The sequence below is a fragment of the Oncorhynchus clarkii genome, chromosome 10 (genome assembly GCF_045791955.1).
Source record: "Oncorhynchus clarkii lewisi isolate Uvic-CL-2024 chromosome 10, UVic_Ocla_1.0, whole genome shotgun sequence".
NCBI lineage: Eukaryota > Metazoa > Chordata > Actinopteri > Salmoniformes > Salmonidae > Oncorhynchus > Oncorhynchus clarkii.
This window is the reverse complement of record NC_092156.1, coordinates 33,550,239-33,622,327: the sequence shown is the minus strand read 5'-3', so window position 1 is coordinate 33,622,327 and position 72,089 is coordinate 33,550,239. Positions and strand designations below refer to the sequence as shown.

The following is a 72,089-nucleotide window of genomic DNA, read 5'->3' as shown; positions in this document are numbered from 1 at the left end:
AACCAATCAAGTAAACTGAAATTCAAATTTCTGTTGGCACTAATATCACTCCATAATCTACTTCTCAATAAACTGAAAAAGGAATCTAAGTTTTTCCTTTTTTAAATTAAAATCTCTTCCTGAATTGAGTGAACTTAATTTGAAATGACCCCTACCCTGCTTCAAACAACAAGCATAGTAAGAAACACACAGAGCTGCATACACAGACATTTCTGGTATGTATTTGACATACTGTACAAACACAGACATTTCTGGTATGTATTTGACATACTGTACAAACACAGACATTTCTGGTATGTATTTGACATACTGTACAAACACAGACATTTCTGGTATGTATTTTACGTACTGTACATACACAGACATTTCTGATATGTATTTGACATACTGTACACACACACACATTTCTGGTATGTATTTGACATACTGTACAAACACTGACATTTCTGGTATGTATTTGGCATACTGTACACACACAGACATTTCTGATATGTATTTGACATACTGTACACACACAGACATTTCTGATATGTATTTGACATACTGTACACACACAGATATTTCTGATATGTATTTGCAAATCGAGACACAATAATGGGGTTTCAGTTATTAAATCTGGGATCCACAGTTTCTACATACATTTTTGGTCTTAGAAATGAATGATATACAAGCTCCATGAGCTCCACCAGAAGCCAAAATATAAGCTTGTTTTACTCCAATGTTTAAACACTGTAAACACTGTAAATGTAAACAAACACTGTCCCAGTGAGCCCTGTCTCACTCAGACGTCCGTGGACATTGAACATGCAGTGCATTTGGAAAGTATTCAGACACCTTCCCTTTTCCACATTCCTTTATGTTACAGCCTTATTCTAAAATGGATAAAATAAAAAATGTTCCTCATCGATTTCCACACAATAGCCCATAATGACAAAGCTGTCACGGCTCGGTGGCTCCCCTTGCCGTTCGGGTGGCGCTCGGCGGTCGTCGTCACCGGCCTACTAGCTGCCACTGATTTTTTCCTCCCCCTCCTTGTCTGTTTATTGGTTACACCTGTTGTTAATTTGGTTATTAGTTGGGCTTTATTAGCCAGCCGGCCCGCCTGCTCTTTGTGCAGGATTGTTCTATGTGTACTTGTCGTGCACACATGTATGTCACGGCTGTTTCGTGTAGATGAGCTGTTTTTTGGATACAGTTTAGTTCCCCTGTGGTTTGGGGTATTTGTGTTGAGTGGCGTCTGCTTTTTCACCTGGTCGGTGTATTAAAGACGTGCCTACTCTGAACTCTCTGTCCCCTGCGTCTGACTCCTTCCTCCACTACACCCCGGACATTACAAAAGCGAAAAAGGTTTCTAGACATTTTGACATTTTGGCAAATGTAGAATTAAATAAAAATGTAATACCTTATTTACATAAGTACAGTGCATTCGGAAAGTATTCAGACCCCTTGACTTTTTCCACATTTTGTTATGAAATTATCACATTTTTATACAAGCCCCTTTAAAAGGAAATTCAAGTAGATCTATAAAGACATTTTATTGATCTGCCAGTATTTTCATTTAGAGATTCCGGTAAGCTCTTCGATGTTTCCTTTCATATGTCCTACCAATTATTATTGGATTATTCACAATGGCAACCACTTGTTAGTATATTAAACAAATCTTATTTCTCAGATGGTTGGCTCTACGTGGAGATCTGACCATTTTCATTTGCAGGGATATTGACACTTGACCAGAGTGCAGTCCGGTTGCCTATCCACACATTAGAGAGCACCAGACTTCGTTTTAAATGCTTTAGAAATAAAAAACAAAATCACCTTATTTACACAAGTATTCAGACTTGGAATTGAGCTCAGGTGCATCCTGTTTCCGTTGATCATCCTTGAGATGTTTTCTACAACTTTATTGGAGTATTGAAATTGATTGGACATGATTTGGAAAGGCACACACCTGTCTATACAAGGTACCACAGTTGACAGTGCATGTCAGAGCAAAAACCAAGCCATGAGGTCGAAAGGAATTGTCTGTAGAGCTCAGAGACAGGATTGTGTCGAGGCACAGATCTGGGGAAGGATACCAATGTTTTGGGTTCAGCATTGAAGGTCCCCAAGAATACAGTGGCTTCCATCATTCTTAAATGGAAGAATTTTGGAACCATCAAGACACTTCCTAGAGCTGGCCACCCGGCCAAACTGAGCAATCGGGGGAGAAGGGCCTTGGTCAGGGAGGTGACCAAGAACCCAATGGTCACTCTGACAGAGCTCCAGTTCCTCTATGGAGATGGGAGAACCTTCCAGAAGCACTCCACCAATCAAGCCTTTATGGTAGAGTGGCCAGACGGGAGCCATTCTTTAGTAAAAGGCACATGAGTTTGCCAAAAGGACTATCAGACCATGAGAAACAACATTATCTGGTCTGATGAAACCAAGATTGAACTCTGAGGCGAAGGTTTACCTTCCAACAGAACAACAACCCTAAGCACACAGCCAAGACAACACAGGAGTGGTTTCTGGACAAATCTTTGAATGACCTTGAGTGGCCCAGCTATAGCCGGACTTGAACCCGATCTAACATCTCTGGAGACACCTGAAAGCTTTTCAGCGATGCTCCCCATCCCACCACAAAGTGAAAACATGTGTTTCAAAATGTTGGCATATTTATTGAAAATTAAATACAGAAATATTTACATTACGTGTGTATTCACATCCCTGAGTCAATACTTTGTAGAAGCACCTTTGGCGGAGATTGCAGCTCTGAATCGTCTTGGTATGTCTCTATCAGTTTCTCACATCTGGATTTGGGGATTTTCTCTAATTCTTCCTTGCAGATTGTCTCAAGCTCTTTTAGATGGGTAGCGGGGGTGAACAGCAATCTCCAAGTTTTAACACAGATTTTCAATGGGTTTCAAGTCTGGGCTTTGGCTGGGACACTTAATGAGTTGTACATACATTATTGTACTGAAGCCATTCCAGCATTGCTTTGGCTACATGCTTGGAGTCAATGTCCTGTTGGAACGTAACTCTTCACTCCAGTCTAAGGTCATTTGCACTCTGAAGCAGGTTCTCATCAAGGACCTGGCTCCATTCATTGTTCCCTGTAAAAAGTGCAGCACAGGAGGTGCCTACTCAGAACACACATGCTTTAGAGACAGGGATTGAGAGAGAGAGCTGTGTACTGTCCACTAGTTACCTAATAACTATAAGATGTGATCTTTAATGTCCGTCATGATATCATCTATCACCTTTGACTTTATTTCACTTTTACTGTGATCTCAGTTGAGTTTGCCTAATGCCTTGCAGATCCATCGAGGTGTGTATCTGTCCGTCGAGGTGTGTATCTCTTCCTGTCTTCGCAGATGTCTTTGTTGGGGAAGACGCGACTGTCCTTTATACAATTATTGCCCCCTTTAGTTGGAGTTAATCCATCCTTATATCATTCTATGTATCATAGGTCACTCTGAGAGTTATGTAGAGCAAACTTTAAAATAATTCCAGATATTCACTATTCTGGGATTTAAGCCACAAAAGAGGTCATGTAAATTGAGATCTTGTGGTAGGTAGGACAGGTAGGCCCATATTCCTTCCTCCAGGGTTCCCTGCAAGCACTTACACTCTCCATTTGCTTAGGAGTAGTACACATATGTCTGATTTCCTTGATGGATCTTGGTCCGTAGGTACACAGTGAATTATATGGCCAACTGTAGGCCAAAGTCTGCTTTTATGGTGTCTGGAAAACCCTTCTGGCAAAGTGGTGCAAAGCAGTGGAATAGCTTTGCTTATTATAAATGCGGGTCTTTAACGACCAGTATGGATAATGCTCTCTGTGATAGGCCAGGCAAAAACAATGTAATCTCAATATTGACACCCTGGGAATCCCTGTCAGGAGAATAATCATAATCTTCCGCCTCCTGCATGTTACTGGATTATAGCCTCCGATTTCCTTAGGATCTTAGCATCAGCTCAATGGATTCCTATGGACACTCACATTATCACATTATGAGACCAAAAGTATTGGCTCAGCTTAAAAGAGAAAAGGTTTGTTTTCCTACAGGAGACCCATCTGACTGACTTGGAACGTGAAATAAAAGTGAGACTGGATAGTGGTTTCCTCGTCCTATCCCCTCAGCTATCTATAGGTTAGGCCTACTATATTTGTTTCTCAACTTTCCTAGTGTTAAGCGCATTGCTTATCTTTACAACAGGAGTATAGTCTACCTGGCTGGCATGAAAATGAACCACTGGAAAAGGATCCTCCAATCGCTATTTAAGTGCATAGACTACATTTTTTCCAGCTGCCCCTGTTTCGATACAGGTGCATGATAATGGTCCATTCTAAATCAAAACAAATTTTACACATATATAATTTAGTTTCACGCCCTGACCTTAGAGGTTTTATGTCTCTATTTTGGTTTGGTCAGGGTGTGATCTGGGTGGGCATGTCCCTTTTTCTATGATTTGTATTTCTGTGTGTTTGGCCAGGTGTGGTCAGGTGTGTCAATCAGAGGCAGCTGTCTATCGTTGTCTCTGATTGAGAACCATACTTAGGTAGCCCTTTTCCCACCTGTATTTGTGGGTAGTTGTCCACCTGTAGGCACTACGTTGGCTTCACGGTTTCGGTTTGATGTTTATTGTTTTGTTGGTGACATCTTATAATAAAGAAGTATGTACGCTCACAATGCTGCGTTTTGGTCCGCTGTTTCCACCTTCCACAAGATTAAATAAAGAATAGCCTGATGTGTGACAATATTTGCCTATCACTTGTGAATTATATGCTATCACAGCCTTTTTCAAAGTGGCCAAATAACTTTTTTAAATTAAACACAACCTGCTTTACAAGGGATGTAGAGTCTTAGTGGCCTACATAAACAGCCTGTGAGTTTCAAGTTTGGGTAAGACAACTTTCACTATAAAAATGCCCCTTTATAATAAAAGCATTAAATGCATAATTGCATTTGTGGTCACTTTTTATTATTGTGTTTTCTGCTAATGGAACATTTGCACTTATATCCTACTACCATGTGCAAATTGTTGCACTTATAATGTGAAGAAATAGCCTTATAGTTTATCAACATTTTAAGCTAAACATTCTGATCTGTTGCGTCAGCCACAGTGCATAAGAAATATATATGTTTTGCATAAAAAAGTCCTCATAAATATCCTTGATGTCATGATTATGGCTGAGATAGTGGTCATTGATATGCAGTGAACTTCCACTCCCCACTACCTACTGTCGTGTCTTTGGCTATGTCGGTGTCACGTTCTGACCTTAGTTCTTTTGTTATGTCTTTGTTTTAGTATGGTCAGGGCGTGAGTTGGGTGGGTTGTCTATGTTTGTTTTTCTATGAGTTGGTATTTCTGTGTTTGGCCTGGTATGGTTCTCAATCAGAGGCAGCTGTCAATCGTTGTCCCTGATTGAGAACCATACTTAGGTACCCTGTTTTCACCCTTGATTTGTATGTGATTATTTTCTGTTGAGTGTTTGTATTCTGCACCAGACAGAACTGTTTCGGTTTTGTTCGTTCACTTTGTTGTTTTTGTTCAGTGTTCAATTTCTTTAGTAAAAATATGGACACTTACCACGTTGCGCATTGATCCTCCGATCCTTCCTACTATTCCTCGTCAGAGGAGGAAGAAGACCGTTACAGCCGGATTAAGTGATATGACATGCTATTCTATAAAATCCTTTCTCCATAACTAATATTACCTGATTGAGCTAATCATGTAAATGTAATTAACTAGAGAGTCGGGGCACCACAAAATAATATTTATAGAGTGGTTATCTTCCAAATAAACTCTTAAAGACCTAGTAACATTTTACATCAATAGCAGTCAATGTTAAACGTCACCTTAATTCAGTCTCATCTGAAAGTTGTAAATTCTTGGTTATCTTCACGAACCCTGGCTAACAAGTTGAATCAGATATATACAAAATTGGGTTTAATTATTTATTTACTAAATACCTAACTAATCACACAGAATTACATATACACAGAATTAATCATACCTTGATTACAAATTACATCATAAAGGAAAACGTCAGCTGGTTACACAAAAGATAAGGGGCTGGGTTTGAGTGAAAGAGCGGGAAGACTGAGGGACAAAGGGAGAAGCTGTGCTATCGTAAATATAGTATCTTATGCATTCTAAATTACCGGCCATTTGGAAAAGGAAAATGCAATAAATATTTACTCTGAGCTGCACTTCGGTAGGTTGGTGATAGATGTAAGGCCGTGTTGCCAAACCGAGTCCTTTGTCCTTTGGAGAATGTCTCTGGTGGTCAATTAGATACGTAGTATTAACGTCGTTGTGTGGTAGACGGGATACTCTGTCTGTTCTTTCCTAGCCCGCGTTTGCAGCTGCTGTGGCTAACTCAACGGCTAGAAGGTATCACTTATGTAGTGAATAAGAGTTCAAAGTTCATACCATTTGAAACCAAAGCTCACGCTGAGGTTGGCTTAGTTCTGTAGTTGACATGTTAGTCCTTTTTACGCAGAGGCTGCAGACCTCACGTACTTGGAACAGGAGGTTATATTGTCGTCAAGGCTTTATATAGGAAGGGAGAGGAGGGCGTGTTTGAAAAGTTTTATAACCCATGTCCCTTCACAGGGGCAGGCCACTGATTGAGCTGAGCCCTAACCTTATGAAAACCCAAATCTCTCATTTGGAAGCTAAAATTACATTTAATCTCTTCAACAATAATTTTTTATTCAAACATTTAAATTGAACAACAGTTCCCTGTGAATCTAATAACTACAATGTGCAGACTTTCCACTGTAGAGTTTATGTCATCTTATCATTGATGAGAATGTCTCAGATGATAACCGAACTGACATCATATTCATTAAGTACCACCGCATATGTTCAATTGGTCGGATTACCAGAATATAGTTAATTTCCCCCCACCTTCTGATGTTCCCAGAATCTCTATGTTAACTAAAGGGTTTTCAAATGTCACATCAGTAGGGTAGAGTGAGGAAACAGGGGGGAAGAGGTATTTATGACTGTCATAAACCTACCCCCCAGGCCAACATCATGACACTACCCCATACCTGGGTACCAATCTGTTTCTGCTTCATCCATTATGTATTATCTTGTTTCCTGTGGCCTGGTGCAGTCAAAATAACCTGGAGCTGAACACTCTCAAAACTGTGAAGGTGATTGACTTCAGGAAGCGTCCCTCACGACCTCTCCCCCTTGAAATCAATGGCACAGCTGTAAGCATTGGGAGACATTTTAATTTTAATTCCTGGGGACCATCATCTCCCACAACCTCAAGTGGGAGGATAACTTCACAGCCATCAAGAAGGTACACCAGTGGATGTACTTGCATCAGCTGAAGAAATTAAAATTCTCATTGACAATACTGATTTAATTCTACACTACCATCATCAAGTCCATCTTCACCTCCTCGATCACTGTGTGGTTCAGGAATACGTCTGCCTGGTCCATGGGAAAACTGCAACATATTGTCCGGTCTGCTGAGAGGGTTATCGGCTGCCACCTACCCTCCATCGAGGTCCTGCACGGCTCCAGCGCAAGGAAGCGTGTGGGAAAGATCATCGCCTCCCTCTTCCATCCTGGACACCCCCTCTTCCAAAGACTTGCCTCTGGCAAACAGTTTAGGTCAATTACGATCAAAACCTCCTGCCACCTCTTCCTCCTCACCATGGCCCCCACAAACTGGCCACCTGATCCACAATGATCTTCTCATCAACGGACTATGCACCCTGCACCAGTGGTGTAAAGTACTTAGGTAAAAATACTTTAAAGTACTACTTAAGTAGTTTCCTTTGGTATCTTTTACTTTTACTTCACTATATTCCTAAAGAAAATAATGTACTTTTTACTCCAAAAATGTTCCCTGACACCCATAAGTACTTGTTACATTTTGACAGGAAAATTATCTGCTGTGGAAATTCTTACAAAGTCAATCTTAAATGAATCATTGTTCACTGTCAAAGCTCTGGAGGGGTTCCAACCAACTCAATGTACCAAGTACACATGTCGATCAGGAGCTCCAACGGGACAGTCCCATTCTTATATACGTACACAGAAAGTAATATTTGCATGATTTAGTGTATTCATCAGTCATAATTAATTAATCATTAATGTTTGGTTCATGCATGTGACTGACCAATACTGGTTCATGCATGTGGCAGACCAATACCTGACAAGGCTTCTTCTCTCCAAGCTGAGACCTTGAAACTGAGATATCCCTTTCATTCTCAAAACAAGGTTCTGGGCATACTGCCAAATTGCAGATACTGATAGTGAGGTGTTCAATCGGTCACTTGCATGAACACAGAAATGGGTTATTATAAAAGCATAAACAGAACACAGAAATGCTTTATTACAAAAGCACAAACGTAAAAATGTCCATTACATTCCATCCGTTGTAGTTTCCGGCGCCGACTGAGATGGGTGCCTTGCTTCGCGTTCCTAGGAAACTATGCAGTATTTTTTTTAATGTATTCATTCTTACATTGTTACCCCAGGAAATCGTAAGTTTTATTACATACAGCTGGGAGGAACTATTGGATATAAGAGCAACGTAAACTTACCAACATTACAACCAGAAATACGACTTTCCCGAAGTGGATCCTCTGTTTGGTCCACCTCCCAGGACAATGGATCGGATCACAGCTGGCGACCCAAAACAATGGCGCCGCAGAAGGGACAGACGGAGCGGTCTTCTGGTCAGGCTCCATAGACACCACATCGCGCTCCGCTCCCGAGTATACTACTCGCCAATGTCCAGTCTCTTGACAACAAGGTAGACAAAATCCGAGCAAGGGTTGCCTTCCAGAGGGACATCAGAGATTGTAATGTTCTTTGTTTCCCGGAAACATGGTTCACTCGGGATACATTATCAGAGTCGATACAGCCACCTGGTTTCTTCACGCATTTCGCAGACAGAAACAAACAACTCTTTGGTAAGAAGAAGGGCGGGGGTGTATGCCTTATGATTAACGAGACGTGGTGTGATCATAACAAAATACAGGAACTCAAGTCCTTTTGTTCACCTGACCTAGAATTCCTTACAATCAAATGAGAGAGAGAATTCTCTTCGATTACAATCCCAGTCGTGTATATCCCCCCCAAGCAGTCACATCGACGGCCCTGAAAGAACTTCATTGGACTCTATCTAAACTGGAAACCACATATCCTGAGGCTGCATTTATTGTAGCTGGGGATTTTAACTTAGGGCTGCAATCCCGTTAACAACAGAAATCTCATAATTCAAATTCCTCAAACATACATGTATCTTATACCGTTTTAAAGGTAATCTTGTTGTTAATCCCACACAGTGTCCGATTTTAAATAGGCTTTACAGCGAAAGCACCACAAACGATTATGATAGGTCACCACCAACTCACAGAATACTTTTTCTGTGGCGCCATTTTTCCAGCCAAAGAGAGGAGTCACAAAAAGCATAAATAGAGATAAAATGAATCACTAACCTTTGATGATCTTCATCAGATGACACTCATATGACTTCATGTTACACAATACATGTATGTTTTGTTTGATAAAGTTCATATTTATATAAAAAAATATCAGTATACATTGGCGTGTTACGTTCACTAGTTCCAAAAACATCCTGTGATATTGCAGAGAGCCACATCATTTTACAGAAATACTCATTATAAATGTTGATAAATTCATTGTTAGACATGGAAATATAGATATACCTCTCCTTAATGCAACCACTGTGTCAGATTTCAAAAAAACTTTACGGAAAAAGCATACCATGCAATAATCTGAGATGGCGCTCAGAAAATAAATTATCCGCCATGTTGGAGTCAACAGAAATCAGAAATAACATTATAACTATTCCCTTACCTTTGACGATCTTCATCAAAATGCACTCCCAGGAATCCTAGTTCCACAATAAATGCTTGATTTGTTCGATAATGTCCATTATCCTTTCATCCAAGCTACTACTCAATACTGCCCCTGCAGCCATAAGAGGTTAATAAGGCTAATCTGAAAACAAGGCCCCCTAAATTTTTATCAGCTTTAAGAATGTGCGACCCGGGCTGGCAAACCCCTGGATCAGTGTTACTCTAACTTTCGTGTCGCATTAAAAGCCCTACCCATCCCTCATTTTGGAAAATCTGACCACGACTCCGTTTTGTTGCTCCCAGCCTGTAGACAGAAACTAAAACAGGAAACGACCATGCTCAGTACTGTTCAACGCTGGTCCGACCAATCGGATTCCACACTTCAAGATTACTTCGATCACGTGGACTGGGATATGTTCTGCATAGCGTTGGACAATAACATTGATGAATATGCTGATTCGGTGAGTGAGTTTATTAGCAAGTGCATCGGTGATGTTGTACCCACAGCGACTATTAAAACCTTCCCCAACCAGAAACCATGGATTGATGGCAGCATTCACACAAAACTGAAAGCGCGTACCACTGCTTTTAATCAGGGCAAGGCGACCGGAAACGAATACAAACAGTGTAGCTATTCCCTCCACAAGGCAATCAAACAAGCTAAGCGTCAGTATAGAGACAAAGTAGAGTCGCAATTCAACGGCTCAGACACGAGAGGTATGTGGCAGGGTCTACAGTCAATCATGGACTACAAAAAGAAAACCAGCCTCGTCGCGGACCACGATGTCTTACTCCCAGACAAACTAAACTACTTCTTTGCTCGCTTTGAGGACAATACAGTGCCACTGACACGGTCTGCTACCAAAACCTGCAGGCTCTCCTTCACTGCAGCCAGCGTGACCAAAACATTTAACCTCTCTGGGATCGTTCGGGACGTGAGCATACCACCTCTCAACAGCCAGTGAAACTGCAGGGCACCAAATTCAAAACAACAGAAATCCCATAATTAACCTCTCTGATCTCCCCATCCCGGATCCGGGATCGTGAATACAGACTCAAGCTCATTACCATAACGCAACGTTAACTATTCATGAAAATCGCAAATGAAATGAAATAAATATGCTAGCTCTCAAGCTTAGCCTTTTGTTAACAACACTGTCATCTCAGATTTTCAAAATATGCTTCTCAACCATTGCAAAACAAGCATTTGTGTAACAGTATTGATGGCTAACGTAGCATTTAGCATTAGCATTCAGCTGGCAACATTTACACAAAAAAACAGAAAAGCATTCAAATAAAATCATTTACCTTTGAAGAACTTCAGATGTTTTCAATGAGGAGACTCTCAGATAGCAAATGTTCAGTTTTTCCTGAAAGATTATTTGTTTAGGACAAATCGCTCCGTTTTCTGCGTCACGTTTAGCTATGAAAAAACCCCTGTATCCAGGATTGTGTAAATCTATCAGCAAGCTCATTAGCATAACACAACGTTAACTATTTATGAAAATCGCAAATGAAATAAAATAAATATGCCATCTCTCAAGCTTAGCCTTTTGTAAACAACACTGTCATCTCAGATTTTCAAAATATGCTTCTCAACCATAGGAAAACAATCATTTGTGTAAAAGTAGCTAGCTAGCGTTAGCATTTCGCGTTAGCATTTAGCGTTAGCATTAGCGTTAGCATCCAGCACGCAACATTAACAAAAACATAAAAGCCTTCAAATAAAATCATTTACCTTTGAAGAACTTCTGATGTTTTCAATGAGGATACTCTCAGTTAGATAGCAGATGCTCAGTTTTTCCAAAAAGATTCCTTGTGTATTAGAAATAGCTCCGTTTTATACATCACATTTGGCTACCAAAAAAAATCTGAAAATTCAGTCCTCAAAACGCGTACTTTTTTCCAAATTAACTCCATAATATCGACTGAAAACATGGCAAACGTTGTTTAGAATCAATCATCAAGGTGTTTTTCACATATCTCTTCATTGATACATCGTTCTTGGACACATGCTTTCTCCCCTGACTCAAATGGTAAAGTAGAAGCAGCTGGCAATTGCGCACCGAATTCGACGCAGGACACCAGGCGGACACTTGGAAAATGTAGTCTCTTATGGTCAATCTTCCAATGATATGCCTACAAATACGTCACAATGCTGCTAAGACCTTGGGCGAACGACAGAAAGTGTAGGCTCATTCGTTGCGCAATCACAGCCATATAAGGAGAGAATGGAAAACAGAGCTTCAGAAATTCTGCTAATTCCTGGGTGATGCATCATCTTGGTTTCGCCTGTAGAATGAGTTCTGGGGCACTTACAGACAAAATCTTTGCAGATTCTGAAACTTCAGAGTGTGTTCTTTCCAAAACTGTCAAGAATATGCATAGTCGAGCATCTTTTCGTGACAAAATATCGCGCTTAAAACGGGAACGTTTTTTATCCAAAAATGAAATAGCGCCCCTAGAGCTCTAACAGGTTAACATTCCTCAAACATGGAAGTATTTCACACCATTTAAACTTCTCGTTAATCCAACCACAGTGTTCGATTTCAAAAACGCTTTTCCGCGAAAGCACAACATGTTAGGTCAGCAACTAGTCACAGAAAGCATTCAGCCATTTTCCAACCAAAGAGAGGAGTCACAAAAAGCAGAAATATAGATAAACTGAATCACTAACCTTTGATGATCTTCATCAGATGACACTCATAGGACTTCATGTTACACAATATATGTATATTTTGTTCGGTAAAGTTCATATTTATATCCATAAATCTGAGTTTACATTGGTGCATTACGTTCAGTAGTTCCAAAAACATCCGGTGATTTTGTAGAGAGCCACATCAATTCACAGAAATACTTATAATAAACATTGATAAAAGATACATCTACTATGCACGGAATTATAGATACACTTTGTAGCAGTCTTCTTCCTTCTCTGACGAGGAGTAGTAGGAAGGATCGGAGGAACAATGCACAGCGTGGTAAGTGTTCATGATACTTTTAATAGAACACAGAAAAATATAAAATAACAACGTGAAATAACAAAAACCAAAACAGTTCTGTGTGGAACACACAGACACAGAAAATAGGAAACAATCACCCACAACTCAAGGGTGAAAACAGGCTACCTAAGTATGGTTCTCAATCAGGGACAACGATTGACAGCTGCCTCTGACTGAGAACCATACCAGGCCAAACACAGAAATCCCAAATCATAGAAAAAAGAACATAGACTGCCGACCCCAACTCACGCCCTGACCATACTAAAACGAAGACAAAACAAAGGAACTAAGGTCAGAACGTGACAGTACCCCCCGCCCCAAAGGTGCGGACTCCGGCCGCAAAACCTGAACCTATAGGGGAGGGTCTGGGTGGGCGTCTGTCCGCGGTGGCGGCTCTGGCGCGGAACGTGGACCCCACTCTATCATAGTCTTTGTCCGCCTCTTAACTTCGTATGGTATTGGGTACACTTGCGTCCCACTTGGCCAAAAGCCAGGGAAAATGCAGCGCGGCAAATTCAAATAAATTTATATAAAAATCTAACTTTCATTAAATCACACATGTAAGATACTAAGTTAAAGCTACACTCGTTGTGAATCCAGCCAACATGTCAGATTTTAAAAAGGCTTTTCGGCGAAAGCATAAGAAGCTATTATCTGATGTTAGCACAACAGTAAACAAAGAGGGTAGCATATTTCAACCCTGCAGGCGCTACACAAAACGCAAAAATAAAATATACAACATGCCTTACCTTTGACGAGGTTCTTTTGTTGGCACTCCAATATGTCCCATAAACATCACAATTGGTCCTTTTGTTCGATTAATTCCGTCCATATATATCCAAAATGTCAATTTATTTGGCAAGAAAAAAAAGCTTCCAAATTGCGCAACGTCACTACAAAATATTTCAAAAGTTGCCTGTAAACTTTGCCAAAACATTTCAAACTACTTTTGTAATACAACTTTAGGTATTTTTAAACGTTAATAATCGATCAAATTGAAGATGGGTCTATCTGTGTTCAATACAGGAAGACAACAAACCAAGCTACTTTTCAAGTCTTGCGCAACTCTCAACAGTGTTACGCAGTTCCTAGATGGCCGTACTTCTTCATTGCACAAATGAATATCCTCAACCAAATTCCAAAGACTGGTGACATCCAGTGGAAGCAGTAGGAACTGAAAACAAGTTCCTAAGAAATATCGTTTCCCAATGAGAGATCAGTGAACAGACAGAGACCTAAAAAAAAAGAAGAATCTGAACGGTTAGTCCTCGGGGTTTTGCCCGCTACATAAGTTATGTTATACTCACAGACATGATCCAAACAGTTTTAGAAATTTCAGAGTGTTTTCTATCCAAATCTACTAATAATATGCATATCTTATATTCTTGGCATGAGTAGCAGGAAGTTGAAATTGGGCACACTATTTATCAAAAAGTGAAAATGCTGCCCCCTATACCATAAGAAGTTAACCCTCCTCCGTGGCCTATTTAGAGCGGCGACCCTCGCCGCCGACCTCGGACTGGGGACCCTAGCAACGGGTCCCGAATGGATGGGAGATTCCGGCAGCACCGGACAGGCGGGAGACTCCGGCAGCTCTGGAGTGAAGGGCGATTCCGGCAGCGCCGGAGTGACGGGCGATTCCGGCAGCTCCGGAGTGAAGGGCGATTTCGGCAGCACCGGAGTAACGGACGGCTCTGGCAGCTCCTGACTGACAGGCGTCTCTGGCAGCTCCTGACTGACCGGCGGCTCTGGCAGCTCCTGACTGGCGGGCGGCTCTGGAAACTCCTGACTGGCGGGCGGCTCTGGCAGCTCCTGACAGACGGGCGACTCTGGTTGCTCAGGACAGACGGGCGACTCTGGCAACTCAGGACAGACGGGCAACTCTGGCAGCTCAGGACAGACGGGAGACTCTGGCAGCTCAGGACAGACGGGCGACTCTGGCAGCTCAGGACAGACGGGCGACTCTGGCAGCTCAGGACAGACGGGCGACTCTGGCAGCTCAGGACAGATGGGCGACTCTGGCAGCTCAGGACAGACGGGAGACTCTGGCAGCTCAGGACAGACGGGAGACTTTGGCAGCTCAGGACAGATGAGAGACTCTGGCAGCTCAGGACAGACGGGCGACTCTGGCAGCTCAGGACAGACGGGAGACTCTAGCAGCTCAGGACAGATGGGAGACTCTGGCAGCGCTGGACAGTACCTGTAGGGAGGAGAAGGAGAGACAGCCTGGTGCGGGGGGCTGCCACCAGAGGCCTGGTGTGTGGAGGAGGCACCGGATAGACCGGACCGTGGAGGCGCACTGGAGGTCTCGAGCACCGAGCCTGCACAACCCTACCTGGCTGGATGCTCCCCGTAGCCAGGCCAGTGCGGCGAGGAGGAATAGACCGCACTATGCTGTGCCGGCGAACCAGGGACACCATGCGTAGGGCTGCTGCTATGTACCCCGGCCCGAGGAGACGCATTGAAGACCAGATGCGCTGAGCCGGCTTCATGGCTCCTGGCTCGATGCCCACTCTAGCCCGGCCGATACGAGGCGCTGCTATGTAACGCACCGGGCTGTGCCTGCGCACCGGGGACCTGTGCGTCTCACGGCATAACACGGTGCCTGCCCGGTCCACCTCTTTCCACGGTAAGCATGGGGAGATGGCTCAGGTCTCCTACCTGACTTAGCCACACTCCCTGTGTCCCCCCCCAATACATTTTTTGGCGCTGCCTCTTGTCCCAGACGCGCTGCCATATTAGCTCCTCATAATGCTGCGGCGATATTCTCCCGGCTGTACCCAGGGTCCCTTGCCATCCAAGATCTCCTCCCAAGTCCAGGAGTCTTGAACCCGCTGCTCCTGGGTACCACGCTGCTTGGTCCGGTTGTGGTGGGTGATTCTGTCGCAGTCTTCTTCCTCCTCTGACGAGGAGTAGTAGGAAGGATCGGAGGACCAATGGTGTGGTAAGGAACACGTGGAAAGTGTTCATGATACTTTTAATAGAACACAGAAAAATACAAAATAACAACGACACAGAAAATAGGAAACAATCACCCACAACTCAAGGGTGAAAACAGGCTACCTAAGTATGGTTCTCAATCAGGGACAACGATTGACAGCTGCCTCTGATTGAGAACCATACCAGGCCAAACACAGAAATCCCAAATCATAGAAAAAAGAACATAGACTGCCCACCCCAACTCATGCCCTGACCATACTAAAACAAAGACAAAACAAAGGAACTAAGGTCAGAACGTGACACACTTCTCCTTAACCTCTTGGATCTCTAGGGGCGCTATTTCATTTTTGGATAAAAAACGTTCCTGTTTTAAGCGCAATATTTTGTCACGAAAAGATGCTCGACTATGCATATTATTGACCGTTTTGGAAAGAAAACACTCTGAAGTTTCAGAATCTGCAAAGATATTGTCTGTAAGTGCCCCAGAACTCATTCTACAGGCGAAACCAAGATGATGCGTCAAGCAGGAAATGAGCAGAATCTCTGAAGCTCTGTTTTCCATTGTCTCCTTATATGGCTGTGATTGCGCAAGGAATGAGCCTACACTTTCTGTCGTTTCCGCAAGGTGTTTGCAGCATTGTGACGTATTTGTAGGCATATCATTGGAAGATTGACCATAAGAGACTACATTTTCCAAGTGTCCGCCTGGTGTCCTGCGTGGAATTCGGTGCGCAAACGCCAGCTGCTTGTACTTTTCCATTTGATTGAGGGGAGAAACCATGCTTCCACGAACGATATATCATTGAAGAGATATGTGAAAAACACCTTGAGGATTGATTCTAAACAACGTTTGCCATGTTTTCAGTCGATATTATGGAGTTAATTTGGAAAAAAGTACGCGTTTTGAGGACTGAATTTTCGTTTTTTTTTTGGTAGCCAAATGTGATGTACAAAACGGAGCTATTTCTAATACACAAATAATCTTTTTTGGAAACACTGAGCATCTGCTATCTAACTGAGAGTCTCCTCATTGAAAACATCCAAAGTTCTTCAAAGGTAAATTATTTTATTTGAAGGCTTTTATGTTTTTGTTGAAATCTTGAGTGCTGGATGCTAACGCTAATGCTAACGCTAAATGCTACGCTAGCTAGCCACTTTTACACAAATGATTGTTTTCCTATGGTTGAGAAGCATATTTTGAAAATCTGAGATGACAGTGTTGTTTACAAAAGGCTAAGCTTGAGAGATGGCATATTTATTTCATTTCATTTGCGATTTTCATGAATAGTTAACGTTGCGTTATGGTAATGAGCTTAGGTCTGTAAATAGAATCCCGGATCCGGGTTTGGTCGACGCAACAGGTTCATGCAACTGCTGTGTCAGATTTAAAAAAAACTTTACCGAAAAAGCACACCATGCTATAATCTGAGTACAGCGCTCAGAGCCCATACATATATCCTCCATGTTGTGGAGTCAACATTAGTCAGAATAGCATTATAAATATTCACTTACCTTTGATGATCTTCATCAGAATGCACTCCCAGGAATCCCAGTTCCACAATAAATGTTTGTTTTGTTCGATGATGTCCATCATTCATGTCAAAATAGCTTCTTTTGTTAGCGCGTTCAGTCCAGTAATCCACATTCATGAGGTGCGTTCACTAGTTTCAGACGAAAAGTCCAAAAAGTTCCGTTACAGTTCATAGAAACATGTCAAACGATATATGGAATCAATCTTTAGGATGTTTTTAACATAAATCTTCAATAATGTTCCAACCGGAGAATTCCTTTGTCTTCAGAAATTAAGCGGAACGCAGCTACCTTTCACGTGAGCGCTCGAGACTGAGCTTGTGGCTGCTGGCAGACCTCTGACTCAATCCCCTCTCATTCCCCCCTCCTTTATAGTAGAAGCATCTAACAACTTTCAAAAGACAGTTGACATCTAGTGGAAGCCTTAGGAAGTGCAAAATGACCATTATCCCACTGTGTATTCGATAGGGGCTGAGTTAACCTCTAGCGACGAGCAATCCCGTGTCCGGGAGCGTAATCATAGCCTCAAGCGCATTACCATAACGCAACGTTTCCTATTCATGAAAATCGCAAATGAAATGAAATAAATATATTGAAACACAAGCTTAGCCTTTTGTTAACAACACTGTCATCTCAGATTTTCAAAATATGCTTTTCAACCAAAGCTACACAAGCATTTGTGTAAGAGTATTGATAGCCTAGCATAGCATTAAGCCTAGCATTCAGCAGGCAACATTTTCACAAAAACAAGAAAAGCATTCAAATAAAAGAATTTACCTTTGAAGAACTTCGGATGATTTCAATGACGAGACTCTCAGTTAGATAGCAAATGTTAATTTTTTCCAAAAAGATTATTTGTGTTGGCAAAATAGCTCCGTTTTGTTCATCACGTTTGGCTAAGGAAGATACCGGAAAATGCAGTCACTACAACGCCAAACTTTTTTCCAAATGAGCTCCATAATATTGACAGAAACATGGCAAACGTTGTTTAGAATCAATCCTCAAGGTGTTTTTCACATATCTATTCGATAATATATCAGTCGTGACAGTTGGTTTCTCATCAGAAGCAAACGGAAAAATACTGCAGCTGGAGATTACGCAATAATTGCAACGGAGGACACCAAGCGACCACCTGGTAGATGTAGTCTCTTATGGTCAATCTTCCAATGATATGCCTACAAATACGTCACAAAGCTGTCGACACCTTTTTTCAATACTCTGACACCCTCCCCTTGCAAGATAACAACACTGAACACATTGGGAGGGATCTTAGACCATTCCTCTATACAGCATCTTTATAGATCCTTGATATCCTTAATTTGTGCTCATGGACTACGCTCTTTAATTCAAAACACAGGTTTTCAATAGGGTTCAAGCCTGGAGACTGAGATGTACATTGCAAAATGTTTATTTTGTGGTCAAATAACTATTTATTTGTGGATTTTGATTAGTGCTTGGGATTAGGGTCTCGCTGGAAGATCCACTTGCGGCTAAGTGTCAGCCTCCTGGCAGAGTCAACCAGGTTTTTGGCTAAAATGTCCTGGTACTTGGTAAAAGTTAATGATGCCGTTGACTTTAACAAGGGCCACAGGACGAGATGAATCAAAACAGCCTCATAACATCAAATATCCACCAGCATATTTTACCGTAGGTGTGAGATATTTTTCTGCATATGCTTCTGTTTTTCAATGCCAAACCCACCACTGGTGTACGTGGCCGAAGATATCTATTTTCATGTGATCTGACTAGCACTGCCTGGAGTTTGATTAACGGCAATGGCACATGGCTTGGAACCGCACATGACATGGAAATAGAGCTCTTTGGCAACGTACACCAATGGTGGGTTCGGCATAAAATTGGATGCATATGCAGTAAAGAACCTCATACCTACGGTAAAATATGATGGTGGAATATTGATGTCTTTTTTATATATTATTTTTCTCAGAGCAGTTGTAATTTTTTTGCATACAGTATACTTCACTATTTGTATTATTTATTTAATACAGGCTTTTTTTGCTTTTTTGCTTCATCAAGGGTGCCAATAATTTTGGATCTGCCTGTATACAGCGCCTTCAGAAAGTATTCAGACCCCTTGACTTTTTCCACATTTTGTTACATTGAAGCCTTATTCTAAAATGGATAAAATAAAAACAATTATTCAGCAATCTACACACAATACCCCATAATGACAAAATGAAAAAAGGTATTTAGAAATGTTAGAAAAGGTATTCAAAACTAAAAATCCTAAATACCTTATTTACATAACTATTCAGACCCTTTGCTGTGAGACTAGAAATTGAGCTCAGGTGCATCCTGTTTCCATTGATCATCCTTGATATGTTTTTACAACTTGATTGGAGTCCACCTGTGCTAAATTCAATTGATTAAACATAATTTGGAAGTGCACACACCTGTCTATATAAGGTCCCACATCTGACAGTGCATGTATGAGCAAAAACCAAGCCAGGAGGTCGAAGGAATTGTCCGTAGAGCTCAGAGACAGGATTGTGTTGAGTCACAGATCTGGGGAAGGCTACCAAAACATTTCTGCAGCATTGAATGTCCACAAGAACACAGCGGCCTCCATCATTCTTAAATGGAAGAATTTTAGAACCACCAAGACTCTTCCTAGAGCTGGCCACCCGGCCAAATTGACCAATCAGGGGAGAAGGCCCTTGATCAGGGAGGTGACCAATAACCCGATGGTCACTCTGACAGAGCTCTAGAGTTCATCTGTGGAGATGTGAGAACCTTCCAGAAGGACAACAATCTCTGCAGCACTCCACCATTCAGGCCTTTATGGTAGAGTGGCCAAATGGAAGCCACTCCTCAGTAAAAGGCATATGACAGCCTGCTTGGAGATTGCCAAAAAGCACGGAGCAAAGTATAAAAAGATCCTTGATGAACACCTGCTCCAGAGTGCTTAGGACCTCAGACTGGGGGGAAGGTTCACCTTCCAACAGGACAACGACACTAAGCAGACAGCCAAGACAACCCAGGAGTGGCTTCGGGACAAGTCTCTGAATGTCATTGAGTGGCCCAGCCAGAGCCTGGACTTGAACCCGATCGAACATCTCTGGAGAAACCTGAAAATATATGAAATAGAATTAAAGAATTCATTAAAGAATTAAGAAAATAGCTGTGCAGCAATTCTCCCCATCCAACCTGACAGAGTTTGAGAGGATCTGCAGAGAAGAATGGGAGAAACTCCCCAAATACAGGCGTGCGAAGCTTGTAGCGTCATACCTAAGAAGACTCGAGGCTGTAATCGCTGCCAAAGGTGTTTCAACAAAGTACTGTAAATGTAAAATTTCAGTTGTGTTATTTTTTTTATAAATTAGCAAAAATTTGTAAAAAACTGTTTTTGCTTTGTCATTAGGGGGTAATGCGTCCAGATTGATGATGGAAAAAACAATGTAATACATTTTAGAATAAGGCTGTAACCTAACAAAATGTGGAAAAAGCTAAAGGGTCTGAATAAGTTCAGAATATAATGTATACTGGCACTAGGCCAGCACGTTAATGTTGAACCCTGGCGGGTTAGGGTTATAGACTGTAGGTGAGTTACTGAACCTGAGAGATGAGACAAATTTAGAGCCTGTTGCTTGGCAACGGTTTCCCCACAGAGTACTGTGACCGAACCTACGGTACATACCCCAGCATTAGAGATACCACCCCTAACCTAATAAAAGGTGGTGGTGTTGCTTTTTCTGGCTGGTGTTTCAGATAGGGTGAACTGGACACAGAGGAATCTAGTTGAATAACTTCTCACTCTCTCTCTCTGTCAATGGTATGAGATGTTAGAATAAAGCCTGTATGTTTATGTAGCAGGGGCCGTTTATTAAATTAAGTGAGTGGCGTCTATGTGACACCTTTTTCATTAGCCATTTACATTTTCTTTAACTTTGACTAAGTCATTCCAGTTTCACATGAAATTGGTGGCAGTGTCGGGATTTGATTAGAAATATAATACATTTTTGGATTGATTGGAACTGTATCTTATGTGTTTTTCTATTAATTCTCTTCTCTCTTTCAGGTCTCTCCGCCCCTCAGATGGAGAACCATACATACAATGCACATGTTCTCCTCCTAGAGGGGTTAAACGTCACCCACCAGTCCTCCTACCCTGCCTTCATCATCCTCCTTGTTATCTACATCTTCACAATGGTGGCCAACATCAGCCTCGCAGTGGTGATCTGCATGGAGAGGAGCCTGCACCAGCCCATGTACATCCTCCTTTGCAACATGTCTTTCAACGATGCTCTCAGTATCACCACCTTCATACCTCGAGCGCTGAGTGATATTTTCAAAGCAAGTGCAGAAAGATATATTACCTATGTTGAGTGTGCCATACAAGCGTTCTGCGGTCACATGTTTGCTACGACCGGACATACAATACTAATGATCATGGCTTTTGACAGGTATATGGCCATCTGCAACCCTTTGCGATACGCCACCATCATGAACAACAAAATGCTGGTAAAACTGTGTGTGTTTGCCTGGGGTGTGGCATTTCTCTTTGTGGCGGTCCTTATAGGTCTCTCTGTCCGCTTATCACGCTGCAGGTCAAACGTTTTCAATCCTTTCTGTGACAACGCTTCGTTATTCAAGCTGTCCTGTGAGAGTGTGTTTATAAATGACATATACGGACTCTTTTTCACTGCGCTCCTTTTTATCGCCTCCATTTTGAGTGTGTCTCTGACATACATTAGGATCACCATGGTGTGTGTGCGGAGTAAGAGCAAGTCGCTGAACAGCAAAGCCCTGAACACTTGTTTCACACACCTGGCTGTATACGTCATTATGCTGATGACAGGTTTCATCATTGTTTTTCTTCATCGGTTCCCACAGTGGTCAAATCACAGGAAAGTGGCGTCCATTATATTTCCTCTGGTTGCTCCTTGTCTTAACCCAATTATCTATGGGCTTCAGTCCAAAGAGATTTACAAAGTGTTAAAGAATATGTTCCAGTCCAAGATTATGTCTCTTCGATTGTAATATACTTTTTAATGTGTAAAAGTGAATAAAACGTGTTTGTCCCTATTGAAATGCCCCACTAGTAATGCTGTCTTTGTAAACTAGGGTCAATGTTAATGAGGATCACCTTTTTTTCAATTTTTGCCTAAAATGACATACCCAAATCTAGCTGCCTGTAGCTCAGGACCTGAAGCAAGGATATGCATATTCCTGATACCATTTGAAAGGAAACACTTTGAAGTTTGTGGAAATGTGAAATTAATGTAGGAGAATATATCACATTAGATCTGGTAAAAGAAAATACAAACAAAAAAACATGAATTAGTTTAATACATTTTTTGTTATATCATTTTTGAAATGCAAGAGAAAGGCCATAATAAAAAAATTATGTTTAGACGCAATTTAGATTTTGGCCACTAGATGTCAGCAGTGTATGTGCAAAGTTTCAGACCGATCCAGTGAAGCGTTGCAATACATCAGAAAATGTTGTATCAAGTCTGCGCAAATGTGCCGAATTGGTCAATTGATACATTTCCAAGTACATAACTATAGAGAACATACAAAATGATGTGGTAATAAAACATTTTCAGTTTACACACTCCCAGGAAGGTTCTACATGATGGAAAATTTGCTTCCTACAGAAAAGACACTAATCTTCACACGGTGTGGGGCCAGAAACAGCAGGGGTGTTACATCTGCTCCTGCCACGCCCTCTACTTCTCATCCTGGACCCCCCTAACCTGCCACCACTCCCCCAGTGCGCTCTCTCTCTTTCTCTCTCTCTCTCTCTCTCTCTCTCTGTCTCTCTCTATGTGATTGTGTGAGTGGAGACAGGTGTGCTGGAAGCAGAGCAGATTCCCACCAGCTGCAACCTGTTCCATAATCAAGAACCCTACCAACTCAGCCCTGCCACGTCCACGCTGCCAGATCGTAGCCTCTACTCAGTCATTCTGCATTTCTAGCTGTTTGTTCCTGCATAGATTTTGTTATCCTGTTGTGCCTGTTTTCCCTAGACTCACGTACAGTCCCGTCTACTCTGACTCTGGTACCTGTCTCCAGTCCCTCATCTCCTCAGTCCTGCTTTTCTGCCCTGGATCCCCGCTACTGGGATTAGGGTCTCTCTACTGCTTCATTGGATTCTGAGTCTGCATTTGGGTTCACCTGCTCCGCACCGTGTAACAAGGGGTTCAAACTTTAAAACCCAGTTCCTACATTTGAATATAAACATTTATTTGATCAAACAAAACTGTGCTACATTTTATCTCTGGGACACTCAGAATGACCAATCAGAGCAAGATTATTAAATGTGAGTACCTTCAGAGGTGAATGTATCAAACCAGTTGCCGTGCAAATTTTTTTTTGTGGTTGTGCACTCTCCTCAAACAAAAGCATGGAATGTTTTCACTGTAATTGTCACACCAGCCTTCGCTTTGGCTTCCCCTCCTGTCCAGCTCAGGTGTTCGGGGTCGTCGGCTTTCTAGCTGCTGCCGAACCTACTGCTGGCAAACGCCCTTTACTCATCAACCCCGGACTCTCGTCATCGTTACACACACCTGGTTACCCCCACTCTATCACTGTATATGTATACATACTCCCTCTGCCATTTTACTTTGTTGGTCATTCTAAATGTTACTTGAATTCCTGAGAGGAATCTCTCCTACTATTTCCTGTGCACTGTATATTTTACACTTTGTGTTCGCCCTGTGTCTTTTTGTTCATGAAGATATATTTTGAGCACAACAGCGTTTGGGTCACGTCCCTCTTTGATCTCTGGTGCTTAAGAAATTCAGAAGTTCTAAACCTGCGACTGCCTCCTGCCTACTCCTCTCTACACCAGTGACGGTAATAGCTACTGTAAATTGGACAGTGCAGTTAGATTAACAAGAATTTGAGCTTTCTGCCCATATAAGACATGTTAATGTCCTGGGAAATGTTCTTGTTACTTACAACGTCAAGCTAATCACATTAGCGCACGTTAGCTCAACCATCCCGGTGGAGGAACACCGATCCCATAGAGGTTATTTGAATGATTAGAATATTCCGTCCTGAAACATATAATTGTATGGAATTGACTAGAATGTATGAAATCATAATCAATAAATGTGTAGTCCTAGTCAGAATTAGGGTAAAACAATATGCCTTTATGGTATTCTAAACACAGACTGTCTGAGCTTGGTGCCGACCTGACTAGAGACTTGGGAGAGAACGGGAGTACGTCTCAAGGACAAAGTCACTATCTCTGTCGGCTGGGAAGTGAGTCAGTATAAAATGAATTAATTTGTATTCTTGACTTCAGAACATTCCTGTGAATAAACATTTAACTTTGGTAGACTGGGCCTCTGTCTGTTTTCATTTCTATCAGTATCTTACAAATCCTGATATAACAGACTGAGGGTAACCTAATTGAATTGGTAAATGAACAGGAGTACAGAATTCTCCTGACAAATTGGTCCTTCGAGCCGGATCTCAAAATCTGCCTCTGTCATCCCAAGGAACTGCTGAGAACCGTGCACGGACGGATCCAGGATCCGTAAGGTAAAGACCTGACATCTGAATTGAGGGTTTATTTCAGGCCAGTGGGTGAACTGGTGCACGACAGAGGTGGTGACGAGATCCAAACTACATTGCTTTTCCCAGTCTACGAGACGAGGTCAGTAAATCTTTATTCACGCATTTGGGGAATTGACGCTTGGCTACATTCAGAAATATTTGATTTCTTTTGTGTAGTTTGGGTGTTGATTTTAAATTCCTTAGCAGGGCATTCTTACCCGGTGACCTATCTTTAGAATTTTTTTGTAGAGAAAAATGTTTTAAAGGTAACCAAGTATTCTATGCAAATGGAAGGTAGGAATTGGGTGTAGAGCCACCTAAGTAGCAGTAGTGGGTCTGTGACGACACCGGGTATCTGCAGTACCAAACTAAACTAAAGAATATTAGATTTTATTATATTAGAAGGTCCGTAAATGACGCGAGGTACTAGTGACACCAAGACTTTCTGTGGACACTACACTTCCTGTATAAACTAAAGAAGAGCGATAGAAACCTAATATAGCGGAGTGAGATACGAGATATTAACGTCAAATGTATATACCCTCTCAAGCTGATAACACAACGGCCCTCAAGGAACTTCACTGGACTTTATGCAAACTGGAAAACATATATCCTAAGGCTGCATTTATTGTAGCAGGGGATTTTAACAAAGCAAATTTGAGGAAAAGGCTTCCTAAATTCTATCAGCATATTGATTGTAGCACTCGCGTACAAGGCCCTCCCCCGCCCTCTTTTCGGCAAATCTGACCACGACTACATTTTGCTCCTCCCTTCCTACAGGCAGAAACTTTAACAGGAAGTAAGGACTATTCACCACTGGTCTGACCAATTGGAATCCATGCTTCAATGTTGTTTTGATCACTCGGACTGGGATATTTTCCGGGTAGCTTCGGAGAATAATATTGACATATACACCGAGACGGTTACTGAGTTTATCAAGCAGTGCATAGGATATGTTCTACCTACTGTGACTATTAAAACCTATCTTAACCAGAAATTGATGGATAGATGGCAGCATTCGCGCTAAACTGAAAGCGTGAACCACCGCATTTAACCATGTCAAGGGGACTGGGAATATGGCAGAATACAAACAGAGTGGTCATTCCCTCCGCAAGGAAATCAAACAGGCGAAACGTCAGTAAAGAGACAAAGTGGAGTCGCAATTCAATGGCTCAGACATGAGACTTATGTGGCAGGGTCTACAAAAGGAAAACCAGCTACGTCGCTGACAACGACGCCTTGCTCCCATACAGCTAAACGCCTTCTTTGCCTGCTTTGAGGATAACACAGTGCCACTGTGCTACAAAGGACTGTGGGCTCTCCTTCTCCGTGGCCGACGTGAGTAAGACATTTAAACGTGTTAACCCTCTCAAGGTTGCCGGCCCAGACGGCATCCCTAGCCGCATCCTCAGAGCATGCGCAGACCAGCTGTTTGGTGTGTTTACAGACATATTTAATCTCTCCCTATCCCAGTGTGCTGTCCCCACATGCTTCAAGATGGTCACCATTGTCCATGTTCCCAAGAATGCAAAGGTAACTGAACTAAATTACTATTGCCTGCTGTCATCATGAAGTGCTTTGAGAGACTAGTCAAGGATCAGATCACCTTCACCTTACCTGTCACCCTAGACCCACTCCAATTTGCTTACTGACCTAATAGGTCCACAGACAATGCAATCGCTGTCACACTGCACACTGCCCTATCCGATCTGGACAAGAGGAATACCTATGTAAGAATGCTGTTAATTTGACAACAGCTCAGCATTCAACACCATAGTACTCTCCAAGCTCATCATTAAGCTTGAGGCCTTGTGTCTGAACCCTGCCCTGTGCAATTAGGTCCTGGACTTCCTGATTGGCCGTCCCCAGGTGGTGAAGGTAGGAAACAACACCTCTACTTCGCTGATCCTCAACACTGAGGCCCCGCAAGGGTGCCTGCTCAGCCCCCTCCTGTAGACCGTGTTCACCCATGACTGCGTGGACATGCATTCCTCCAACTAAATAGTTGAGTTTGCAGATGACACAACAGTAGTAGGCTTGATTACCAACAACGATGAGACAGCTTACGGGGAGGAGGTGATGGCCCTGGGAGTGTGGTGTCAGGAAAATAACCTCTCACTCAACGTCAACAAAACAAAAAAGATGATCGTGGACTTCAGGAAACACCCCCCGATCCACATCGACAGGACACCAGTGGAGAAGGTGGAAAGTTTTAAGTTCCTCGGCATACACATCACCAACAAACTTAAATGGTCCACCCACATAGAGGTTGAGTAAATTTTGCTTGTCACATAAAACCTTCACAAACTTTTACAGATGCACAATTGAGAGCATCCTGTCGGCTGTATAACCACCTTGTACGGCAACTGCACCGCCCACAACCGCAGGGCTCTCCAGAGGGTAGTGAGGTCTGCACAATGCATCACCGGGGGCAAACTTCCTGCTCTCCAGGACACCTACAGCACCCATGTCATAGGGAGACCAGAAAGATCATCAAGGACAACAACCACCCAAGCCACTGCCTGTTCACCTTGCCATCATTCCGACCTCGAGGTCAGTACAGGTGCATCAAAGCTGGGACCGAGAGACTGAAAAACAGCTTCTATCTCAAGGCCATCAGACTGTTAAATAGCCATCACTAGCACAGAGAGGCTGCAGCCTACATACACACACTTGAAATCATTGGCCACTTTAATAAATGGAACACTAGTCACTTTAAATAATGTCTCTTTAATAATATTTACATATCTTGCATTACTCATCTCAATCAGTATGTATATACTGTATTCTATCTACTGTATCTCAGTCTATGGCGCTCTGACATTGCCCGTCCATATATTTATATATTCTTAATACCATTCCCTTACTTAGATTTGTGTGTATTAGGTATTTGTTGTGACATTTTTAGATATTACTAGTCAGATATTACTGCACTGTTGAAGCTAGAAACACAAGCATTTCGCTACACCTGCATTAACATCTGCTAAACAGGTGTATAACAAATCAAATTAGACTTGATTTGATTTAATATTATGTCAAACTTTAAAAAAAATGTAAAGTTTTTGCAATGGTCTGAGGATCTCTAAGACAAGGTATCATGTATATTGCTTGAACAACTATGGAATATTATGATAAATCGAAAACAAATATGCCCATGAACGAAATATGCAGACTTATTTGGAAATCATAGAACATTGTGCAACATTGAGGGAATGTTCTGTGCAACTTATATGAATATCACAAGAATATTCTGGCAACATCCACAGACAACTCCCATAACTTAATTAAATGTTCTGGAAACCTGTAGCCCTTTCCTGCAGTCAAATTAGTGGTCTCAATGGTGGAATGTTATTCATATTTTTCATAATTAATTGTTTTAATTAATATATTTCATAATTAATACACCTCACAATGTTCCCAACAGACGGTTCCCTCAACCTAATGAAACATTCTGATAACCTTTAAAGAACAGATTACATGTGTTCTAGGAACGTTTCTGCAACACCAGGTGAATGTTTTTTTACAAACATTCTATAATCATCAGCACGACAGGACAGTTTTATGGTATGAGAACATTTTCCGTGACCTAACGAATGATGTGGAAACTTCAAAGAACAAATTTGGGTTTACTGGAAATGCTCCGTTAAATGAGTTAACCATTTTTTTGTAAATTTGATGCGAACTCCCCGTTTTTTTCCGTAGCGCTCATAAGCTTCCATGAATTTCAAAAGAAAGCTTGACCTGGGCCTGAACATCAGACTCCAGGGCCCTTTATTGCAGAGTTGTGTCAATGACGTGGTCAGTTTACAATTGGCTAACATTTATCATGTGGTATGTGCAGGCTGAAACATGGTGTGTTCAGAAGCAATCATAAACTTGAACATTTGAAACAAGCATGGTAACAAACTTTAACCATCAGCTGTCAGAGCAGCGTACCGATTACTGCACCTGTACACAGCCCATCTGTAAATAGCCCACCCAACTACCTGATCCCCATACTATTTATTTTTTGCTCCTTTGCACCCCATCATCTGCAGTGATAATGCTAAATTGTAATTATTTCGCCACTATGGCCTATTTATTGCCTTACCTCCCTAATCTTACTACATTTGCACACACTGTACATATCATTTTCTATTGTGTTATTGACTGTATGTTTGTTTATCCCATGTGTAACTCTGTGGTGTTGTTTTTTTGTCACACTGCTTTGCTTTATCTTGGCCAGGTTGCAGTTGTAAATGAGAACTTGTTCTTAACTGGCCTACCTAGTTAAATAACGTTTTTTTTAAAATGGTTACATGTTCTTAATTAACGGAGTACTATGAATTATTACAATCAATTACAATACTTGTTACACTGTAATTTGATATGTAATTACACACTGTAATAACAAACCCTTAAAATCAAGAGGTACAGCTGTTTTATTAACCCCATCAACTACTTTGATTAAGCTAACTTCTCACTGTTGAATTAACTGCCATCGACATTTCTGAAATGTTAGATTATAATACTGGGGGAGCACATTCTAAGAATGAGACAATTAGCTAACAATGTTACTTAAGTTCCCTTGATAAACCATTTACAAACAGTTTGTAAAGAGTTTACTCACCATCATTATTCCTACATTTGAAAATGTCAATAAGAAATCTGTAAATAGCATTAATTCGTCTGGCATGGACTCTACAAGGTGTCGAAAGCATTCCACAGGAATGCTGGCCTATGTTGACTCCAATTCTTCCCACAGTTGTGTCAAGTTGGCTGGATGTCCTTTGGGTGGTGAACCATTCTTGATACACACGGGAAACTGTTGAGTGTGAAAACCCCAGCAGCGTTGCAATTCTTGACACAAACTGGTGCGCCTGGGACCTACTACCATACCCCATTCAAAGGCTCTTAAGTGTTTTGTCTTGCCCATTCGCCCTCTGAATGGCACATATACATACAATCCATGTCTGAAGGGCTTAAAAATCCTTCTTTGACCTCTCCTCCCCTTCATCTACACTGATTTAATTGGATTAAAGTGACATCAATAAGGAATCATAGCGTTCACCAGGATTCACCTGGTCAGTATATGTCATGGTAAGAGCAGGTGTTCTTAATGTTTTATATACTCAATGTATGTCATGAATGGGATATAAGGACGCAGGCCTCGTTATTTTCCCTAGAATTTCGAAGCAAACAGCTGGAGGCAGGGCTTTCTCCGATAGAGCTCCATTTTTTATGGAATGGTCTACCTATCCATGTGAGAAACATAGACTCGGTCTCGACCTTTAAGTCTTCATTGAAGACTCATCTCTTCAATAGGTCGTATGATTGAGTGTAGTGTCGCCCAGGGGTGCGAAGGTGAATGGAAAGGCATTGGAGCGACGAACCGCCCTTGCTGTCTCTGCCTGGCCGGTTCCCCTCTCTCCACTGGGATTCTCTTCCTCTGAACCTATTACGGGGGCTGAGTCACTGGCTTACTAGTGCTCTTCCATGCCATCCCTAGGAGGGGTGCGTCACTTGAGTGGGTTGAGTCACTGACGTGATTTTCCTGTCCAGGTTGGAACCCCCTAGAGTTCGTGCCATGGGGGAGATCTTCCTGGGCTATACTCAGCCTTGTCTTAGGGTAGTAAGTTGGTGGTTTTGTGGATATCCCTCTGGTGGTGTGGGACTACCTGGACTGATGACTCCTTGCTGTCCCCAGTCCACCTGGTCGTGCTGCTGCTCCAGTTTCAACTGTTCTGCCTGCGGCTATGGAACCCTGACCTGTTCACCGAATGTGCTACCTTGTACCAGACCTGCTGTTTTTGACTCTCTCTCTACCTCACCTGCTGTCTCGAACTCTGAATGCTTGGCTATGAAAAGCCAACTGACATTTACTCCTGAAGTGCTGACCTTTTGCACCCTCTGTTGCACCCTCTACAACCACTATGATTATTATTATTTGACACTGCTGGTCACCTATGAACATATGAACATCTTGGTCATGTACTGTTGTACTCTCCACCTGGCACAACCAGAAGAGGACTGGCCACCCCTCAGAGCCTGGTTCCTCTCTAGGTTTCTTCCTAGGTTCTTGCCTTTCGAGGGAGTTTTTCCTAGCCACCATGCTTCTACAGCTGCATTGCTTGCTGTTTGGGGTTTTAGGCTGGGTTTCTGCATCACACTTTGTGGCATCAGCTGATGTAAGAAGGGCTTTATAAATACATTTGATTGATTGATATTAATTAATTGTTAATGAGTGCATTTGTAAATGTGGGTACATGCTCTTACTAATACTTTGGGGGGCTATTAGCCCATACAAATGCATTGAATGACATATTCACTACAGATTCACCTCCCCAAAAATCGAAAGGAAGTTTGTTCTGAGGTGTCTGTCCTATATCTGAGAGATACATGAAATATCAGGAAACAATTATTTTTTTCTACATGTATGTAACCCCTCATTTCTGGTACTAAGCTGTCTCCATATACAGTATACTTCCATTTTTAAAAAATCAACTGGTACCGGGGAACATTTGGACAAGTCTTGTGAGACCTGTGGGCATCCTAGAGCAAAACCGACATGTACGTGTTCGTGAGAGTCTCACCTTTCCACAAAGGGGTCATTAGTGTGTAGCCTAAACTGTTCGGACACTACAGACAGAAGTTGGAAGATTAGCTGTATCGACTTCAGACGAGTCCAAGGGTTGTAGAGCAAAACGGAGAACACCATAGTTTTTGTGAGAGTTTCATCATTCCATAGAGGGTCATAATAGCTTGTAGGTCAAACCATTCGGACGCTATAAATGATTTTGTGAGAAGAAAGATTTTCGGGTTGTCTGATGGTCTAAGAAACACCGCTCTAGCTCTGTCAACTTTCACCACAGATACGGATGTGCAACATACAGTAGGTGGATGCAGTGGATTGAGGTGCAGCCAATGCAAAACAACTGATGTCTCTAGCTTAAACTGACAGATTTTTATGGAGATACTCTACCTACATGTACATATTACCTCAATTACCTCAACTAACCGGTGCTTCCGCACATTGACTCTGTACCAGTATCCCCTGTATATAGCCTTGCTATTGTTATTTTTCTGCTGCTGTTTAATTATTAGTTATTTTAATTTTCTATTTTTTAACACAAATTTTTCTTAAAACTTCTTTAAGCATTTTTGGTTAAGGGCTTGTAGGTAAGCATTTCACTGTAATACCTGCTGTATTCGGCACGTGTGACAATTTTTTTTATTTGATATTATTATTATGTTAATTCAATTTCTGCGGGGGTGTGGACATTATGGGATTGACAAACTATTTTGCAGATCCTAATCTAAAGTGTGCACTATATACACTTTATAAACATTTATAAATGACTTCTTACTCCCCAAAAGCTGGCCACATTAGTAGACATTACCTGATTCTCCACCAATGGCAAAACATACAACAACTAAAACATGCAATTTTCAAGGACATTCAGAGACTTGGCTGTGTGTTTAGGGTCGTTGTCTTGCTGGAAGGTGAACCTTCGCCCCAGTCTTAGGTCCTCAGTGCTCTGTAGCAGTTTTTCATCAAGGATCTCTCTGTACTTTTCTCCGTTCATCTTTCCTTCGATCCTAACTAGTCTCCCTGTCAAGGGTGTGCGTACTGGTAACTGGTAGTAATCAACAACCAATTTGACAGAGCTTGAAGACTTTTGAAAAGAGTAATGTGCAAATATTGCACAATCCAGGTGTGGAAAGCTCTTACCCGGATAGACTCACAGCTGTAATCAAATCAAATTATATTTGTCATGTGTGCCAAATACAACTGGTGTAGACCTTACAGTGAAATGGTGACTTACAAGCCCTTAACCACCAATGCAGTTTTAAGAAAATACCCCCCAAAAAGTAAGAGATAAGAAGAACAAATAATTAAAGAGCAGCAGTAAATAACAATAGCAGGGCTATATACAGTGGGTAATGATACAGAGTCAATGTGCGGGGGCACCGGTGTCGTGGTAATCGAGGTAATCACTGCCTCTGGTGCTTCTGCAAAGTATTGGGTTTGAATGCTTATTGCTAAATTAGATATTTCTGTATTTCATTTTCAAATAATTTCCAGAAATTTCTAAAAACATGTTTTCACTTTGTGATTATGGGATATTGTGTAGATTCTGGCTGTAACACAACAAAATGTGAAATAACTCAAGGGGTATGAATACTTTCTGAAGGCACTGTATAGACGTCTATGTTGGGGTCAAAGGTAAGCCGGATCGGACCTGAAGTCTTTGGATGTTGAAATCAAGGCCTGTCCAGACTTGACAAAATCTGAACCAAACATATACAGTATTCATACCCATTGACTTTTTCCACATTTTGTTGTGTTACAAATTGGTATTAAAATGTATTGAATTGTCTTTTTTTAATGAATGAAAATTAAACTGTAAGATATCTTCATTTGATTCCCATCTCCCATCTCCACAGAGGATTCAACCCCCTGAGTCATGTTAGAATCACCTTTGGTAGCGATTACAGCTGAGCCTTTTGGGGTAAATCTCCTAGAGCTTTGCACACTTTGATTGTATAATATTTGCAGATTATTCTTTTTTAAACTCCTCAAGCTCTGTCAAGTTGGTTGTCACTGCTAGACAGCCATTTTCAAGCTGATTTAAGTAAAAACTCTAACTAATTAATTACATCACCATGCTCAAAGGGATATTCAGTGTCTGCTTTTTTTAACCAATCTGCCAATAGGTGCCAGTCTTTGCAGAGCATTGGAAAACCTCCCTGGTCTTTGTGGTTGAATCTGTGTTTGAAATTCACTGCTCGACGGCGGGACCTTACAGATGATTATATGTGTGGGGTACAAAGATGAGGTTGTCATTAAAAAATCATGTTAAACAGTATTATTGCACACAGAGTGAGTCCCAATGTTTACTCCTGAACTTATTTAGGCTTGCAATAACAAAGGGATTGAATACTTATTGACTCAAGACATTTCACTTTTTCATTTGTAAAAAATATTGAAAAACATAACTCCGCTTTGACATTATGGGGTATTGTGTGTAGACCATTGACCCAAAAATCTTAATTTAATACATTTTTAATTCAGGCTGTAACACAACAACATTTGGAAAAAGTGGTGTGAATACTTTCAGAAGGCATTGTACTAACCGCAGTTCTATGAACTAAGTAGCTCATACAGTGGATTGAAAATCTGTCTAGAATATCACTTATATGCCGATGCGCGTATGCTTTTCAACTGTCTTCCAATTATGATTCTACTCCGACTACTAATTGGATTTGTCAAAGTGTATATATCAATATACATGAGTGAGGTTGTGGACAGGCTGATTTGATAGATTAGTGTTAATGGCAAGGAGAAAACTTGGCCTCAGCAAATCCCACTGCTACTTTGACAGATTTAATTTGCTAACCCTTGTTAATAACAGACAATTTTCATCTATCACTGTGCTAATGGCTAAATTTGAAGAGTACTTTGTACCAAGCCAGAACGTCACGTTTGAGAGATACAAGTTTTTCTCTCATGATCAGAATCAGGGAGTCAGTTTTGACCAGTATTTGAGCTGAGCTGAACACACTGAGCAAAACGTGTGAATTAGAAAATCTGAAAGACTCACTAGTGAAAGACAGGATAGTCTGTGACATACTTGATAATGGATTCAAGGAGAGATTGCTGCGTGAGCAAGATTTAACTTTGGATAAAGCAGTGAATATGTGTGGAGCAGCTGAAACCACCAGAACACAAGTTAAAGAGCTGTGCAGGGATGAGACGTCAGTGCATGCAATAAAAAGAGAGGAGCACCACACACAATGCATTACAAAACAAAAACAAGCAAAAGAGAGAAATCAAAACGCTACATGTGGAAAATGTGGATTTATCCACAAGCCAAAAAAAGGCCTGGCATATAGCAAATCATGTAACAACTGTGGGAAAAATAATAATTTCTCAAAATGCTGCAAAGCTGAGGCTACAAAGAAAAAGGTTCACACAGTCGAGGATGTTGAAGAATTCTTTGTTGATTCTGTGGAAATATGCAATGCAGTAAATGCTGAATGGATTGCGCCATTGACTGTGAATGAAACTATAATACCTTTCAAGCTTGATACTGGAGCACAGGTAAACCTGTTGTTGCTGGATGACTACAAAACGCTGAAAGCGAAGAGCAAAATACACCCGGTGAAAATGAAGGTTACTGGTTATACTGGGGAGAACGTACCAGTCAAAGGTAGCTGCATAGTAACTTTACAGCACAAAGGAAAACAGTTCAGAGCACAGCTGCTGATTGTGGAAAAGAGTGTACAGCATATTCTAGGAATCAATGCATGTGAAAAGCTCAATTTGTTGAAAAGAGTGTATGTAGTGACGTCACAGACTTAAAATGACCAAGAATCGCTACTGGCTGAGTATGAGGATGTGTTTGAGGGTCTTGGATGTTTAACAGGAGAACACAAAATATGTACTGATGACAAAATTACTCCAGTTGTGCATGCATTGCACTGAGGAAAAAGCTCAAAGAGGAACTGGGAACCATGGAAAAGATGGACGTCATCACAATAATGGATGAACCTACAGACTGGGTAAGTTCACTGGTTATCGTGGTGAAAAAGGACAGCGGTCTCAGGAAATGTCTAGACCCGAGAGATCTCAACGAAGCAATCAAGAGAGAGCATTTCAAGTTGCCAACCAGAGAAGAGATAATGTCGCAGTTTGCTGGAGCGAAGTGGGTCAGTAAGCTTGATGCCTCATCAGGATTCTGCCAAATGAAGTTAGATGATGCAAGCTCAGGGCTATGCACATTCAACACACCTGAGGGCAGGTACAGATTTCTTCGTCTACCATATGGGATTCTCTCAGCGCCAGAGGTCTACCATAAGACAATCCACATGATCTTCGAGCACATTCCAGGAGTGGAGACTATGATGGATGACATCATCGTCTGGGGGTCCACAAAAGAAGAACATGATGTGAGAGTGAGACAAGTGCTGGACCTGACACGGAAAGTAAAACTAAAACTAAACAAGGACAAATGCGAGTTTGGTGTGAAAACACTTACCTTCGTGGGAGACGTACTTTCAGAGGACGGAGTCAAACCAGACCCGAGGAAAACATCAGCCATCAACAACATGTAGCGCCTAAAGAACAAGGACGATGAGAGACGCTTAATGGGTATGATCATCTACCATGCAAAGTTCATACCTCAACTGTCAGCACAGTCCACTCCACTCAGATGTCTTCTGGAACAGAAAAAGGAATGGGAATGGTCACATGAACAGGAAAACTGCTTCAAAAACCTAAAGAAGACAATCACAGAAGGGCCAGTGCTCAGGTTCTATGATCCAGAGAAAAGCACAAGGATTTCTGCAGACGTGTCACAGTTTGGCCTGGGAGCAGTTCTTCTGCAACAGCATGACGACACACGGCAACCTGTCGCTTATGCATCCAGAGCCTTGACAGGCGCAGAGACAAGGTATGCACAAATAGAGAAAGAACTACTGGCGAGCACATACATTTGCAAAAGTTTTCACCAATACATCTAGGGACGAAACTTAGAAGTAGAAACCGACCACAAACCTGTGGTGTCAATCATGTCTAAGCCACTGAATGATTGTCCAATGAGAATCCAGAGAATGTTGATCAGACTGCAAAAGTATGATGTGAAGATGATCTACACCCGGGAAAGTTCATGTTCGCCGCCGACACTCTTTCTCGAGCAGTCGACAAGAATGAGAGCTTCGACACACAGAAAAACACTGAAATTCAGACCTACGTCGACATGATCGTAGCATCACTTCCTGTGTCTTCTGAGAGAATGGAGCAGATCAAAAGAGAAACCACAGCTGACCAAACAATGACAGAGTTGAAAGAAACAACAGAAAAACAACTGTCCATACAAGGATTACTGGATGTGCTGAGCCGAGCTCACCGTTGTGGATGACATAGTGTTCAAAGGCAACAAGATTGTCATTCCCATGACACTATGCACAGAAATGCTACAGAAAACACACGAGGGCCACTTGGGTGAGGAAAAATGCAAACGACGAGCACGAGAAGTAATGTACTGGCCAAGAATGAACCAGGAAATCAGACAGACCACTGCTTCATGTGAACTGTGTTTGACCTACAGGCCAAAGCAGCAAGCACAGCCACTAATGCTTCATCCAGTAACCAACAGACCCTACTACAAAGTTGGAGTTGACCTTTTTGACTGCAGTGGCAAAAGTCACATTGTTGTTACCGACTACTGCTCAAACTACCCTGAAGTAGCACACTGCCAACTACCTCCAGCAAAGCTGCAATCACCTACCTGAAATCAGTCTTTGCAAGACATGGGGTTGTGTCTGAACTGTACTCGGACAATGGCCGCAGTTCTCAAGTTCCGAATTCCGATTCCGACGCAACACCTCCAGCCCCAACTACCCAAGGTCCAATGGCTTAGCAGAGAGTTCCCTCAAAATTGTCAAAGGTCTGATGAAAAAGGCACACGATGGAAAGGAGGATTTCCTAAGAAATCTGATGATCTACCGCAGCGCACAGCTGCAGAACGGACATTCACCTGCACAAATGTTGATGGGACGTCGCATCAGAACCAACCTAACCATCCATGAGGACTTGCTAACACCCAGAGGTGCTCACAAAGTCAAACTTGTGAAGGAAAAACAGAAAGACAAACAAAAACAGCGACACGACAAAAGTTCAAGACACTTACCTGAACTGAAACCTGGAAATCATGTACGACTCCGAGACATCACTACAGGAACCTGGATGCAGCAAGGGTGTGCAGAGACAAGTTGCACCGCGATCCTATGAGATGCAAACGGAGCATGGATCACAACTGAGACAAAACAGAGTGGATCTAAGGCTTCAGCCATTCACTCAAGTGACTGAGGATCATCAGGAGGATACTGCTGAAGCGTCAAATGCCTTCAGAAATGGACAATTCAGTCAGAACACAATGAACAATGTCCGCTGTCCAACTATTTCAGGAAGCACTTTAGTGATCACAGGCCTCTCTCATCTTTTTAAGTGGGAGAACTTGCACAATTGGAGCTGACTAAATACTTTTTTGCCCCACTGTATATGTTCATTAAAAATAGTTAAACCTACACCCCGGTTTGTCATTATATAAGGAACAAACATAACAATCCTTGACTGGCCTTTTCTTAGCAAGATAACAACAAATTGATTGTCTTTCAACCTGCCCTAAATAATGTCATAGACTTTCTGTTGGTTATAGATTCAGTCAACACCATAAAACCCACATTGGACTGACTGTAATGGGAGGTACTGTAAACAGACAACAGATGAGTTACAGTACCTGAGAGATGAGACAAACTGAGAGCTTGTTGCTTGGAAACGGTTTGCCTCAGAGTGCACAGGATGTGCCCCAATGTTAGAGATTCAACACCTAACCTAATAAAAGGTGGTGGTGTTATTTGACTGGCCTCAGTTGTGGGGTTGTGTGTCAGACCGGGTGAACAGGACACACAGACAGTCCAACTGTCTCTTTCTTTGTCAATGGTAAGAGATGTTAAAATAGTATTACAGTATGATCAAATAAGGATATTTGATTTATTGGTGCTGTATCTGGTGTGTTGTTGACTGTGTGGTTGACTGATTCATATTGTCGTATTTTCTCTAGGCTCTCCATAGCCTGGAATACACGCCTGTTCACTACTGTTCCTGCTCCAATTGAGAAGGACTTGGAATCAGCATCAAGAATTGCAGGTCCAATTAGCATTACTTCAGAAACAAGCACAAAACCCCAAATGCTGAACTAACTGTTTCAGTGAAGGTATGCATGGACGGAATCATTGAGGTGAAACAATAGTGTAACGGAGCACATTTCAGTTGGTATTTCAGTCTCGGCTCTCCGCCCCACAGATGGAGAACCACACATTCAGCATGGACCTTCTCAAGCTAGAGGGGGTTAAAGTCATCTATCAGTCCACCTACCCTGCCTTCATACTCCTCCTTATCATCTACATCTTCACAATGGTGGCCAACATCGGCCTCACAGTGCTAATCTGCATGGAAAGGAGCCTGCACCACCCCATGTACATCCTCCTTTGCAACATGTCTTTCAACGATGCTCTCAGTATCACCACCATCATACCTCGAGTGCTGTTCGACATTTTAACACCTAGATCAGAGAGATATATTACCTACAACGAGTGTTTCACCCAAGCATTTTTGGGTCACTGGTTTGGTTCAAACTTTCATACGATACTGATGATCATGGCTTTTGACAGGTATTTGGCCATCTGCAACCCTCTGCGATACGCCACCATCATGAACAACAAAATGCTGGTGAAGTTGTGTGTGTTTGCTTGGGTGGTGTCCCTTGTCTTTGTGGCTGTACTCCTGGGCCTCACCCTCCGCTTGTCACGCTGCAGGTCGGAAATCATCAACCCTTGGTGTGACAATGCCTCATTATTCAAGCTCTCCTGTGAGAGTGTGCTTATAAATAACATTTATGGACTATTTTTCACCACTATCTTCTTCATCGCCTCCATGGGGAGTGTGGCTCTGACATACATTAGAATCACCATGGTGTGTGTGAGGAGTAAGAGCAAGTCGCTAAACAGCAAAGCTCTGCACACCTGTTTCACACACCTGGCTGTATACCTCATTATGCTGATGACAGGTTTCATCATTGTCTTTCTTCATCGCTACCCTGAGTGGTCAGACCACAGGAAACTTGCATCAATTATGTTTTATGTGGTTCCTCCTGCACTGAACCCCATTATCTATGGGCTGCAGTCCAAAGACATTCGCAAACTAGTTGTAAATATCTCCCATTGCAAGAAAGTTTCACCATGACTTTAACACACATTATATTGTTCACATATGTACAAACATGTACACATTCAATTGTATGCCAAGAGGAGAGAAACATTTACATTATTACTCATAATTTGTCATTTTCATCCTCGACCTTGGTGGTTGTCAAGCACCAGTGTGGTTTACTGAGGCTAAGGGTGAATAGGAGGAACTGTTCCCTTCGCGTCCTTGACACCAAGTAGGTGAGCTCATACAGGTGTCTTGGGTTTCATATTGACAGCAGGCTGTGCAGGTGCACCATGTGGAGGACATGTGCTCACGCATCCAACAGTGCCTGTACTTCCTCTATCGACTCAGGGTTTATGGAGTAAACAAGAACATAATGCTTCTCCTCTATCGAACAACCATTGGAGTCGATCCTACGCTACAGCATTTTTACTTGGTTTGGCTTCCTGAAAGGGCAGCTCAAAGCCCAAATCCTGAGACTGACCTAGACAGCAGGGAAGCTCATATAGGCATGACATATATCTGGCTAGCAGGCTTAAATAATGTAGAACTGCCAACAAGTGACAACCTTTCCATGGCATAACATTTTTTGTGTGTGTGGGGAGGGGGGTGTATGATGATGTATTCTATGTAGAAGCAGCAGCACTTTTTAATTATCCACAACAAAGTATCTATCCTCTCATAATCTCCCCCTCCTCAACCCCACATCTTTACAGAAATATGTATACAGTGTATGTATATTCGATGTCAGTATAGCAATAATTGAATGTAATATATGAATTATAGCATATCATTTATCTTTTTATATTCAAATAAAGGGTTTTTCCAAAATCTGAATGAGTTATTTATTCTATCCCAGCATTGTCAGTACTTAGGTTGAGCTGCCCTCTGCCGTTGACTATTGAACAATGCAGAAGTATTCAGGGGTGTTCTGTGAATCATTTAGTCCCCCATCATCTAATCTTTTCAAATAAACACATGTCAAATATGGGTGTACATGTGAAAGCCACATTGGTAGTAATTTCCGGACCGAATCTTGCATGGGATAGCTAGCTGGCTCCTCGATGAATGTTGACACATCACACACATGATCATTGTGTAAAGCTATGGCAAGTGGCTCGACGATTATGCTGAAGAGAGGAGTGGACAGTGGTCAGCCCTTCCTAGTGCCACACTGTAAATTAAAATATTGAGAAAGTATTTGACCCAACTGAATCCAGAAAACATGAGTGGACAGTGGTCAGTCCTGCCTCGTGCCATAAGGTTTATGAATTATTATTGAATTTATAACTGAATCTACATAATCTGAAATTACCACTTTTGATTTGGAAGATGGTAGAAGTAAATAATAATCAGAATCTATAATATTGAGACCATGGGACTATAAGGTTCTATCTGGCATTTTGGTAAAAAATGAGTTTTTCACGTAGAATTGCTCTTTAGGTGGTCCTTCACATGTGAGAAACTGTATGTCAGATTTTTTTTTCTATCTGCACAAACATCTTTGAACTTTGAGGTACTAATACTTTAATGTAAGGTGATGCACTTATTGAGTCATGAAAGAGGAAGACATCACAAAATAGTTCAGAGATCTTGGACTTGAAAAGTGCTAATTACTATCTCAAAATTCAGAACAGAACAGAACAGCTATTACTCACCTAGTTTTTTCTTTGACGAGTCGGACGCAAATTATTTACTTCAGACACCGGACAAGGCCCAAATCCTCGCCATTCGCATGAAGAAGATACAGAGATTTAGGTCAGGGTGCCATGAAAGAATCCGACGGCGAGTGGGTAACCCGCCTCTACCATCAATCCTATTAGCCAACGTGCAATCATTGGATAATAAACTGGCTGAGCTCCGATCAAGACTATCATACCAACGGGACATTAAAAAGTGTAATATCTTGTGTTTCACCAAGTCGTAGCTGAACAACGACATGGATAACATACAGCTGGCTGGGTTTTCCGTACATCTGTCACGGCTTTCTTCCTGGGAAGGAGAGGCGGACCAAAATGCAGCGTGGTTAGGGTTAAGCATCTTTAATAAAGATGAATACCGAGAAACACTACAAATATACAAAACAATAAATGTGAAAACTGAAACAGTCCTGTGTGGTGAAACAAACACAGACACGGAAATAATCACCCACAAAATACCCAAAGAATATGGCTGCCTAAATATGGTTCACCATCAGAGACAACGATAAACACCTGCCTCTGATTGAGAACCACTCTAGGCAACCATAGACTTTCCTAGACAACTAAACTGAACACAACCCCATTAATCTAATAAACCCCTAGACAAGACGAAACACAATAAATCACCCATGTCACACCCTGGCCTAACCAAAATAATAAAGAAAACAAAGATAACTAAGGCCAGGGCGTGACAGTACCCCCCCCCCCTCCTCCCCCAAAGGTGCGGACTCCTGGCTGCACACCTAAACCCATAGGGGAGGGTTTGGGTGGGCGTCTCTGGCGCCACTCCACCATAGTCTTAGTCCGCTTTTTTAGCGTCCTTTGAGTGGCGACCCTCGCTGCCGACCTTGGCCTAATAACCCTAATAAAGGGCCCACCTGGACTGAGGGGTGCCTCATTTAGGACTAAGAGGTAGCTCAGGCAGGTTGACGGCTCTGGCGAATCCTGGCTGAATGGCGGCTCTGGCAGATCCTGGCTGACTGGCAGCTCTGGCAGATCCTGGCTGACTGGCGGCTCTGGCAGATCCTGGCTGACTGGCGGCTCTGGCAGATCCTGGCTGACTGGCGGCTCTGGCAGATCCTGGCTGACTGGCGGCTCTGGCAGATCCTGGCTGACTGGCGACTCTGGAAGAACCTGGCTGACTGGCGACTCTGGAAGAACCTGGCTGACTGGCGACTCTGGCGGCTCCATGCTGACTGGCGACTCTGGCGGCTCCATGCTGACTGGCGACTCTGGCGGCTCTATGCTGACTGGCGACTCTGGCGGCTCCATGCTGACTGGTGACTCTGGCGGCTCCATGCTGACTGGCGACTCTGGCGGCTCCATGCTGACTGGCGACTCTGGCGGCTCCATGCTGACTGGCGACTCTGGCGGCTCATGACAGGCGGGAGACTCTAGCAGCTCTGGACAGGCGGGAGAATCTAGCAGCTCTGGACAGGCGGGAGACTCTAGCAGCTCTGGACAGGTGGGAGACTCTAGCAGCTCTGGACAGGCGGGAGACTCTAGCAGCTTTGGACGGACGGGCAGCTCAGGCAGCGCCGGACAGGTGGGAGACTCCGGCTGCGCTGGAGAGGAGGAAGGCTCTGGCAGCGCTGGACAGGCGAGGCGCACTGCAGGCCTGGTGCGTGGTGCCGGCACTGGTGGTACTAGGCCGAGGACACGCACCTCAGGGCGAGTGCGGGGAGCTGCCACCGGAGGGCTGGTGCGTGGAGGTGGTACTGGATAGACCGGACCGTGCAGGAGCACTGGAGCTCTTGAGTACTGAGCCTGCCCAACCTTACCCGGTTGAATGCTCCCGGTCGCCCTGCCAATGCGGCGAGGTGGAATAGCCCGCACTGGGCTGTGCAGGCGAACCGGGGACACCATGCGTAAGGCTGGTGCCATGTACGCCGGCCCAAGGAGACGCACTGGAGACCAGATGCGTAGAGCCGGCTTCATGACACCTGGCTTGATGCTCACTCTAGCCCGGCCGATATGAGGAGCTGGTATGTACCGCACCGGGCTATGCACCCGCACTGGGGACACCGTGCGCTCCACAGCATAACACGGTGCCTGCCCGGTCTCTCTCGCCCTCCGGTAAGCACAGAAAGTTGGCGCAGGTCTCCTACCTGGCTTCATCATACTCCCTGTGTGCCTCTGCCCAATACATTTTTGGGGCTGACTCTCGGGCTTCCTTGCCAGCCGTGTTCCCTCGTATCGCCGGCTCCTCTCTCCGGCTGCCTCTGCTCTCCTAGCTGCCTCCACCTGTTCCCATGGGAGCCGATCCTTTCCCGCCAGGATCTCCTCCCATGTGTAGCAACCCTTGCCGTCCAACACATCATCCCATGTCCATTCCTCCTTGTGATGCTCCTGCTGCCGCTGCCTGTCACCATGCCGCTTGGTCCTGTTGTGGTGGGTGATTCTGTCACGGCTTTCTTCCTGGGAAGGACAGGCGGACCAAAACGCAGCGTGGTTAGGGTTAAACATCTTTAATAAAGATTAATACCGAGAAACACTACAAATATACAAAACAATAAATGTGAAAACTGAAACAGTCCTGTGTGGTGAAACAAACACAAACACGGAAATAATCACCCACAAAATACCCAAAGAATATGGCTGCCTAAATATGGTTCCCAATCAGAGACAACGATAAACACCTGCCTCTGATTGAGAACCACTCTAGGCAACCATATACTTTCCTAGACAACTAAACTGAACACAACCCCATTAATCTAATAAACCCCTAGACAAGACGAAACACAATAAATCACCCATGTCACACCCTGGCCTAACCAAAATAATAAAGAAAACAAAGATAACTAAGGCCAGGGCGTGACAACATCGACATAGAACAGCTGCCTCCGGTAAGACAAGGGGTGGTGGTCTGTGTCTATTTGTTAATAACTGTGCACAAAATCTAATATTAATGAAGACTCAAGGTTTTGCTCACCTGAGATAGAGTATCTCATGATAAGCTGTAGACCACACTATCTACCAAGAGAGTTTTCATCAATATTTTTCATAGCTGTCTATTTACTACCACAAACCGATGCTTGCACTAAGACCGCACACAACTAGCTGTATAAGGCCATAAGCAAACAAGAAATTGTACCAGTGAATCACTCAATAAGGAAGTGGTCAGATGACGCAGATGCTAAGCTACAGGACTGTTTTGCTCCCACAGACTGGAGTATGTTCCGGGATTCTTCCGATGGCATTGAGGAGTACAGTCACGGTCTTCATCAATAAGTGCATCGATGAAGTCGTCCCCACAGTGACCGCACGTACATACCCCAACCAGAAGCCATGGATTAAAGGCAATTTCCACACTAAACTAAAGTGTAGAGTTGCCGCTTTCAAGGAGCAGGACTCTAACCCGGACGCTTATAAGAAATCCCGCTTTGCCTTCCGACAAACCATCAAACAGGAAAAGCATTAATACAGGACTAAGATGGAATCATATTATACCGGTTCCAATGCTCGTCGGATATGGCAGGGCTTGCAAACTATTATGGACTACAAAGGGAAGCACAGCTGTGAGCTGCCCGGTGACACGAGCCTACCAAACAAACTAAATTACTTCTCTGCGCGCTTCGAGGCAAGCAAAACTGAAGCATGCATGAGAGCACCAGCTGTTCCGGACAACTGTGTTATCATGCTCTCCGTAGCCGCTGTGAGTTTTTAAACAGGTCAACATTCAGGTTACCAGGATGTGTACTCCGAGCATGCGCTGACCAACTGGCAAGTGTCTTCACTGACATTTTCAACCTGTCCCTGACCGAGTCTGTAATACCAACATGTTCCAAGCAGACCCAAGAACACCAAGGTAACCTGCCTAAATGACTACCGACCCGTAGCACTAACGTCTGTAGTCATGAAGTGCTTTGAAAGGCTGGTCATGGCATACATCAACACCATTATCCTAGAAACCCTAGACCCACTCCAATTTGCATTCCGCCCCAACAGATCCATAGATGATGTAATTTATATTGCACTCCACACTGCCTTTTCCCACCTGGACAAAATGAACACCTACGTGAGAATGCTATTCATTGATTACAGGTCAGCGTTCAACACCATAGTGCCCTCCAAGCTCATCACTAAGCTAAGGACCCTGGGACTGAACACCTCTCTCTGCAACTGAATCCTGGACTTCCTGATGGGCCGCTCCCAGGTGGTATGGGTAGGTAACAACACATCTGCCACGTTGATCCTCAACACAGAGGCCCCTCAGGGGTGCATGCTCAGTCCCCTCCTGTACATCCTGTTCACTCATGACTGCATGGCCAAGCACAACTCCAACATCATCATTAAGTTTACCGACGACAAGACAGTGGTAGGCCTGATCCCCGACTACGATAAGACAGCCTATAGGGAAGAGGTCAGAGACCTGGCCGTGTGGTGCCAGGATAACAACCTCTCCCTCAACATGATCAAGACAAAAGGAGATGATCGTGGACTACAGGAAAAGGAGGGTCGAGTACGCCCCCATTCTCATCGACGGAGCTGTAGTGGAGCAGGTTGAGAGCTTCAAGTTCCTTGGTGTCCACATCACCAACAAACTGTCATGGTCCAAACACACCAAGACTGTCGTAAAGAGGGCACAACAAAACATATTCCCCTTCGGGAGACTGAAAAGATTTGGCATGGGTCCTCAGATCCTCAAAAAGTTATACAGCTGCACCATCGAGAGCATCCTGACTGGTTGCATCACTGCTTGGTATGGCAACTGCTCAGCCTCCAACTGCAAGGCACTACAGAGGGTACTGCATACGTCCCAGTACATCACAGGGGCCAAGCTTCCTGCCATCCAAGACCTCTATAACAGGCGGTGTCAGAGGAAAACCCTAAAAATTGCCAAAGACTCCAGCCACCCTAGTCATAGACTGTTCTCTCTGCTACTGTACGGCAAGCGGTTCCGGACCGCCAAGTCTAGGTCTAAAAGGCTTCCTAACAGCTTTAACCCCCAAGCCATAAGACTCCGGAACAGCTAACCAAATGGCTACCCGGACTATTTGCATTGACCCCTCACCCCCATTTTTACGCTGCTGCTACTGTCTGTTTATTGTCTATGCACAGTCACTTTCCCTCTACCTACATATTACTTCAATTACCTCTACTAACCTGTGCACCCGCACACTGACACTGTACTGATACCCCCTGTATATAGCCTCGTTACTGTTATTTTATTGTTGCTCTTTAATTATTAGCTATTTTTATATTTTCTTCTCTTTTCATTTTTATTTATTTATTGTTTATTCAGTAAATACTTTCTTAAAATGCCTTGTTGGTTAAGGGCTTGTAAGTAAGCATTTCGCTGTAATCTGTGCATGTGACAAATAACATTTTATTTTATGTTATTCAAAATTAGGAAGTAGTTTACTGACTTTAGGTATCAGAGACCAGAAGAATATATCCGTTTACTCATCCAGAGCTAAGCTTTGTTGCTTGTTCTCAGGGGATCAGGGGTGAATGCAAGCCAGTACTTTCTCGTATGGAATACATGTCACATGGAATGACGCTGGAGAGACGAAGCAGGAACAGGGAGTCAAACATTTAATAAAGAACGTACATGGAACGAGACAGGAACAGCATCAGCGTACAGCGTACCGGTAAAACATGAGCTTATCACAATAATTAAAACAAAGATGAATAGAAAACTGTAGGCTATTACACCATCATTTATCATTTACGACTGTCAGAGCATGCAAAAGTAGCAAAGCACTTGAAAACAGGTGGTATAAGTGGTGTGGTTCTACATGAACACAACATTCTTGCCAATGCAAAGATGACTGGCTGGGGTTGAGACGCGTGCGGACAGCAATGGACATGCATCAAACATTTCAGGCTAAAAGTGTGCCTAATGCCAGTAAACAAATGTCATTACATTATTTGGTGTTTTAATTGACGTCTCTTTCCATTCATCAAATGGTAGGTGCCATGATTTGAATTATTTTGGATTGTACAAATGTGCACAGGTAGCCTACCTTTTGAAGTGATTTGTTTAACCATCATATGAAAACATAAATTCCTGGTTACAGTTTAATTACATGTCTTTACTATTCAGCTCATTAAATAAATCCACATAGGAGGTCCAATACAGGGAAGAAAAGGATATAGTGTACTTGTCATTTTAGTGAACTATTGCTTTAAAAATGTGTGATGAACATGAATGAATATATTTGATGATATGATTAGAAAGAATGAAGGGTATTTTCTTTTAATAGTCATTAAATGTCTACTTTTCTATTTAAATAATTTTAAAATTCTGTACCAGACAGAACCTTTTTACTAAACCCAGATTGGCATTACAGAACTACAAGGTTCAATTTGCAATTGCAATCCCCTAAAAAATTGGTTTAAAAAATGTCTCAGGATTTGCGCTTTAATAACTGGCTCACCAAGAAACAAATATAAAAATGATATATATTTTTTATAACTATTTGTTTTTATACTGAAATGCCTACTTAAAATGTGATGTATAAAGCATTGCAAACACCTCAACCAGACGGTTGAGTTGCCCAATTAGGAATTCGTATTAGGATTTGCATAGACTTTTAAAATCATCAAAAAATGACTTAACATTATGTCTGCTTCAGTTACTTATAATGGAAGATACATTTGTGTGCCAAAACATGAAAATTAAAATATACAGTACCAGTCAAAAGTTTGGAAACACCTATTCATTCAAGGGTTTTTCTTTATTTTTACTATTTTCTACATTGTAGAATAATAGTGAATACATCAAAACTATGACATAACACATATGGTATCATGTAGCAAGCAAATAAGTGTTAAAGAAATCAAATATATTTCAGATTTTAGATTCTTCAAAGTAGCCAGCCTTTGCCTTGATGACAGCTTTGCACACTCTTGGCATTCTCTCAACCAGCATCATGAGGTAGTCACCTGGAATGCATTTCAATTAACAGGTGTGCCTTGGTAAAGTTAATTGTGGAATTTCTTTCCTTTCCTAATACATTTGAGCCAATCATTTGTGTTGTGACAAGTTAGGGGTGGAATACAGAGATAGCTCTATTTGGTGAAAGACCAAGTCCATGATATGGCAAGAATAAGCTAAGAGAAATGACAGTCCATCATTACTTTAAGACATGAAGGTCAGTCAAGAACTTTGAAAGTTTCTTCAAGTGCAGTCGCAAAAACTACCAAGCGCTATGATGAAACTGGCTCTCATGAGGACCACCACAGGAAAGGAAGACCCAGAGTTACCTCTGCTGCAGAGGATAAGTTCATTAGAGTTACCAGCCTCAGAAATCTGCAATTAACTGCACGTTTGATTGCAGTCCCAGTAACATACACATCTCAACATTAACTGTTCAGAGGAGACTTGGTGAATCAGGCCAAACTTTTGTCCAAACTTTTGACTGGTATGTATGTAAATTAATGCATTAACTGTTAATAATGGTGCCCATAATACCTGTAAAATGAAATGTACTGAAACATATTGAAGATAACAGGCAAACAGTAAATGCTGAAACGAATATGAAAATATTATTCCATTTACACAGACCAAAAACAATATTTCTCCATTGTCCAAATAACATTCATTTAATGGGTAACTCAACCAACTGGTAGACAACATTTTTCTAGTTGTTAAAATGATAAAACAACATTTGAATAATTTCATCATTCCAAAACTATGTTTTAGAGGTCAACAACATTTTACAGTCTTGTAATTTCCAATTTTATATACAGTGCCTTCGGAAAGTATTCAGATCCACATTTTGTTACGTTACAACCTTATTCTAAAATCAATTAAATCGTTTTTTCCACGCATCAATATAAACACAATACCGCATAATGACAAAGCAAAAACTGCTTTTTTAATAAGGTTTACAAATTTATTAAAAAAATTACAAAACTGAAATATCACATTTACATAAGTATTCAGACCCTTTACTCAGTACTTTGTTGAAACACCTTTGGCAGCGAATTCAACCTTAAGTCTTCTTGGGTATGACATTACAAGCTTGGCACACCTGTATTTGGGGAGTTTCTCCCATTCTTCTCTGCAGATCCTCTCAAGCTCTGTCAGGTTGGATGGGGAGAATTGCTGCACAGTTATTTTCAGGTTTCTCCAGAGATGTTCGATCGAGTTCAAGTCCAGGCTCTGGCTGGGCCACTCAATGACATTCAGAGACTTGTTCCGAAGCCACTCCTGCATTGTCTTGGCTGTCTGCTCAGTGTCGTTCTCCTGTAGGAAGGTGAACCTTCACCCCAGTCTGAGATCCTAAGCACTCTGGAGCAGGTGTTCATCAAGGATCTCTCTGTACTTTGCTCTGTTCATCTTTGCCTCGATCCTGACTAGTCTCCCAGTCCGTGCCGCTGGCAAAACATCATCACAGCATGAGGCTGCCACCACCATGCTTCACCGTAGGGATGGTGACATGTTTCCTCCAGAACTGAAGCTTGGCATTCAGGCCAAAGAGTTCAATATTGGTTTTATCTGACCAAAGAATCTTGTATCTCATGTTCTGAGAGTCCTTTAGGTGACTTTTGGCAAACTCCAAGCGGGCTGTCATGTGCCTTTTACTGAGGAGTGGCTTCCGTCTGGCCACTCTACCATAAAGGTCTAATTGGTGTAGTGCTGCAAAGAGGTTGTCCTTCTGGAAGGTTCTCCCATCTCCAAAGAGGAAGTCTGGAGCTCTGTCAGGGCCCTTCTCCCCTGATTGCTCAGTTTGGCCGGACGGCCGGCTCTAGGAAGTGCTTCCAAACTTCATACATTTAAGAATGATGGAGGCCACTGTGTTCTTGGGGACCTTCAATGCTGCAGAACATTTTTGGTACCCTTCCCCAGATCTGTGCCTCAACACAATCCTGTCACTGAGCTCTACGTACAATTTCTTCGACCTCATGGCTTGGCTTTTGCTCTGACTTGCACTGTCAACTGTGGGACTTTATATAGACAGGTGTGTGCCTTTCCAAATCATGTCCAATCAATTGAATTTACCACAGGTGGACTCCAATCAATGATGATCAATGGAAACAGGACTTGAGCTCAATTTCTAGTCTCATTGCAAAGGTTCTGAATACCTATGTAAATAAGGTATTCCTGTTTTCTGTTTTAATACATTTGCAAAAAAATCTGAAAACCTGTTTTCGCTTTGTCATTATGGGGTATTGTGTGTAGATTGATGAGTAAATTGTTTTATTTGGTCATTAACATAACAACATGTGGAAAAAGTCAAGGGGTCTGAATACTTTCTGAAGGCACCGTATAATTAATACTGAAAATGTGTGATTAATGAGGTTTGGTTTGCTACAGGTTCACTGCCTGGCAGCTGGCTCAGCACAACAACAGTTCATGACTGAGGGCTGGCCTCCCTGACCAACATCCATGCCAAAACCCTCATACAAATTCTAACTACTACCACCCCTGCCAACATGTTTGTAAAGTGGTGGTAAGCTGAACCTCGTGAATTTAGTAATAGTACAAACTTTGGAGAGGTGTGTGACCACTTGGAGACGCCAGTTAGACCTTTTACGCAAACCCTTGTAATTATTTTGTCTTATGTTGCACCTACCTCACATTTTCCATAAATATTGTTATTATGTTACTGAATGTACAGTGTCCAAACTATTTTCAGTAAAGGATTAAGGAAAATGTTTTCACAAAAATGTGTTTGTTCACGGAAAATAATTTAAAAGTATGCATTAATTAGGAGTCTGTATTATAAAAGTTGGCAAAAATGAATGTAGACATTAATAAATGCATTTCTATATCTTCCAAAACCTTTCAAACAATAGTGGAGAATAACAAACATTGTGGTGCAGTGGCTTCAAAACAGTGCACCCTGTCAGTCATAATGTATATACATAACTGTCAAAAAGAAACATGAGGTGACAGAGGTTGGTTGAGTGGTAAAACCGTCAACTCTAGAGAACACATATCCCTTACTGGAGACTGGGGTTCAATTCCTGTTTCTGTTTTGTCCACCTATGCCAATCACCCACTATTCTTCCTAAAAAAGGGCAATGGAATTCCATTTTGCTTTTAAAAACTAACATGAAAAATTGACTGCACACACAATGCCAAAATGGACTAGCCTACATCACTCAAGTTACAATCTGAAGTGATAGAGGAAGTGATAGAGGAATTAAATTCCTATATGTTTAATACCCAATTAAATTAAATTTACTCAGCCCATTTCTAAAGATTTGTAAGAAACGTATTTGCATAAAATGGGCGGAGACCAGTCTCAAAATCAAGCACTAGCGTTTATTCTCGAGAGTACTGAACATGATACAATTTACAACAGGTTATAAACTGAAAATGACGTCATTAGGTTTCGAACTGTCCCGTCTCTCCACCACTCCGGTACAATGGCAGTATAGTTCTCAAGCCTTCCTATATCCTAAGATAATTTATGACCATGCCAAGGTATTGAGGATTAAAATAAAATTCATACATTTATACAGTAAAATAATAGTATTCTGATTAGTCAGTCCTGATTGAAATGTATACATAATTAGTCAGAATCCCTTAACAAGTTGCCAATTATTTTTCCTGGAGTTTGATTTCACCAGAGGCCTCCAACCTTGTAACCATGCTTGGGAGTTTGGGTTGGGAGTGTTACCATGTTCAGGGTTTTGGATAAAAGGCTGTGATGCTGTTTCAGTCTTGAGGGGTGGAAGAGAACTCAGAAACCAAAGAGAGGACCCTGTGGAAGATCATCTCACCCTTTTTGTTAGTGTTATACTTCAACAATTTATGTCAGGGACAATCCTTCTTATGTTATCTAATGTGCTTGTTGTGATGCTGATGTTTTATGTTAGAGTTGAAAGTGTTATTGTGTCCATTGTATCTACATCTATTGAATTATACAACATTGAATTATAGTCAGTTGTTCTCTTTTGTGAAATATATTATGTTGGTTTGTTTTTGGTTACTTTTTTAACTTTTTCATTAAATAATTTGGTTAAATATATTGACAGTATTTGTTCCAAAACAGTAAGTATTTAAGGAGAGGCAGGGTAATGAACAAGGATTATCAAATTGTATTTGTTGCTTGGTACCCCTTTTCTTAAAGTCATAATACCACTGGTATTTATTTGGTATTTATTATTAAATAACGTTATTGCATTCTCCTGCAGGTTGTGACATTCATTCTGGGTGGCAAATGGAGAACCACACCTACCCTAAGAACATGTTCCTCCTGGAGGGGTTAAAAGTCACTCAACAGTCCTCCTACCCTGCCTTCATCCTTCTCCTCATCATCTACATCTTCACGATGGTATCCAACATCGGCCTCATACTACTGATCTCCGTTGAGAGGAGCCTGCACCAGCCCATGTACATCCTCTTCTGCAACCTACCTCTCAATGATGCTCTTGGAGCCACGGTTATCATCCCTCGTTTGCTGAGTGATATATTTGTGGCAAGCGCAGATCGCTACATTAACAACGTTGCGTGTGCCATCCAAGCATTTTGCGCCCACATGTTTGGCACAACATCACATACAATACTGATTATCATGGCCTTTGATAGATATGTGGCCATCTGCTACCCCCTACGATATGCCACCATCATGACCAACAGGATGATCGCAAAACTGACTTTTTTTGCCTGGGGGTCTGCCTTTCTGCTTGTGGGGGTCCTCCTGGGCCTCACACTCAGCCTGTCACAATGCAGATTTGAAATCTTCAACCCCTTCTGTGACAATGCCTCGTTATTCAAGCTCTCCTGTGAAAGCGTTATAATTAACAATATCTATGGACTCACTTTTACCATCCTACTCCTGGGGTCCTCCATAGGAAGTGTGACACTAACATACCTTAAGATAGCTATGGTGTGTGTGAGAAACAAAAACAGGGTTCTGAATAGCAGGGCCTTGCAGACCTGCTCCACACACCTGTCTGTGTACATCATCATGCTGGTGTCCGGTTTCATCATCATCTTTCTCCATCGCTTCCCTCAGTGGGCCGACCACAGGAAACTGTCAGCCATTTTGTTTCATGTGGTTCCTCCTTGGCTCAATCCTATTATATACGGTCTGCAGACCAAAGAGATCAGACAGAAAATCTTCAACAAGTTTCAAAATAATAAAGTGACTGTACGATGAATGGTTGTAAGAAAAAAATATGTATTAATTCTTATTCTGATTTGTCTCTCTCTCCCTCTCTCTCTCTCGTTATGAAAAGCCAACTGACATTGGTGTTGAATTGTTGCACCCTCTAGGCCATGGGTTCACATTTTCACTCTGAGGCCCATTTCCAGCATTGGGGAACATCACCCCCCCAGCACATGTGCACATGTGCGACATCTATTTCTATGGGCACAGGCACAGTTCTTGACACAAACTGTTCCCACCCCTCTTATTGGTGGAGAGAATTTAGCACGTCAAGCTAATTTACAGAGTAGTCATGGATTGTGCAACTTCCATTGTTTAGTTGAAGTGGAACTGGCAGCATTTTATCAACATGAAATCTTTTTATTTTTTTCCACTGACAAGCGAGCACTTAGATATGGTCATTTTCATGTTTTCATAAATTTCTCGATTTTTTGGGAATTACGTATACTAAAGCATTTGTAAAAATTCTATTAGACTAATTTTCAACGGAAATATGGGCAGGGTCTCTAGTTTTTTTTGTGGGGGCCTTACCGTTAAACACTTCCGGACAATATTTTGCATTTAGCAAACTAACTCGCTATCGCTATCACAACTTCCAAAACATGGATTCACGCAAAATGTGCCTTTTATGTTCAGTAAGGGATGCCACAATAACTGACAGAAAAGAAAGCTGTTCATGGAGCAGGAGTGTTTTAACCACCAAACATTGTAGAGGAGGGAGTGCTGTTGTGGTAAAGCAAGCGGTAGCGGAGCTCCAAGTCGAGGTCCAAGAGGCTTCTTAACAGCTTCTACCCCAAGCCATAAGACTCCTGAACAGCTAATCAAAGGGCTACCCAGACCCCTCTTTTACGCTGCTGCTACTCTCTGTTTATTATCTATGCATGGTCACTTCTACTCTACCTACACGCACATATTACCTCAATTACCTCGACTAACCGGTACCCCCGCACATTGAATCTGTACTGGTACAGTGCCCCCTGTATGTAGCCTCGCTATTGTTATTTTACTGCTGCTGTTTAATTATTTGTTTCTTCTATTTTTTACAGAACACATTTTTCTTCACTTCTTAAAGCATTGTGGTTAAGTGCTTGAAAGTAAGCATTTCACTGTAAGGTTTACACCTGTTGTATTCGGGGCATGTGACAAAAAAAATGTGATTTGATTTATGTTGGCCACATACCACACCCCCACGGGCCTTATTGCTTAAATATGTACTGTATATAGTTTCCTGTTCAATCTGATTAATTTTAAGGCTCCTACATGTATTGTACCTTTGCCTGTTCCTGATAATTACAGGGATCCACTAGAATCAGGGGTGGGCAAATTCCAGTCCTCGAGGGCCTGATTGGTGTCACAATTTTGCCCCAGCCCCAGCTAAAACACCTGACCCCAATAATCACCTAATCATGATCTTCAGTTTAGAATGCAATTTGATTAATCAGCTGTGTTTGCTAGGGATGGAGAAAAGTGTGACACCAATCAGGCCCTCGAAGACTGGAGTTGCCCACCCCTGCATGGTGCTGCAATCATTCCAAAATGTCTCTAACAGACCAAGAGGGAAGACAACTGTTTATCAAGTGCCACATTGTTTTTCATAATTTGTGCCACTTGAAAACCAAACCCAGAATCAAACTGAAAACACATTTGAAACCCTCCTATTCCTTCATTTAAAAATGTTAAGTATTAAAGAAAATGTCAACAAAGTGGAATTTCATAGTGTTTTATTAACACCATAATTTGCCAAGTGCAAGATGAGTTACGGTATGCTCAGTTCATGAAGTGCTATATGAAAAAATATTCATAATTCATAAGGACTTATCCTTAGGCATTAGATAAACATGTATGAAGAGAGCTGTACAAGGCAAGCCATAAAACAATTATGCAAATATAATCATGTAAATATGCATATGAAGGGAACTGTGCAAGACAACAAAATAAAGTGTTACGCTTAGATAATAAGGTAGAGCTGACAGAGAGACCTTTAGAAGGCACAAAATATGAGAACTATTTAAAAACACAAAGTATTAGGCCCTGAGCCTAAATACCACATAGTTTAACATATTTGGAGCACAGAGTTAGTCTGCCTGACTGGAACTCATATACTGTCCTTGTCAGCATATGTACGAAATACAATGTCTTCAGTTCAGGGATAACATCAGCACTGAAATTCACATCAACAATAACAACCTGCCCGGATGGAGCCCAGACAGTAGTTTGCATCTCTCCAGTCCTGTGCAGAACATGCCCATTTGCCCCTGCATGTAGTACCCCAAAAAATCAAATCAAATGTATTTGTCATCTAACCTAACAATTCCAAAACTAATACCTTATACACACAAGTGTAAAGGGATAAAGAATATGTACATAAAGATATATGAATGAGTGATGGTACAGAACGGCATAGGCCAGATGGAGTAGATGGTATAGAGTACAGTATATACATATGAGATGAGTAATGTAGGGTATGTAAACAAAGTGGCATAGTTTAAAGTGGCTAGTGATACATGCATTACATAAAGATGCAGTAGATGATATAGAGTACAGTATATACATACAGTATACATATGAGATGAGTAATGTAGGGTATGTAAACATTATATTAAGTAGCATTGTTTAAAGTGACTAGTGATATATTTTTTACACCAATTTCCATCAATTTTCATTATTAAAGTGGCTGGAGTTGAGTCAGTGTGTTGGCAGCAGCCACTCAATGTTAGTGGTGGCTGTTTAACAGTCTGATGGCCTGGAGATAGAAGTTGTTTTTCAGTCTCTCGGTCCCTGCTTTGATGCACCTGTACTGACATCGCCTTCTGGATGATAGCGGGGTGAACAGGCAGTGGCTCGGGTGGTTGTTGTCCTTGATGATCTTTATGGCCTTCCTGTGACATCGGGTGGTGTAGGTGTCCTGGAGGGCAGGTAGTTTGCCCCCGGTGATGCGTTGTGCAGACCTCACTACCTCTGGAGAGCCTTACGGTTATGGGCGGAGCAGTTGCCGTACCAGGCGGTGATAAAGCCCGACAGGATGTTCTCGATTGTGCACATCTGTAAAAGTTTGTGAGTGCTTTTGGTGAGAAGCCGAATTTCTTCAGCCTCCTGAGGTTGAAGAGGCGCTGCTGCGCCTTCTTCACCACGCTGTCTGTGTGGTTGGACCAATTCAGTTTATCCGTGATGTGTACGCCGAGGAACTTAAAACTTACTACCCTCTCCACTACTGTCCCGTCGATGTGGATAGGGGGGTGCTCCCTCTGCTGTTTCCTGAAGTCCACAATCATCTCCTTTTGTTGTTGACGTTGAGTGTGAGGTTATTTGCCTGACACCACACTCCGAGGGCCCTCACCTCCTCCCTGTAGGCCGTCTCGTCGTTGTTGGTAATCAAGCCTACCACTGTAGTGTTGTCCGCAAACTTGATGATTGAGTTGGAGGTGTGCATGGCCACGCAGTCGTGGGTGAACAGGGAGTACAGGAGAAGGCTCAGAATGCACCCTTGTGGGGCCCCAGTGTTGAGGATCAGCGGGGTGGAGATGTTGTTACCTACCCTCACCACCTTGGGGCAGCCCGTCAGGAAGTCCAGTACCCAGTTGCACAGGGCGGGGTCGAGAGCCAGGGTCTCGAGCTTGTTGACGAGTTTGGAGGGTACTATGGTGTTAAATGCTGAGCTGTAGTCGATGAACAGCATTCTCACATAGGTATTACTCTTGTCCATAGGTATTACTCTTGGGTTAGGGCAGTGTGCAGTGTGGTTGCGATTGTGTCGTCTGTGGACCTATTTGAGCGATAAGCAAATTGGAGTGGGTCTAGGGTGTCAGGTAGGGTGGAGGTGATATGGTCCTTGACTAGTCTCTCAAAGCACTTCATGATGACGGAAGTGAGTGCTACGGGGCGGTAGTCGTTTAGCTCAGTTACCTTAGCTTTCTTGGAAACAGGGACAATGGTGGCCCTCTTGAAGCATGTTGGGACAGCAGACTGGGATAAGGATTGATTGAATATGTCCGTAAACACATGCTCTGAGGACGCGGCTGTTGGATGCCGTCTGGGCCTGCAGCCTTGCGAGGGTTAACACGTTTAAATGTTTTACTCACGTCGGCTGCAGTGAAGGAGAGTGTTGGTAGCGGGCCGTGTCAGTGGCACTGTATTGTCCTCAAAGCGGGCAAAAAAGTTATTTAGTCTGTCTGGGAGCAAGACATCCTGGTCCGTGACGGGGCTGGTTTTCTTTTTGCAATCCGTGATTGACTGTAGACCCTGCCACATACCTCTTGTGTCTGAGCCGTTGAATTGCGACTCTACTTTGTCTCTATACTGACGCTTAGCTTGTTTGATTGCCTTACGGAGGGAATAGCTACACTGTTTGTATTCGGTAATGTTTCAGGTCACCTTGCCCTGGTTAAAAGCAGTAGTTTCAGTTTCACGCGAATGCTGCCATCAATCCACGGTTTCTGGTTGTGGAATGTTTTAATCGTTGCTATGGGTACGACATCGTCAATGCACTTTCTAATGTACTCGCTCACCGAATCAGCGTATTCGTCAATGTTGTTGTTGGAAGCAATGCGGAACATATCCCAGTCCACGTGATCGACGCAGTCTTGAAGCTTGGAATCAGATTGGTCGGACCAGCGTTGAACAGACCTGAGCTTCTTGTTTTAGTTTCTGTCTGTAGTCTGGAAGCAACAAAATGGAGTCGTGGTCAGCTTTTCCGAAAGGAGGGCGGGGGAGGGCTTTATATGCATTGCGGAAGTTAGAATAACAATAATCTAGGGTTTTACCAGCCCTGGTTGCGCAATCGATATGCTAATACAATTTAGGGAGTCTTGTTTTCAGATTAGCCTTGTTAAAATCTCCAGCTACAATGAATGCAGCCTCAGGATATGTGGTTTCCAGTTTGCATAGAGTCAAATAAAGTTTGTTCAGGGCCATCGATGTGTCTGCTTGGGGGGGAATATATACGGCTGTTATTATAATCAAAGAGAATTCCCTTGGTAGATAATGCTGTCGACATTTGATTGTGAGGAATTCTAAGTCAGGTGAACAGATCACACCACGTCTCGTTAATCATAAGGCATTTCGCTACACTCGCATTAACATCTGCTAACCATGTGTATGTGACAAATAAAATTTGATTTGATTTGATTTTTCCTTGCCATATGTGGTTGCTGAGTTCCCATAGAATCTGGGGAAGAGATGCTCCTGTACAAAGTTGTAGGGATTTGTTGAGGTGTGCACAGGAACCTTCTTTGCTGAGCTAGCAGTGATTCAAAGTTTACGTGCATCATACTACGCATGGAAGGAACTCTGTCCTTTAGTGACCTCCTCCAAGCTGGCACGTTTACACTCCTTCAGCTTAGCAAAAATGTAATAAAATGACAAGCATTTCTGACACTGCATGTTGATTCCATGTACACTATTAGGCTGCTGTAGCTGTGTGGCTGCTGCTGGAACTTGATGACTGGTTTAGCTTTGATGCACTCATGCAGAAGGCTCCCCACTGGAACATTGGCCCCTTCCAAACTAAGTGCGTTGTGGGAGTGGTACACAGGAGTTGGAGGTAGAGATGGAGAAGCGGCTGGGGTGCTGTCAGAGAACTCATCGTTTGGTTTGTGAACTTTAAAACAGATCCCGCTCAACCTTTTTGGAGGGAAATTCTGCTGCGTCCCCAAGTTCCACTGACATTGCTGTACAGGACACCCCTGTCAACCATCTATATCCAGCATTCTGCACCTATTGTTATAATAGTCAATTACAGTATGTAACACTCGTTTACATGGTGTTCACAGATGACAAGTTTACACAGTTCCCTTTTAACTAGTAAGTTTAGGTTATGTTGTCCTCCCGGGTGGCGCAGTGGTCTAAGGTACTGCATCGCAGTGCTAGCTGTGCCACCAGAGATTCTGGATTTGAGTCCAGGCTCTGTCGCAGCCGGCCGCGACCGGGAGGCCCATGTGGTGGTGCACAATTGGCCCGTCTGCGTTAGGGAGGGTTTGTCTGGCAGGGATATCCTTGTCTCATCGTGCACTAGCGACTCCTGTAGTGTGCAGTGCATGGTTGCCAAGTTTACAGTGTTTCCTCTGACACATTGGTGCGGCTGGCTTCCAGGTTGGATGGGCATTGTGTCAAGAAGCAGTGCGGCTTTGTTGGGTTGTGTTACGGAGGACGCATGGCTCTTGACCTTTGTCTCTCCCGAGTCTGTATTGGAGTTGCAGCGGTGAGACAAGACTGTAACTACTACCAATTGGATACCATGAAATAGGGGGTAAAAAATAAATAAAACTCACCTTGATTCTTTACCTCATTGACTGCAAGTCTTCGACCTGCCCTGCAACAGAATAATCCAGGCAGAATTATGATGTGTTTGCTCTGACTGGGCTGGACATCTGCTTTGAGGTACACCAGATTGTCATCCTCAACTTTGCCGCTGTGGGTGGGGGTTTATTTGATATTGATATTTCTCTGTGCTTTTGTAGCTCCTCATCTCTTTCCCATCCACACTGATTGACAATAATAAATCATTAAAGATGTCTTCGTTGGTGATATGTGGCCATTTTTTCATATCGTCCTACCACTTTTGAATAATCTGAGGATTTGGCATAGACTTGCCATTTGACTTTAAAAGGACATGTTGGATGTGTTCAACCATGAACCTGGAGAAGATGAGGATGTCATCCAGGTACACAATCACAAACTAGTGAAGGAAGTCGCGCAGCACATCATTAACCAGGGCCTGGAAAATGGCCGGAGCATTTGTAAATCCAAACGGCATGACACGGTACTCATAATGTCCATTTGGGGTGTTGACCGCTGTCTTCCACTCATCTCCCTGTTTGATGCGCACCACATTGAATGCGTTCCGTAAATCACTTTTCTTTTTAAACATAGCTCCCTAGAGTCTCTCAAAGGCTGACGACATAAGAGGAAGAAGGTAATGGTTCTTGATGATAATGTTATTTATACCCCGGTAATTGATACAGGGACGGAATCCCCCATTCCGCTTTCCAACAAAGAAACCCGCTCCTGCAGGTGAAGTGGACGGCCAAATAAAACCGGCCGCCAGGGCCTCCTTAATTATCTGTTCATGGCTGCAGTCTCTGGACCTGAGAGAGAATACAGCCCTCCTCTTGGAGGAGTGGTGCCGTGCAGGAGGTCGATGGCACAATCGTAGGACCTGTGAGGAGGCAGTTCGCTGGACCTTCATTTACTGAAGACCTGACCCAGATCCCAGTAATCCCGAGATACGCGGGAAAGATCAGGCTTGTCATCCCTAGCTGGGGGAAATGGAGAATCAGAAGCCTCCAGACGAGCAGGGCTGGAAAGATGTAGAGAAAGTTACTGGCAGGTGGACTAGCATGAAGGATTCCATCTCAGAACACTTCTCAAGGGCCAGTCAATTTGAGGATTATGGATAGAAAGCCACAGATGTCCAAGAACCAGGGGAGTCCAACAAATGTAAATGGATAAATTCCACATGATAATCCAGAACTCGTATCTGAATAGGCATGAGTTGCTTCACCTTCCCAGACTCTTGGGGTTGACCTTCCAGCTTAGTGAGAGGCAGCCCCTGTTGGCGAGCTAATGTGTGATCCAGAAACAGGTGGCCCCAAAGTCTATGAAAGTAGGAATGTCCAACTGCCCATTGTCTCACCGCAGGTTGGCCCATTGTCCGCAGGTTGGCCGGAAGCAAGGTGCGTACCGTGTCGGCAGCTGAAGATTGTATTTTTTATTTTTTTGAATTTTACACCTTTTTCTCCCCAATTTCGTGGTATCCAATTGTTGTAGTAGCTACTATCTTGTCTCATTGCTACAACTCCCGTACGGGCTCGGGAGAGACGAAGGTTGAAAGTCATGCGTCCTCCGATACACAAACCAAGCCGGTTACGACAGAGCCTGGGCGCGAACCCAGGGACTCTGATGGCACAGCTGGCGCTGCAGTACAGTGCCCTTAACCACTGCGACACCCGGGAGGCCCCCTGAAGATTGTATTTGACTGGCCAGTATTCTCCCGTCTAATGACGAGTCATCCCGTTTCCCATCAGCTTGGGACAGGAGGTATGGAAATGTCCAGACTGACCACAGTAAAGACAACGTTGCTTGTTAATCCTGCACCGTCTCTCCAGAGCAGAAACCTGGTGTGTCCCAATTGCATTGGCTCTTCTGAAAGATATAAAGGAGAACCAGAGCCGAATTGACAACTCTGACGGGGTACAGGACAAGCAGACGCAACATTAGGCAGTGGAACAAACAAAGAATCGACTCCCTCGGCGGAACCCGAAACACTGGAAACAACTCTGAACTCCTCCGTCCTCTCACGACGACGTTCCCGAAGTCGGTTGTCAATCCGGATGGCCAGAATGATAAGCTCATCCAGAGAAGTCGGTTCATCCTTGAGAACCTCGCTGAGTCCGTTCAGAAAGGCTGAGTGAAGTGCCTCTGTATCCAACCACTTTCAACGGCAAGCGTCCGAAAGTCAATGGTGTAATCTGCTACCCTCCGGCTGCCGTGTCAAAGCACAATGAGTCTTTGAGCAGCGTTCCTACCACTGATGGGGTGATCAAAAACCCTCTTCAACTCCTGGGTGAAGCTTTGACAATTAAAACAAATGTCTGATTGCTTCTCTCATATGGCCGTAGCCCAGGCTAGAGCCCGTCCTGAGAGCAAGGAGATGACGTATGCCAGTCTGAAACGCTCAGTGGGAAACGTTGTTGCCTGCAGCTCGAAGGCCAGTGAGCATTGGAGCAGTAACCCACGACACCTCCCAGGATGCCCCTCATAGCGCTCCTGTGCCGGGAGATGAGGCTCCCAAAGGGATGACGACTCTGAGCTGGTAGGGAGTGGAGGATTAGGAACAGCCACTGGTGCAGCAGCCATTGCTACCGACTGTCCAGTCTGCAGAGCGGACACAAGAGTTCTTAAATCGTCCGACAATGTCTGCAGTCGCGCCTCATGGCGATCAATTTACTTTGTTTTTATTTCATCTTTATTTAACTAGGCATGTACATGCACATCCAATCACAGTTCCATGGTGGTTGAGAGCCGACCATAAATGGTGGAATTCGGAGTGTTCCTCGGACGAATTGAAAAATCTCTGCTGGGTCCATTGTAGACTTAGGACTACTGTACCAATAATGTAAGGATAAATCCTGAACTTTTACTTAGTCTTAACAGAAACAAGGCAACCGCACAAGAGCACACTAATAAAACATGAGACCTAAGCAAATATACAGACCAACTGAGGAACCTAAATAACAAGGCAACCAGGTGAACAGAGAAGGTAATTAAACACAGGAGAATCCAATGAGTAATTATCAGGGTAACCTGAAATCTAGAAAACAGGGTAAGGGTGCCCTCCAACGGTAACCTAAGGAAACAACAATCAAATAACACAGACACTGTGACACTTCTGGCTTGTACCATTAGTTTTGTCTAATTCTTCTGCATCCGTTGGTACCATTAGTCTGTGTGTTTAATGGGGGCTGAGCTAGAAAGGTCTCTGTGTCTTTGTTCAAAAATGTCTGTAGAGTCTAAATGGTTTGAGCTGCAAACAATTAAAAGCGATCTATGAAAAGCTGGGACTCTCATGTGACATGAGCCACAGGTGACATGACGTTCACAAGCTACACAATAGTCGTTAGAAGGTAAGGGTGGGGTTCTTCATAGAAGATCATAGGAAATCCCAGGACGAAGTGTCTATAAAACTGTAATAAGCTCACATAGTTGCTGTCACAAACTCCACACAGTTGTCACTGACTAGTTTGATATTTATTTCCCACTGAGCAAACCATTTCTGTACTTACAGCATTCATATAAATTCCTTTTTATCAGGTTTTTATAATAAAAACATATAAACATGCAGATAAATGAAAGTCAGATGGGTCTCGGGACTGATAAGGTTGAAGAAAACAAATCATGGATTTCAGTTCTTCTATCAAGTTATACAATCCTGAACTTCCCTTTAATCTCTTAAAGGTCACTCAACATACCTTATACCCTGACCTAATCCTCTTCCTTATCATCTACATCTTCACCTCGTGGCCAACATCGGCCTCATAGTACTGATCTCCATGGACATTATCCCATGTACATCCTTTTCTGAAACTTGTCTCTTAATTAGATAGTTGGGGCTACAGCGATAATACCTTGTCTATTAGGGGACATTTCGACAGCAGCTCCCGAGCGATATATCACTTACATGGAGTGTGTCATTCAGGCTTTCTGTGCTCATGTTTATGCGCCTCCTTATTCAAACTCTCCTGCGAGACCGTGTTTATAAATAACATATATGTCTTAACATTTACCGTTATGCTGTTTGTCTCGTCCATAGGCAGCATCAGTCTCGCCTATCTGAAGATTTCCATTGTTTGTCTGAGTAGTAGAACAGCTCTTTAAACAGCAAGGCCCTGACAACCTGTAGCACACACTTACTGGTCTACCATATTGTGCTGGGATGTGGGTTTACCATTATAATCCTCCATCGCTTCCTAGCCTATGCAGACCTGTGCAAACTGAATAGTGTGGTTTACAGACTAAGGTTTACAGACTAAAGAGATTAAACAGGATATTTAGGGTGTTCACAGAGCCAAGGTAGCTGCAGGATTCTGTGTTAAATCTGATGGGAAAATAAATAATATATAATATAATGAGAACTGCAGTGTATGTGTGTGGCGTTCATAAAACAAGGGAGTTTCTTCTCAACCACCACCTGAGGGACCTGTAAGGGTTCTGTTGAATTGGACGCTAACATAAGTTGAGAGCCATTATTTAATTGATGGTATGCATATTCAAAGCATGTTCTAACAATTTAAACATACAGCTGCCCCGGATTCGGTTAGTACTGATGGAAAAAAATCATAATGCATAATGCAAATCTACTCTAAAATACATAACTAGGAAGAACACTGCTACTATGTTTTCAAACTGACATTTATTTTAGGTGGTGCAAAGTTTTGGGTGGTGTTCCATGAATCATTTCTTGATTTAATTTCCAAATGCAAACCATCATAGAATATTTTATTGTGCAAAGTTTTATTTTAATTTGTGACGCTTACAGAAAAGGCAGAGGCACAAAACCAAAATCTGTTGGTACACTTTATTTGACAGGGTGCTATTTCTCTGATATTTAGGAATAATATTGCGAGATTGTAATTACACTATAATCACCTAACAATTACTGCTGTTTCTTTGGTATTGATTAAAAACAAGTATAATCACATACTATTTAGTACTGTATCTGGTAGTTTGTACAATGCAATTGAACAGGACTTTACAGTTGTTATTTCGTTTTTATCAATAAACTTAAAACTATTAAATCAGATGTATACAGTTGTGCAACCTACACAATAAACCAAATGGTAAACACAAATATTGTTCGGTTTTGTTTATAAGTGCATGATAATGAAACATTTAGCTGTTCTGCTTTCCAAACAACAAACAATAATTGGAAACAGTGACTTTGCATTATTTTGTAATCTCTGAAAATTATCACACTTTTTAGCCCAAAGGAGATTGTATTGAATGTTTTGCTGTCAGGACAGTGTGTTGAGTGTTTTGCGGCTCTGCGGTGAGACGTCTCTGTGTCGGCAGAAGGCCCTCTTGATGGCCGCTCTCAGCTCCTTGTTCCTGAGGCTGTAGATCATCGGGTTCAGGAAAGGAGTCAGAGCCGAGTACAGCACCGACACGATGATACGCACCTACAACAATAACACAACATGAATACAACATTAAGACAACCGCAATGCAACAATGATTCCCACAACCACAATATAATAAAAAACAATGATACGCACTTACAACATCAACACAATGTTATCTAACCTTATCACAACGTTATTAACAGTATGACCTTGATCATATTCAACCATAAACATATACATAGCCATAATAGGGATGGTTGGATTCCATTTAAATTCCAATCAATTCAGGAAGTACTCTGAAATTCCAATTATCCTCAACACTTTTCAATTAGGAAAATGGAATTACAATTGGAATTTCGTATACTTTCTTAATTGACTGGAATTTAAATGAAATTGACCCCAACCCTGTTATTGGGATTTTCACAGCACTGACAACATACTACAAATGTACAGTGACTGAAGAGCATCAGTATGTTACACTAAAATAATACAACAGTGTCATCTCCTGGTGAGAATGCCTTTTGCGTACCATTAGACATCAACAGTGAATGACAAATCAGAGAGGACATGGGTAACCAGAGTAATGCCACAAATATCAGTCAAACTCTTCAACTGGTGAATGTAAGATCACAGTGTTGACTGAAGGTTGTCTGATGGAGGAGTTAAACAGTCCTTAAAACAGGGAAAGGAGGAGGGGGAGAAAGAGGATGAAGAGGAGGGTCACCTCTGGAGAGAAGTTTCCCACACGGTAGGAGATATAGACAAATGAGGCAGAGCTGTAAGAAATGGACACAACCGTCAGGTGGGCGGCACAGGTGCTAAACGCCTTCAGTCGCTCTGTGGCGCCCATTTTAGCTATCTTCACACCGATGAGGATGTAGGAAGTGAGGATGAGCACACCCGTGGTGAGCAGCGCTACGAGAGCAGAAGACAGTGACACGATGTTGTCCACCTGAGTGTCCCCACACACCAGCAGCCTCACTGAGGACGGGTCACACCAGCAGTGGCGCACCACGTTGGGTCCACAGTATGAACGCTGCATTGCCATGCTAGTGGTTGGGAAGGTGCAAATGGCACCGAAGGTCCAAGCCCCAATGATGAGTAGCAGGCAGACGGGGCGGGTCATCACAGCGGCATAGCGGAGAGGATTACAGATGGCCACATAGCGGTCGTAGGCCATAGCGGTCAGCAGGGCGCGGCCAGTAACAGACATGTGGATGAAACAGTACATCTGGAGGAAGCAGCCGGGGACGGACACAGTCTTGACCTCAGTCAGGAAGCCTGACAACATGTTGGGGATGGTGACCGTTGTGTAAATCATGTCCACGATGGACAGGTTGTGGAGGAAGAAGTACATGGGGGAGCCCAGCTTCGGGTCGGTCCGGACCTTTAGGACGAGATAAAGAAAGCGGTTAGACAGTGATGTCATAGATAGGCCCAGCGGAGAGTTTTTCCTGACAACATGACTCGACCAGGGGAAACTCTGAGCCCAAGCCATAATTCTCAAGAGTTCTAAACTCCTGACTCCTGAGGAGTATAGTGTAGTCTACAGGCCCTTAGAGCAAATTCTAAGTGAGAGGACCTGAACAAAACCCTTTCATTACTTACACTAACTACAACTCATGGTCTCTTATAACATCATCTCTATCTAATGTTATTGTGATCTCGTTCTAGCTGTGCGTGTACAATGTACAGTACCAGGTAGATGATCATGATGTTTCCACCTAGGATGACGGTGTAGGCCAGCAGGAAGATGATAAACAGGACCATCTTCTTCTCCCCCAGACTAGCCAGGCCCTGGATGATGAAGAAGGTGACAGGGCTGGACTGGGTGCTGTTCATACCTCTGGGCCAGTGGGCTTGATAGGATCTCAGACAAACCTGGTGCAGACAGAGAGATACATTGATACCTTGTAGACTACAGATAGAAGAAGCTCATTCTTAACAAACATGGCTTAGTACAGTTATCTTCTTGTTACGAAAGTATCTACAATAATATATGGTGTAACTATAATTTCTATGAAAAGTGTTGCCTGTAGAAGCAAAAAATATAACTCTTATTATTTCAGATTCTCAACCTTGGTGGTGTCAGAGTGGGGAAATCTATGATATATTCGATGTGATATAACGCAAACATGTATACTAATTCATAGGAAGTGGTTCTCAATTATGTTCAGTTACAGGCCCAATGCAGTCAAAATTCTGTTTTCCGGTGTTTTGTATCATATTGTACAACAGCTGATAAAATGCAGACTGTAAACGTGTGAAGAAATTTGATGAGTATTATTTCCTGATAGTTGCTAGTTGAAAATACAATCTACACAGGACCTTCTAATCGGGAGGTTTTGCATGGGTGGAGTTTTGTATGGATCGAGGCAGTATAATGTCTCGATCCATACAACTGGGAACTTGGAACTCCAACTTCCATCTTCAGTGTGTTCATGACAACTGCGAACTCAGGAAAAATTAGCTCAGACTGGGAATCATTGTCTTGAAGAGTTATTGTTTTGAAGAGTTAAACTGTCATTTTTCAAGCCCTCCGACTTTGCCACCTGGAGGTCACTGACATCATGATTTGACTTTGTTTTTTTCCAAGTTCTCAGTTGTCCAGAAAGTAACATTATTAATGGTCAGCTTTAATATTGCAGGTAGATTGTAACATCCATCAATGTAATTGTCTGCATAATGTATAATCCCACACATTTATTTTTTGTAAATAGTAAATATATATATACACATGCATAGCCACATATGCACAAATATACATACATATAGTAACATTTGTTATAGACCAATAACAAACAGTTCCAAACCTTTTTGGCAAGAACAGATTACCGTTCAGATGACATATTCATCCCCCTCCCCACTCAGACCACTCCCAGACAGTCCTAGAAAAATTATTGCTTGAGAAATGTTTTTTTGCTGAAAATATATTTTTGGTTCTTTTTGACAATTTGTATGGAAAAATATTACAGTAAGGTACTTATTTGTTAGCCAGAAATGATTTGATATTGAAATAAAAATCCCTGCATTCGGCCTTTAACAAATCCAGCCAAAAGATTGAACGCTGATTTCAAAACGTGTTAGTGAATGCAAATATTGTGCACAAATCTGTTGAAATCTGATTACTATAACATAAAAGTTTGTAAACAAAACACACATTTACACTTAACGCTCATTTCTAAATAATATCTCTGAGTTATCTATACAAATTCACAGTGTTTCCTACGGAAGTATTTTCAGACAAATCCACAAATCCTACTGTTAAAAAACAAAATCTGTATGATAGTTTTGCAGTATTGGATTGTTAACCTCTTACCTGAATGAGTGCATATCACACTCAGTGATCTGGAAGCTGAGCAGCTTCTTAAATACAATTATTTTACCAGCATCCCATAGTCCCTGTTTTTCCACAGGATGATGTGAGAGGCCGAAGGGACTTGTTATTTATCTCATTTGTACATCTACACTACATTCATTAATTTCCCTGGAATAATTAATCAAGTGTCAAATGTTTACACTAAACTCTAGGTAAATTGCATCATTACAGAATATTAATCATAAAAAGTAATTTAGCTACTGTATTTAACTCTAATTGGTGGTGTTTGTGTGTATACTTCTCTTGTGAGTAATTAGGTATGGCCTCATTAGCTGCAAACAGATGTTAAATTGGGATTTTGTTACTGGTGGAACTGTAAAATCATGTTTAACAACTTTTACGGTGCACTGTCTTCTATTCCTACGGTGGATGAACAAAGGCCTCATTTGTTCTCTTGTCAAAAGTTAGGAATAAGGGCTCATTTGAGACCTTCAGATTAAACAGGTTTTACTCTCCCACAACCTTGTACAATATCAACATTAGAATACCCTGCTGTAAGGTCCTCTTCCTTTATGTTCTCTGGTTTATCAGAGTTCTTAAATATACAGTGCCTTTAGAAGGTATTCACCACCTTGGCATTTTTCCCAGTTTGTTGCCTTACAACCTGGAATTAAAACAGATTTTGGGGGGGGTTGTATCATTTGATTCACACAACATGCCTACCACTTTGGAGATGCAAATTATTTTTTATTGTGAAACAAACAAGAAATAAGAGAAAACAACTGAAAACTTGAGCGTGCATAATTATTCACCCCCCGTAAAGTCAATACTTTGTAGAGCCACGTTTTGCAGCAATTACAGCTGCAAGTCTCTTGGGATATGCCTCTATAAGCTTGGCACATCTAACCACTGTGATTTTTGCACATTCTTCAAGGCAAAACTGCTCCAGCTCCATCAAGTTGGATGGGTTCCTGCTGGTGTACAGCAATCTTTAAGTAATACCACAGATTCTCAATTGGATTGAGGTCTGGGCTTTGATTAGGCCATTCCAAGACATTTAAATGTTTCCCTTAAACCCCTTGAGTGTTGCTTTAGCGGTATGATTAATGTCCTTGTCCTGCTGGAAGGTGAACCTCCGTCCCAGTCTCAAATCTCTGGAAGACAAACAGGTTTCCCTCAAGAATTTCCCTGTATTTAGCACCATCCATCATTCCTTCAATTCTGACCAGTTTCCCAGTCCCTGTTGATGAAAAACATCCCCACAGCATGATGCTGCCACCACCATACTTCACTGTGGAGATGTTGTTCTCGGGCTGATGAGAGGTGTTGGGTTTGTGCCAGACATAGCATTTTCCTTGTTAGACAAAAAGCTCAATTTTAGTCTCATCTGACCAGAGTACCTTCTTCACTACGTTTGGAGAGTCTCCCACATGCCTTTTGGCAAACAAACATGTTTGCTTGTTTTTTTATTTAAATAATGGCTTTTTTTCCGGCCACTCTTCCATAAAACCCAGCTCTGTGGAATGTACGGCTTAAAGTGGTCCTATGGACAGATACTCCAATCTCCGCTGTGGAGCTTTGCAGGTCCTTCATGGTTATCTTTGGTCTCTTTGTTGCCTCTCTGATTAATGCCCTCCTTGCCTGGTCCGTGAGTTTTGGTGGGCGGTCCTCTCATGGCAGGTTTGTTGTGGTGCCATGTTCTTTCCATTTTTTAATAATGGATTTAATGGTGCTCCGTGGGATGTTTTTTAGAACCCAACCCTGATCTGTACTTCGCCACAACTTTGTCCCTGGCCTGTTCGGAGAGCTCCTTGGTCTTCATGGTGCCACTTGTTTGGTGGTTCCCCTTGCTTAGTGGTGTTGCAGACTCTGGGGCCTTTCAGAACAGGTGTATATATACTGAGATCATGTGATAGATCATGTGACACTTAGATTGCACACAGGTGGACTTTATTTAATGAATTATGTGACATCTGAAGGTAATTGGTTGCACCAGATCTGATTTAGGGGCTTCATAACGAAGGGGGTGAATATGTGCACACACCACATTTCCGTTTTTGTATTTTTTGAAGATTTTCAAGCAAGTCATTTTTCTAATTTCACTTCACCAATTTGGACTATTTTGTGTATGTCCATTAAATGGAATAAAAGTAAAAATCCATTTAAATTACAGGTTGAATTCCAACAACAGAAAAAACGCCAAGGGGGTGAATACTTTTGCAAGGCACTGTATTCCACTGAAGACAAGTGTTAGATTCTCATGTATTGGTCACCTATGAATTTAAGGACACAGATGTAGCCACAGAGAGTACATTTGTGAGCAGGATTATTTTCAGAATGAGGGGTGCAGTAGTTCTGCTGGTTTTGCTGTTCTGTCTGTTTGGGACATGTGCTCAGTGAGAATAATCGCAGACCTCCACATGTCTGGTTCATCCTTGGAGCAATTTCCAAATGCCTGAAGGTACCACATTAATCTGTACAAACAACAGTACGCAAGTATAAAGACCATGGGAACACGCAGCCGTCATACCACTCAGGAAGAAATTCTGTCTCCTAGAGATGAACGTACTTTGGTGCGAAAAGTGCAAATGAATCCTAGAACAACAGCAAAGGACCTTGTGAAGATGCTGGAGAGGACAGGTACAAAAATAAACTAGTCCTATATTGATATAACCTGAACGGCCGCTCAGCAACAAAGGGGCCACTGCTCCAAAAACGCCATAAAAAGCCAGACTACGGTTTGCAACAGCACATGGGGACAAAGATCGTACTTTCTGGAGTAATGTACTCTGGTCTGATGAAACAAAAATAGAACTGTTTGGCCATAATGACCATCGTTTTGTTTGGAGGAAAAAGGGTGACACTTGCAAGCTGAAGGACATCATCCCAACCGTGAAGCACGGGGGTGGCAGCATCATGTTGTGGGGGTGCTTTGCTGCAGGAGGGACTGGTGCACTTCACAAAATAGATGGCTTCATGAGGCAGGAAAATTATGTGGATATATAGAAACAACATCTCAAGACATCAGTCAGGAAGGTAAAGCTTGGCCGCAAGTGGGTCTTCCAAATGGACAATGACCCCAAGCATACTTCCAAAGTTGTGGTAAATGGCTTGAGGACAACAAATTTGCTTACCGCCCCAATAGGTCCACAGATGACGCAATTGCAATCCCACTGCACACTGCCCTAACCCATCTGGACAAGAGGAATACCTATGTGAGAATGCTGTTCATCGACTACAGCTCAGCAATTAACACCATAGTACCCTCCAAACTCGTCATCATGACCCTGGGTCTCGACCCTGTCCTGTGCAACTGGGTCCTGGACTTCCTGACGGGCTGCCCCAGGTGGTGAGGGTAGGTAACAACATCTCCACCCCGCTGATCCTCAACACTGAGGCCCCACAAGGGTGCGTTCTCAGCCCACTCCTGTTTTCCCTGTTCACCCACAACTGCGTGGTCATGCACGCCTCCAACTCAATCATCAAGTTTGCAGACGACACTACAGTGGTAGGCTTGATTACCAACAACGACGAGACGGCCTACAGGGAGGAGGTGAGGGCCCTCGGAGTGTGGTGTCAGAAAATAACCACACACTCAACGTCAACAAAACAAAGAAGATGATCGTGGACTTCAGGAAACAGCAGAGGTGTCAACAGTCTTTAGATATAGCTTCAGGCTTTTATTTTGAAAAATGAGTGAGAAAGATAACATCACGTCAGTGGATAGCTGGGTGTTCGCAGAGTTTTGCTTGCGCAACAGAGTGGGGCAGCCATTGTCTCTCCCT

General features: G+C 42.6%; 4 protein-coding genes across 5 annotated transcripts; 3 read left to right on the top strand and 1 right to left on the bottom strand.

Annotated features, from left to right (window-relative positions):
- The first annotated feature begins 21,367 nt into the window (after positions 1-21,367).
- Positions 21,368-22,312, top strand: LOC139419513 (olfactory receptor-like protein COR4). Its single transcript, XM_071169472.1, has one exon. It carries the CDS (start codon positions 21,368-21,370, stop codon positions 22,310-22,312), a length of 945 nt encoding a protein of 314 aa, XP_071025573.1.
- A 16,378-nt stretch (positions 22,313-38,690) lies between these two features.
- LOC139419512 (olfactory receptor 8G17-like) lies at positions 38,691-41,156 on the top strand. 2 transcript variants are annotated; one of them, XM_071169471.1, is made up of 2 exons: positions 38,691-39,582; positions 41,134-41,156. In XM_071169471.1, the coding sequence occupies exons 1-2, from the start codon at positions 38,691-38,693 to the stop codon at positions 41,154-41,156; spliced, it is 915 nt and encodes a 304-aa protein (XP_071025572.1). The 2 variants fall into 2 exon arrangements, with proteins under 2 accessions (XP_071025572.1, XP_071025571.1); XM_071169470.1 differs by lacking the exon at positions 41,134-41,156 and having other exon boundaries at positions 38,691-39,629.
- Positions 41,157-52,419: 11,263 nt separating this feature from the next.
- On the top strand, positions 52,420-53,361 carry LOC139419511 (olfactory receptor 52N5-like). The gene has a single exon (XM_071169469.1). It carries the CDS (start codon positions 52,420-52,422, stop codon positions 53,359-53,361), a length of 942 nt encoding a protein of 313 aa, XP_071025570.1.
- Positions 53,362-64,877: 11,516 nt separating this feature from the next.
- On the bottom strand, positions 64,878-66,827 carry LOC139419509 (olfactory receptor 5J3-like). Its single transcript, XM_071169468.1, has 3 exons — positions 66,684-66,827; positions 65,710-66,372; positions 64,878-65,042 (listed from the first exon to the last, which is right to left on the bottom strand). The coding sequence occupies exons 1-3, from the start codon at positions 66,825-66,827 to the stop codon at positions 64,878-64,880; spliced, it is 972 nt and encodes a 323-aa protein (XP_071025569.1).
- Positions 66,828-72,089: the final 5,262 nt, after the last annotated feature.

What these genes read in the sequence shown, in the direction of transcription:
- LOC139419512 (XM_071169470.1), top strand. Translation starts at nt 38,691, where the DNA reads ATGGAGAACCACACATTCAGCATGGACCTTCTCAAGCTAGAGGGGGTT.
- LOC139419509 (XM_071169468.1), bottom strand. Translation starts at nt 66,827, where the DNA reads ATGAACAGCACCCAGTCCAGCCCTGTCACCTTCTTCATCATCCAGGGC. An exon ending in ACATCATGATCATCTACCTG is followed by an intron (nt 66,373 to 66,683) that starts GTACTGTACATT and finishes CTCGTCCTAAAG; the next exon opens with GTCCGGACCGACCCGAAGCT. An exon ending in TGGGAAACTTCTCTCCAGAG is followed by an intron (nt 65,043 to 65,709) that starts GTGACCCTCCTC and finishes TTATTGTTGTAG; the next exon opens with GTGCGTATCATCGTGTCGGT.
- LOC139419511 (XM_071169469.1), top strand. Translation starts at nt 52,420, where the DNA reads ATGGAGAACCACACCTACCCTAAGAACATGTTCCTCCTGGAGGGGTTA.
- LOC139419513 (XM_071169472.1), top strand. Translation starts at nt 21,368, where the DNA reads ATGGAGAACCATACATACAATGCACATGTTCTCCTCCTAGAGGGGTTA.